This window comes from Pinus tabuliformis, chromosome 8 (genome assembly GCF_031772625.1).
Source record: "Pinus tabuliformis cultivar Carrire ecotype Pingquan chromosome 8, CPIR1, whole genome shotgun sequence".
In the NCBI taxonomy this organism is placed as follows: Eukaryota; Viridiplantae; Streptophyta; class Pinopsida; order Pinales; family Pinaceae; genus Pinus; species Pinus tabuliformis.
This window is the reverse complement of record NC_142294.1, coordinates 1881532472-1881604560: the sequence shown is the minus strand read 5'-3', so window position 1 is coordinate 1881604560 and position 72089 is coordinate 1881532472. Positions and strand designations below refer to the sequence as shown.

Sequence of the window (72089 nt, the reverse complement as noted above, 5' to 3'; positions counted from 1 at the left end):
TACATCGTGGAACAAAAGCCGAAATCTCCAATGCTTACAGTATCTCTACCGGAGGTAACTGATCTATACACGAATTTAGCCCAAAACTCTGTTATCTGTAGATTTAATGGATTTTGGCCAAAATCTGACGCACTGCATCAACGGATCTTCTCCACATGGTCACCCAACTGCGAAATTTATCTATGCCCAAAAGGATTTTTCATAGTCAGGTTCAACAAAAAACAAGAATGAGATAACATCATCAACCAGGGGCCTTGGTTTTGGAGCAATGCTAGCCTCTTCATCACCCACTGGTTCCCAGAATTTGATGCCAATACCATGTTAGTTTCAACAATGTTAGTTTGGGTAAGGCTACATAACCTCCCACTACATTTTTGGCATCATAAAGTTTTAATAGCCATTGGGAACTCCTTGGGGAAGTTCCTAAAATCAAATGGAGACAGGGCTATTCGGGGAATCTTCACATTTGCCAGAATATGCGTAGAAGTGGACCTGAGTCAAGGACTACCAGATCACATCACATTGAATTTTAATAATTCATTGTGGACACAACCACTTGACTATGAGAACACAACATTCAGATGTCGCAGATGCTTGCAAACAGGGCACCTCCAATACGCCTGTCCACTATCTAGGAAGGAGCCTAAAGGGAACAAGAAACAACAGAAAAAACCCAAAGGTTGGCAGCATACTGAACCGCTAGAAGAAGAGGAATTGAAGACAAAACCTACAGGTGAGCAAATGGGACAGGAAGACATACAGGAAGAGAATACCCGGGAGACTAACTTGGGGCAAAACAATATGAAACAACAACAAGAATCTCAGCTGGAAGTAAGTGGCAACAAATGAACTCACGGTTCTGAAGGATCGGAATCTGACAAAGAACAACCACTGAATACAATGGAAAACCAGCTTGCCATTATTGCTCCCATTCCCAACACTGGAAGTTGGTGAAGAGTGGAGAAGAAGAAGGGCATGAAAGCATAGGCTAGCTGGATTTTTTTACTTTTCTTGTTTTTTTGTATTCTTTGACATCACCTTGCGTGGTGTAAGGGCAAAACACAGCATATGTTGAAAAGCATCTACAAGTAATTTTTCAATTTTAATTAAAGATTATGATTTTTCCAGTGGAAAAAAAATATTAATATACAAAGTATGTTTTATATGATTTATATCAATTGGTTAAGATTAAAGCATCATAAATTATCCTAATATATTTTTTAATATAATAGTTTATCATTTACAGCTATTAGTTAATCTCATAATATTTTATAACTGACAAATTTACATGTATCTTAATATATTGATATGGAAGAGATGTGTAAGTGAACATCTTTTAAATGTTTCTCTATTACAAATAAACAACACAATTTAATGTCAGACTTCACCACCAAAAGAAAATATAAACAAGGGCTACATAGTAGGAGTTGTCTTTTTGTGTGGAAGACGTATGTATTTCATTTGATAATTGGGCATGTATAGAAAAATGTTATTTGAAAAATAAACTAATTTTAGAACATATCATACCATATACCACTTTGGTTTTCACAAGGGAGACATACACTCCCACCACATTAGTTGGTATAACCCTTTGGTTTTTGGATATCCCTTTCACAAAAGAGTTTTTTATTTTTATTAATAAGAGGTGTAAAGTAGCTAAATCATAGTTTTTAGTTAAGATTAAAAACATACATATTTTACTCACAAAAAATGTAAGATATATTTATATTATAATTTATAGTTAATGTTGAATCAATTGCATGTACATTGAAATCAATGCATTGATGCATGTATACTAAAATCAATGCATTGATTTCAATTGATGTGATTGGTGCAAGAAAAAATGTCTTGATTTTATCATAAATAATTTAATAATTTGCATATCTATTTGCTTAAAGTATCATTACCCAAACACATTGGAAAGATGATGGATATCCCAACTCAAGTTTGAGTTAAAATGCAACATTATAATTTTTATGAGAAAATAGAATGAATTCAATTATATGAATTCAAAATTAATGTTTAACTTAACCCTTTATGGGTGTGTGTAAAATTGGATAACAAATTCCTAATTAATATTTTATATTGATCTATTATTAAATTATATTTATATGTCAAACATTTATTGATAATCTAATTAAACAATCTTTGATAAATTAACATTAAATTTTCATGTGAAATACATAATTATGGTCAGGGAAACTAGTAGCTAGTCTTTGTGGCTTCATTCAAACATTACTAAATTAAAGTAAAATCATTGAATTCAAGTTAGTGTTAATAGTTATTTGTATCTTCCTAGTTGTCATAGTTATTTTTAATCCATATTGAGCCTCCTACATTGCTACATAATTTATGTTGATATCTTTTGCTCACTATTATATGATGAGTAATATATGGTATCAGAGTCTTGGTTTGAGTTAGATTTTATAGTTTGGGGGTGTTGGAGTGATTGGGTGTTGGAGTAATTGTGACATTCACCGTGAAACATGAGACTAACCACCCATCAAGGTAATAGTAACAATTTGGAAATTTACTAACAACTAACATGAAACTAACTACCCATCAAGATAATAGTAAGCATTTGGAAATTTACTTATATTATATATGAAAAAAAAAAATTAAATTTATTAATAAATATAAAATACTAATAAAATTTAACCATAATTTTAAGTTCATATAAAATAAAATAATATTTATAAATTTTTATTTTAAATTTAACTTAAATCTTTTAAGAAAACTCTAACGTTGTATTTAGCCCAACTTAAATAACTTAGGAAATTTAAAACAAGATTACTCATTACCACATATATCCTGAATAACTTCACAATACTTTCATTGTAACTTACAGTAGGATATAATTTGTACTCATAAATATATAAAAAAGGGAATTTATTCCAACTGACATGAGTGTATCACTACCTGTATTGAGTAGCGGCATGAACCTACTTAACTTAACTAGCGGAAAAGAATCCTGGCATCGACAATATTGTTGATTGTAAATGAGGTGTATTACCTTTATGGGTGCATCAAAAGTAAAAAAAAACCCCTAAAATTGAGTAATTTCAGTTCGTAGGGCGGGTTCTAAGGTCTAGGTATAGTTCCATATCGGCGTAGTTCAAAGCGAAGGCTTGGACTCTAAGCTAATACTGATCATCCTAATAAATGCTCTACAATGATCATCATGTGAGCTTTTATATCAAATTGATAGACCGAAGCTTTTACAATGAACTTAAATGATGTGTATCAAAACAACAAAAATGTATGACATAGACTTCAAAGTAATGAGAAATAAGATGTTGAATTTAATAACTAATCACATTGTTAATTTATTTATATATATATATATAATTTAGATTTCTAATGTTTAATTTTAAAAATTTTAAATTTTTTTAATCAAAAAATTTTAAATTTATTTATTTATTTATTTATTTTTTATTTTTTTTCAGAAAGAAAAAGCTTCATGATTTATATTAAGAGTATATAAAAATCCAGATACAAGCGAAGGCATGAGGCCTTGATGCAAAATATACAGAAATCTGTTACTGTCCAGAATCAGCAATGCATGGATCTTAGAGATAAACAAAAATTATGAGTGCATGGCACTACAGAGACTTCAGAAAGAAGAAACCATCTAAATCTGGATTTCAAAATACAGAATTCAACCAAAAATACCAAAACCGAAGTTAAACCTCAGAAGGCAAGTATCCCAGGATTTTTGACAAAATGAAGTCAAGAGGCAGAGTGGAATTCTGGAAAATGTGGTCGTTCCTCCACTTCCAAAGGAACCAGCAGGTGATGATGAAAAGAGAGCGCCAAACGGGACGCTACGCACTCCACCAGGCGAAGGCATCCTGAACAGAAGGAAAAACTCTGTGAGAAAAACCAAAGATTAAGGACAGCACATACCAGATTGAGGAGGAAGCGCCACATTGGAAGAACATATGAATGTTGGATTCAGCACTGTTGCGGCACATCTGGCATTGGCTCGGCCCCTGCCAGCCTTTCCTTTGCAAAACCTCCCAAGAGAGATTTCTATTTGAGAAAAGAAGCCAGGAGAATAGAATCATCTTAAGAGGGCAGGAGGCTTTCCAGAAAGGGGGAGGAAAGAGAGGCGAGGGAGGCGGCCGGATCGAGGAGAGAGCTGCATATAATTCTTTAACAGAAGTTAGCAGAGCAGGCTTCTCAAGGGACCAGATGAGCTCGTCTGCAGAGCCCGATTGCAATCTTCCTTTGCTGGAGAAACCGATGACAGCCGAATCCCAAGAGGGACGGAGAGAAGGAGGGATGGAAAGATCATCTGCGCTCTTCCAAACAGGTGCTTGAGAAGTCCAGGATTGGATTAACTTGTTCCAAGTAAAGAGGCCTTTTGAATGGAAGAAGAGAACTAAATCTGGAGAGATCAACGATTCCAGATTGTGCTGAGTTGGATCGAGGCCGATAAAAACACTGGAGCCGGATGAGAGCGACCATTTAAGCTTTTCTAAGAAGAAGGATTGAAGCTTCCTGAAGCTTTTCCAAATGATGGAGCCAGCCCTGATTCCCAACGACTTCCTTCTGAACCAGAAGGCCATATTCCTCCCTTTAAGATATTTTTGATTTATAATTCTGCTCCACTGGCTTTTACCGTAGATGCCTCTGATAAGCGATTTGCAAAGAAGAGCTTTCCCAAAAGGAGACATATTCAGGAGACCCCAGCCGCCCTTCTTCTTCGGCTTAGATAATAATTCCATCTTTGCTAAGTGAAACTTGGACTGGAAAGAGCGGCCGCCCCAAAGGAAGTTTGCTGCCAGAGAGGTCATTTTTTTTGTAATGGAAGAAGGAAGAAGGAAAAGGTTCGCCCAATAAACCGCCATTTGAGAGAGAACAACTTGAACCAGGATTAGCCTGCCAGCTAAGGAAAGAAAGCGCATCTCCCATTTAGATATTTTGCTGTAGAAACGATCGATCAGCCACTGCCAATCCTTGATGCGATATCCATTCGCCTTTAGATGGAAGCCCAGATATGTGAGGCCGTCCCCCATCAGAGCAATTTTTGTTCCAAACAGATCAGCAACCCATTGAGCTAGGACAGGGCTCGAACCATTATGAAAAAGCGTGGACTTATCCTTATTTATAGACAAGCCTGTTGCAGATTGGAATTTGAGGAAGATCACGTTGAGACAGACCCAGGAAGATTTGCATAACATCGCAAAGATGAGGATGTCATCTGCGAAGAGATTATGAGAAAGGGATATATCTTTACATATTTTAACCGGCCTGCATCTTCCCTCAGAAACAACCCTGTTAATCTGAGAGCTTAGGGAGTTCATCACCAGTATGAAGAGGAGGGGGGAGAGAGGGCAGCCTTGACGGAGGCCCCTCTTCGCTTTGAAGAAAGAAGAGGGAATGCCGTTGATAATAACTGAAAAATTGGCGTTCTCGACACACGCCAAGATCCAATTTATTCCTTGCGCCTTTAAACCGATTTTTGCTAAGAGAACTCTGAGGAAACCCCAATCGACGGAGTCGAATGCTTTTCTGAGATCTACTTTTAGAGCGGCGGCATCAATGTTTTTGGAATTGATAGCATAAAGGCATTCCTGGGTCAACGCGACAGCATCCAAGATAAGTCTTCCTTTTAAAAAGGCGTGCTGCTCTTCTGAAATGAAAGAACTTAAGACAGACTTCAATCTGTTAGCGATTATCTTGGAAATGATTTTATAAAGGGAATTGCATAATGCAATTGGCCTGAAATCCAATAGCGAAGTCGATTTCTCCTTTTTGGGAATAAGGGCCAGGAATGAGGCAGATAATGCACTGTTAACATGCCCTGACATGCGAGAGGCATCCACCATGCCCAGCAGGTCATTTTTGAATAACTCATAGAAATGCAGGAAGAACTCTATCGGCCAACCGTCAGGCCCTGGACTTCTTTCCTTTTTAAATTTTTTGATTGTCTCAAGCAATTCCTCCTCCGTGATCGGCTTAAGGAAATCTTCATTAGCCTTTTCATCAAACATTTCAGGCATCAAATCCACTGCCCACATGATGTCATTTGCTTCGGTTCTCTGCCTTTTATATTGATTTTGAAAAAATCTTGTAGCCTCCTCTGAGATTTCCTGTTGGGAGAGAAGAAAGCCGCCCTTTCCATCTTCAATTTTCCATATGGAGTTCCTTACTCTCCGGGAATTTGCATAGTTGTGGAAAAATTTTGTATTTCTGTCCCCCTGCCTGAGCCATGTTGCCCTACTTTTGAGCCTCCACCTTTCCTCCTCTTTTTGCAGAAGCTCTTTTTTCCTTTTTTCCAAAGATCCAATGAGCACTTTTTGATCAAAAGTGAGCCCATTGGAGTGAGCCAAATTGGAGAGAAGGATTATTTCTTTTTTGATATCCAGAAGCTCCTGCCTTTCCTTTTCCCGCTTTTTTATTTGCCAGGCTTTTGCGCCTTTCCTGAGCAATTGGATTTTTTCCCGAAAGGTGAGCAGAAAGGCTTCATCAGAATGATTTATATCCCTCCAGCTATTGGAAATGAAATCGTTGAAGGATTTATCCTGTAGAAGGGAATTGAAGAATTTGAAGGGATAACCCTTACTTTGCTTTGACTCTTTCCATTCCAAATAGATTGGTTTATGGTCCGAAATGAAGTCGGAACCAGTTCTGACTATTGGAATTCCCCATTTCTCAATTATACTGGCGCTTAGAATAAAGCGATCGATTCTCTTTGCTATGTATGCTGATCCAAGCCTGCCATTTTCCCATGTTGGAACCAGTTTCTCAGGAATAATATCCACTAGGTCTCTTTTTAACAGCTCCTGCCGCATTTTGTCTGCCAAAGGATCTTTCTTCCTACAATGACCCCAGCATTCCTCTGAATTAAGAGTCATATTTAAATCACCTGCAATTAGTAAAGATTCAATGTCTAAAATATCTGAGTTAAACAAACTGGACCAGAAGGAGAGCCTGTTCCTATATGGCGCATATATATTCAAAATGTTAAGGATCTGGGTCCTTCCTCTGATTGAGGCCGATATAAGGATTCCTGCACAGCATTTGAACGCCCTTGCTCTGACCCTAAGCGGATCCCACAATACAGCTAGGCCTCCAGACAAACCTTCAGCTTCAGTGGCTACCATGTGCCATGACGGAAACATTTTCCGAAAATAAGCCAGGGATACAGAAGATGAATGCATTGTCTCCTGAATGCATATCATAAGAGGATGAGCGGACAAGAAGATCTCTTTCAGCGCCAAGAACTTAGGGCCGACACCTAGGCCCCTGACGTTATAAGATATTATTGATGTCATTTTGAAGATTGACCAGCCGAGAATGCTCTAAGGGGCTGAGAATCAGATGGATCCATGATTGGGACATCCACGAGGGACAGATTGGTGACCCCCAGGTCAGAGGCGATTGTTCTTCCTCTGAAGTGTCGACTATCTCCCTTGTGTTTTTTCCGAACAGTGATATTTTTGGCGGAGTTTGGGCTGATGAGGGGAAAAGAGGGCTTGTGGATAGTTAGAGGCTCAAGAATGGGAGGGTTTCGCTGGAGGAGAAGATCGATATCGCTATCGAATCGATTCGCCGGAGATTCTGAAGGAGAGTTGAAGGGCGTCGGAGAGACTATGACTTCTTTCCCTTTTCGAGTGGTGGAGGGGGATCTGATGGGGGATCTATTGGGAGATGGCGATGAGGAAGTGATTTGAATAGGATGAGAACCAACGACAAAGTCCGCTCTGTTCATGGCTGGCGGAGAAGGCACCGCAGACTCCTCGGGCTGTTCCGGAATGGGAGGGCTTTGAAAATCTTCTTTATTTGATGTTATTGGAAGATGCGCCGCTGATTCTTCGAGAATTTCCGGAGAAGGGGATTCGGGATGAGTCAAAGGGGAGACTTGGGGAGCTCGGGGAGCTCTTGACTTAAGAGGGGAAAGATTTACTTGATTTCTGTCATCCTCAATTGGGGATTCCGAACCCGATGGAGTCTCCTTTTCAGAATGATATCTGAATGTTCTTTGCCTGTGACGGTATCTGCAATTTTTTACCAGATGGCCCGTCCGATGGCATGCAGAGCATCGAAACGGAATTCCCCAAAAGTCAAGCCTTTGACAAATTTTAAAGCCTTCCCATGTGATTTCAATCTGATCAGGATACCCTCCTTTGTAAGGTTTCTCTATTAGAATCCACGCGATTCGTTTGTCCTTTTCCCCTCTGACCCAAGGGTCAACATAGATGAATTTACCAATTGCATTCCCGATCTGAGAGAGGGTCTCAGGAGTCCAGAGTTCCAGAGGAAGATTGGGGAGTTTGACCCATATCATGCTGTGTGATGGCGTATTTTTCAGGGGGTCAAATCCCATGTACCACCTGGACAGAGAGAGAAAACTTCTACCAAAGACCCACGGTCTGCTAAGAATCTATTCCAGATCAGAGGCCTTCTGGAAATGGAAGGAAAACCAATCCTTCATGAGACGGCTAATGATTGGGGTATAACCAATAATCGGGGACCAGGCTGCCGATATCCATTTCCTCATGGCTTCTTCGTTCATTTCCGGAAAGAACCATTTTCCGACCAAAGCCAATTTTTGGAGACTTCCTATTCGCTCAGATAGGAAGGAGCTAGAGACAGAGACCGCTTTTGGCGGGGAAACTGTTTTAACTGGAGCAGCAGATTTGTGTTTAAATTTTCCTAGGATATACCCTTTTTTTGAAAAAGGCGAATCGTTTCTCTGACTGGACTTCTGACTCAATTGAGGAGTGGGGTCAAGATGCTGCGAGGGGAGCATTTCAGCCACCGTGGCGTGCCAACTATTCTGCCGGCCAGCCCATTCCCTTGCTAACTCAGCTTCGATAGCAGCCTTGAAAAGGGCATGCGTGGCCGGAGAATCACTATCTGCTGACATGAGAAGGATCGGGGTGTACCTCTTGTGTACTTATGCAGGAGCCTAGGAAGGAGCGCACATAGAAAATGAGCCTGGATAATAAAGACCCGCGGAGGATAAGGAGGGAGAAGGTACAATTTCAGATCAGATATGGAGATTATGGCAGGAACCAAGGACTGAACAGAAATCTTAAGATCTAAATTGGGATATTATGACAGGGGAGGGAAGTGACTGTGATGTCCCTAGATTGTACCTTGAGAGGAGAAGGATGACGAGACCCAGCCGTCAAGAGACAATTGAGAGGGAGGAGGATGGAAAAAGGCCAGCTCTGATGGGATGAAGTGATTTAATTTGCGGACAGACAATTCAGAAGCTTCATAAATGATTGAAGAACAAACGGAAAAGAAATTTGAAATCTCAATTCCGGTAAGGATGACCGACCGGAAAACTAGAAACCCTGCTATCCAGGATCGAACCCAGGTGCATAGAGCAACTACTGAAAATTATAGATCTAAGCTGCTTGCTGACTATTGCAGTCAAAGCAGCAGCAGAAAATCTGGAATGAGCACCATAATTTTCCTATACGCAAGCGAAAGTCTGTGCAAGGTTTATAGATATAGAAAGAAGCTCTTATCCTGGTGAGAAAGGATCTCAACATTCTTTCCAACAAGCTTCAGAGCCAATTCCGGAAAAGGCTGAAAGCCTGATAAGCCTATTCTCTAAATATTCTAGTCTGCAATTTAAATATTCTAGGCTGCAGTTTAGTTCTAGCTTCAAACTTTCACAGACTTGAATGGCTTCAGAGAAAACAGCAAAAACCTTTTTGTTTAATACTAAGAGTTGAAACAAAATAGAGTCTGAGAATCACTGACCTTGAAGAAGCCACGAGCACGCCAGGACGAAGAGCCAAGAAGACGAACCTTGATGGAAAGCCAGCCAGGACGCCAATAAGACCAGAGCTCTCCAGCCCAAGGCCGGAGAAGAAAACCGCTTAATCTCCCTGAATGAGCGATAAATAGCAGGAATATCGCTTCTCAGCCTCGACAAATGTCCAATGTTTTGCATGCAAAGATGGACAGGGAGACGCGCCTGAGCTAGGTAGGTGGCTAATGAGAAAAAAGGTGGCGCAAACTAGTAGGGTCTGTTCACGCAGAGCGACCAGCTTCCAGCGAGATATGTATGGCAGGATCCAGGTGCCACCTTTCAAGTTCTGATGAGTTGAAGACGAAACCACAGCTGGCCAGCTGCCTAGAGCGTGATAAGAGGAACTTAATCTATGGCTGAAGCAGGATCAGTTAGCGTAGAGAATGTTGGCATCTGGCTGTCTGAGATTGGCTCTCCCTTCCCGGCGCGCCGCAGCTCCAAAATTTTCAATTTTTTTAATCAAACCAAAACTAATATCGATTTGATCAAAAACCCAATACTTAATAATCCTACCGGGAAACATGGGCAATAAATAAAGTATATTAACCCTAACTAGAGTAAAGCTTCATACAACATAGCTTTCTATAAATCATCGAACGTACAACCTTATTAGGCTAAATTTTCTAGCAACATAGCTTCTTACATAAACCATCGAACCTAATCCTTTATTAGGGTAAATTTTGTAGCAACATAGCTTTTTACATACGATAGAAGTAAATCAGCACTTAAATGCTAAGATCATAGATCTTTTTTGGACTCATTTATTCTTTAATTCTTGAATTTAAAAAAAAAAATTATTGAATATCCATAATTTCACAGTATTGTCTTTATATTTTTCTGTCCATTGTGCGAATTTTGATTTTTTGATTTTTAATCTTCTTCAATGAAGAGTGCATACAACTCAAGTTGTGCACAAAGGTAACGGTGAGGATGAGGTAAGCCCGAGCCAAGGTGGACAGTCTACAGAACAAAAGCAAAGGCTCTCATTGGTGGAGTGTTTAACAGTGGAGGTCCCCACGGGAAAGCTCATCCCTAGACCTGCCGGGAAGAACAAAGGTATGATCAAACCTTGAAAGTCTTGGGATGATGTAAGTCTAGGTGGACATGGGAAAGCAACAACATAGGACAAATCAAAAGGTAGTCAAAAATTCATGGAAGTTGACATTGTAAAAATATTGAATCTGGTGGTGGTTATGGTAGAGCTGAGAACTAATAAGAATGAATCCAGGACATGTTTCATAAAGAATCACATCTCTAAATCAAGAGAATAGTCTTATTATGTCATGGGAAGGTTCTTCAATGGAAATCTATTGATGAATCAATAGGTTCTTTAGGCCACAAGCTTCCTAGTGGTTTATTCAGTCCTAAGGCAAGCCATTCTTAGTAGTTTCTTTAGCCCTAGACAAACCACAACTCAATTAAAAGAGGAAGAGATCTCAATATGAAAAATGTGAAGGTTATTTAGTGGCAAGCTACTAATAAACTAATGGGTTCTTCAAACCATAAGCTTCCCAGTGGTTTCTCAAGGCAAGCCACACTCAGGGTTTTTCTTCAATCCTAGGGAAACTAGGGAAACCATAGGAGGATGAGAGTTTAAGATGGGAAGGTTCCTTAGTTGGGAAAACTACAATGGGAGTGAAAATATCACCCTTGCTAGGTATTTATTCATAGTTTGCAAGAACTAATGTTTCTAGCCCAGGGCCACACCTGGTGTTTCCTTAGTCACCCTGAGTACTTGAGTATCTATGTCTCCTGGCCAGTAGCTTCATTGGTCCACAAACTGCCTAGTGGGTTATTTAATCCAAGTAAAACCACTCTTGATGGCTTCATCGACACTTGGAAAGCCACTTCTCTCTGTCCTCCACCAACAAACCCTCTTGGCTTCTTTAGCTAGTTTTGTTTTTCTTTTTCTCTATCTGATTTCTCCCTCTCTGTCGAATTTATTTTTCCTCACCCCTTCCTCTTCGTGAGAATTTCAATTTCTTTCCCTTCCATTCAATCTGCCCCTTTTGAATGTAAGAATATTACTAGAACCCTCTAAGCCTCTCATCACTTCAACATCAGCCTCTCAGCGTCTAAGCACTTCCTCTATATGCACAAATTCTTCTACTTGTGCGCGTGTGAATCAAGCATCACTTCCCTTTCCAACAGGAACATCCTAGCCTCCCTTCTTTTTTTGTGCATATGACTTAGGTCCCCCCTCTTTCTAGAGCTCTCATCCTCTTCTTCTTTTGGTTGTTCTCTTTGCCTCAAGGAATGTCCTCCCTCCTCAACATGTGAGAAAACATTCTTTTCCAAATCTTCCCCTGCCTTCTAGCCATGATGATTCTATCATTCAGAGTGGTCTACATGGTCCAACCATCCTTGACAATGCGACCCATACTTTCTCATTTAATTTTTTCATTTCTTTGCTTGTAACTGTTACCCAAAGAGAACAAAGGAATGTCCTTGTTTTATAGTTGAGTTAATACACAGTCAACTCATTAAAACCACTTAGTTATCTCGTGACTGATAATTAGAACAACCAAATCCTGAAGCAATCTCCCTCCTCAAACAACATAATTTGTGTCCCTCTCTCAATGATTTTAATTTATAATTACAAGGAAATTTTTTTACAAGGGGAACTAACCCTCAGGGGATGACATAATTAGACATTAAGAAAGTAAAGATTAATTGGGATTTTTTTAACATTTTATTTCTATTATCAAAGAGAAGGGAGAGAAGCATTCCTAGATCACACAGTATTCTTGACTTAACAAGTCTAGAAGGTTGGTAGTGTGGCAAATATTTTGACAATTAGAATGAATGTGAGTAAGAGTTGGGAAATCCAAGAGAAATTTCTTCTCATATTCAACCCTCTAGTATCGCAAAGCTGACAAACACTTTCTTCCCATTGTGTTTCTGGAATAAACCAATGACCGGTTTCATTTTGAAGCTCCTGAGAATTAGTTCTTATCTTGGCAATCTTCATTTTCTTCTTAGCATTGATCAAGAAAGAAAGATAATCAAGTTTTTGAGTTTGGGGTTGATCACCTCCTTATAATATATTAGTTTCATTTTAACATAGTTACCGATCAAACAAGAAAATTACCTAGTACCTGTGTTTTTGAGATTGAATCGTCCGATTTTGAAAAGTGGTGAATCAAAATACACTTTTTGTTTTGGAGCATATTTTTGTTGCTTTAAATTTTCTTATGTATCAAGTATGAACATTTTTTTTAAATGTTAGGGATTTTCATGTTGATTTTGAAAAGTGTTGATGCAACATCAACACAATTTATTAGGGCTTATTTTTGACACTTTAATTTTTTTCTATGTATCAAGTGTGAACATTTGTTTTAAAATGTTAGTGATTTTCATCTTGATTTTGAAAAGCATTGATGCAACATCAACCCTTTTTGTTTAGAGGGCTTATTTTTTACACTCTAAATTTTCTAATGTATTAAGTGTGGATATATATATATATATATATATATATATATATATATATATATTGGTGATTTTCATATTGGTAATAAAAAAAAAAGCGAACAAAATTAACTTGTAAAAAAAAATTAAAACAAAAAAACAAAAATTAAATAAAAAATATCAAAAAATAAATTAAAAAATGACAAATAATTTTAAAAAATACACATAATATATATATATATATATATATAAACAAAATAAAACAACAAAACAAAAAACATCATAATCAATTTTTTTTTTAAGTTTATATATATATATATATATATATTATAGTTAAACAAAAATAATTAAATTAAAAAAAAATTAAAATAATTAACCTACAAAAGATTAAAAATAATTAAAATTAAAAAGAAAATTAAAATAACTAAAATAAAATAATAAAATAATTTAAATTTAAATTTAAAAAAAAATAACAAAATTAAATAATTTAAAAAATTAAATAAATTTAAAAATAAAATAAAAATCAGAAATATTAAAAAAAAAAATTAGGCGACCCCATGGTCATCTGGGCAGGGAGGCCGATGGAAGAGAGGAAGTTCCTTTCTGTATATGATAATGGAATTGCCCTTGTTTTTCCAGCTGTTATGGTCATGGAAAACAGGTTAGCACACAAGTTGTGGAGGAGAAATATATTGGAAGAAAAGCCCAACTGGAAAAAGGAACCTGTGGAAAAACTCTTCATTTGTAGCATTGAAAATTTGGCACATCATTGAAAAACAACAAAATTGTGTGGAACGAACCCATCCATGAGCCCAACTGCCAGTAAAAGAGAATGCCACGTAGATATCCCTTCACGGATATACAAGGCATCAAAACGCTCAGATCATAGGTGGAGGGAATCTCTTTAGAGGACCCATTCACAGTGTTGAAAATTTATAGCCATGCATGTGATGAGATTTTCACGGCTAGAATTTTCATAAGGGAATCATTTGGGAACAGGGAAACTTCGAAGGTGCATAAAGTGATACGCATTTGAATCTGTCAATCAATGCTGGTTAGTCTTTTTGTCTGAACTTAGTATGATTCCCCTGATTACGTTCTTTATGTGTTTTTTTGGACCAATTCAACCAACCTACATACCCTTTAGCGAACCAATTCCCAGCCTTATAATTTGTGGGTCCAAGCAAATTATATTAAAAATTCTGAATTCTGAAATACTTCATCTAAATTGTTTGTTTCGTATCTATTTCAATATCGAAATTGTTTGTTTCGTATCTTGGCGGGGTATTTTAACACATTTACCATATCCAAACACAAAATAAAAATTAAAAAAACTTTATAAATACTAATCTATACCGCGTGATATTATAAAACACACTTACCATATGTTAATAGTTTTCAGTTCTATACACAATGACATGAACCAATTTATAATTAAATGAGCATTGGAGTTAACACCGGTTTTGACATTCTCTACACTATCACTGCATATCGTTTTAAATGGGATTAAAGTTGACAGTAATGTACTAAATATATGTTGTTCGTATGGTTAATATCATGACATCCAACACTAAAAGACTCTGGTCGCTTGAGACACTTGGCTTGGCTTGCTCCCTCTGATCTAGGGTTGGCGATTAGACAGTCCTTGGCGCCCAGGGTTTAACATCGTCACTGCTCCTTCCACGTTCTGTCATCAATGGTTTCATTTGCGTTGTGAAGTTTCGCCGATTTTCTGCTATACAACCACAATGATCCTCCGTTGCAACAGAGAAGGTTTTTGCCTATCCGTTCATGTTCTAATGGGGGATTATGTCAAGCCTTATCCGGCAGGTACCCTACAACATCTGCTTCCTCCTTGTTTTGGGTATTTTCATCTCGCTATCAACTTCTTTTTGAGGTTACTCAGATGGATTATTCCGCTCATTTGATCCACTGTGTAGGGGATGCATATTTCCGCTGGCTTACCCATCCAGTTGAAGAAAAATTTGGAGGCTATCAACCTCAAGAAGTTAAATAGAAATGGTTATGGTAGGGTTTGCTTAAGGTTTTCTTCTCCCATTTTTCTAATTCGAATAACTGTTAATCGATTTCCTAGGTTTTAGGCGTAGGCGGCCTTCGACTTTCTAGTACTGACTTGTCTCAGGTATTTCGTAAATCCTCTACAAACTAGTTTAAGTTTGATGTTAAGGGTTTCATTTTAATTCCATTCTTTGTGCATTGACATGTATTAATATTTGCTGGAACCATTCCATCATGGTCATTGATCCAGGTGGATATTGGTGGCCACCCGCCAATTCCACTAGGATCCCCACCATTGTTTCTTTCAGTTTTTCAGTTTCCTTAATTGTAGCACAATTTTCTATGTTTAGCTATTTTTCGGGTCCTAAAGTTCCGGAGCCATTTTGAGGCCCTAAACGATGATTTTTTGGCAATCTACCGCAGCGTTTTTCTGTCTAAATTTGTCTTTTCCGTCATAGTCCTCGGAGAGATGTTTCCAATGGGTTATAATGTGCGTCAAATAGAGCAAACATAGATAATATGACCAAGTCGTGACCCTCGGAAGTTCGTTGTCCAACTCACCCCAACGAGGCCCATAAACTCTTGGTGTTACATCTCCTCGGGTTAGGGTTTTGCTTGTTTAGGGTTTAATCTTATTGTTCAATATTAAAAAGGCCCTTGATCCTCATTGTAACGTAGTTCAGAGGCATGTAGCCACCACATCTCTCCTCAGAGATAAGCTACCATCGCCCGAGCTAGTCTTATTTCCATTATGTTTGTAAGCATATTTCAGTATTTGATATTAATGAAATGAAGTGTTATTTCTACTGCATCCTTGTATTTATGCTTATATCTGTAATTTTATGCCTTTCTGTTTAAATCTAGATCAGTCATGGTGGCTCAAATGCTTCCTTATTTCTCATGGGTACTACCTTCTTGTTTCCAGGTTGGTCTCAATGTCGAACCCTACGGTGGTTTGTTGTTCTCTAATGTTTTTACACAAATGGTAGCTCTTCTTAATCTCTCCACTCGATGATGTCCTAGCTTTTATCGGTCAAAGCATTTGTCTTTAAGCGGAGGCTACAAGCCATCTATAAACTGTATTTAATACTTTGTTTTTAATGAGTTAGGAGTACTAAGTGAATTGAGTTGTTTTCAGTTCCGCCACGGCATATCCTATGTCACTCAGGTCTTGTCGAGGGTTTAACTTTAAGTTATTTCCTTTTTTGTGAAAGGGTCTATAATTTTTGTTTTGAAATTGTACAGAGTGTTTGTATATAGTATTAACTAATTACACTTATCATAACGGTTTTAGGCTCCTTTTAAATTTGCTCAGCCTCCGATACCGAAACTTATCATTTCGCCCTTAATGGACTCTATCGAATCTATATATGGATTTATTGTTTCCGTTGAATAGATTATGAAAATGAATAGACTGTTAACTCATCTTTCTTTCTGGGATTGACTAAATATTATTTTGAACCTTTCATTTGATAATGAGAGTTCTCTCACAATTAATTAGTCTAGAGGAATTAGCTGAGTTCTTGAAATTTGATAGTTTTCCATAAATAAAATTCTTGGTTCTTCAGTTTATAGTTACCTAGAAAAAATCAAACTGGTTGACACTTAAATTTATCATCTTCTTATAAAATGTACAGTATACAGAAGGCTTGCATAATATAAACAATTAATATGTTTCAGTAGTTAGACTATTCTGTGTTGGTCATAACGAGCACACACACACACACACACACACATATTGTTAACAGTTCTCTGTCTCAATATTTAAGAGATCTACTTTCCGTTTATTAGTATTTTAGGAACAGTTCTCTATTTTAGATATAGCTTAATTCTCTACTTAATGCATAAATTGTCCATTATTCAAAGCATTAATAAATACCTAGTTAGATATTTCTTACTAGCTTAAAATACAGAACAAACAATTCCAGTTAAGCTAACAAATCAATCACTATGGTATTATTTCCTTTAATGATAACTAAGTCAAGGGTTTTACTACTTATCTGTTCACTGCCTTATTAATTATGTAATTCTTTTCTTTTCCTGGAAGGTCTCACTACCCAATTGTGAGTCGGACAATTACGTCTAGGCTCTCCCCCAAGCTCTTCCTCCTCTAAACAGTAAAATGCTCTGTTGCAGTCAGGTATCTTGGGCTTCAAGACTCACAGTCAGCCTCAATTGACATACCTCTCAAACTGTACTCAAGGTTTTTTCCCACTGGTTTATTCCACCCAACTCAAGGAAATCTGGGTAGCATTATTCTGCTCCCTTTACCCATCTGATATATATTTCTTTCTCTATTTTTATAGTCCCCTAGGCCTTCCTTCAATTCCTCTTTTGAGGAGATAGATGAGTAACCACTTTCACTACTTCAAGAGTTTAATAACTATTTCTTTCAGTTCTTGTGAAAATACTTTAACTCTTAATTATTCATTAATCAAATAGTAAAATATGTTCTGGCCTACTAGCCATAGTTCTTAAATATTCCATGTCAAGTATTTAGGATAAAGTAATAAGTAAAACATGGTAACCAAATTAAATGTCTATTCAATGTGGGGTGTTACATCTTCCCACCCTTGCGAGGAACACCATCCCTGGTGTTCTTCCTGATTTATGAAAATAACACCGGATAGGCTTCTCGCATAAACGCCTCTTCTTCCCAGGTGGCCTCTTCTGGGCCGAAGTGCTTCCATTGTAGTTAAACCTGGGTGTGGGCTCGTTTCCGCAAGGTGGTTTCTCTCTGATCGAGAATACGAAGAGGTTCTTCCAAAAAATCTCCTTCCGGTTCAACCTGCATATTTAACAACCTGCAGTCAGAAACTTCTCAAAACAACAAATCATATGTATTGGGAAAATGTACAAGTAATAAGTTAAATAGAACGAATAATGTACATTATTCGTTCTATTTAACTTATTACTTGTACATTTTCCCAATTAATTATATGCTGAGGGTTGTACACAAATTCTTTTAATAGGGAGACATGGCAAACATTGTGGACTCGGATATGGCTTGGTAATGAAATTTTGTATGCTACCGGTCCAATCAGTTCCAATACTTGAAAAGGTCCACATTACCAGGGTGCTAACGTAGCACAACCCCTCCATTGAAAAGTCATTTTTAGAGACTTTACCCTCAAGTACACATGATCCCCCACCTGGAATTCTTTATATGTTCTTCCTTTATCTGCATAAGCGTTTTGTCTATCCCGAGAATATTTTAGATTCTGACGGATGTTATTAACTGTCTCTTCCATCTCGGCTAACATATCAGGACCCAATGTTAATTTATTGACAAGACTATTCCAATCTATGGGCACCCTACACCTTCTTCCATACAACACCTCAAAGGGGCTCATGCCCAATGACTCATGGTATCCTTTGTTATAAGAAAACTCCACTAAATGGAGGTAATCTTCCCATTTATGCGATTGTTGCATCACAAACATTCTTAACATATCCTCCAGAATTTGATTCACTCACTCTGTTTGACCATCTGTCTGCGGATGGTAAGTGGTACTAAATTGGATCTGGGTATCCAATCCAGAAAAGAGTGTCTTCCAAAAAGTGGATGTAAATTTTACGTCCCTGTCAGAAATTACTACCTTGGGTATTCCGTGCAATCGAAAGATTTCCCTCATAAATATGTCTGCAATTTCAACAGTTTTGTAAGTGGATTTTACTGAAATGAAATGAGTAGTTTTTCTTAGCTTTTCAACCACCACCATAATTGAGTCATGTTGTTTCTTAGTGCGAGGTAAAACCGTGATGAAGTCTAGAGTAATTGTCTCCCATTTCCACTTAGGAATGGGCAGTGATTGCAGTAGTCCAGTGGGGTGGTGATGCTCTGCCTTCACTAACTGACACTTTAAACATTTAGATAGGTACTCAGTGATATCTTTCCTTAAACCTGGCCAAAAATAACCTTTCCTAATGGCAACCAGTATTTTCTGGTACCCTAGGTGGGCAACATAAGGTTTTCTGTGAAATTCATCCAATATTAATTGTTTTAGAGAATTTTGATATGGATGGAGACCGTAAAGGTCATGCTACTTACCCGCCCGATATAGATGGAGACCGTAGGATCTGGAGGCTCCAGATCAACGGCGGAGAAATGATCCGATGGATGACCAGATTCGACGGGGAAATAGGGTGAGTCATATGAGATTTGAGGTCCGGTATGACCGATGAGTTGGAAAAGGAATCAGTTTCGCGAGCAATCTTGGAGTAATGGAAATAACGACCGTTCAAAGAGAACTGACACTCATTTCATGAGGAAACAGGTGGCCACCTCTCTGTGAAACGTTACACAGTGATGATGACGTGGAGTAGGGGAATTCAAGCAGACAGAGGGCAGGAGATCCAGGAAGCTGGGAAGCGGAAACGAACAGTCATGGAGCAGATTGGCTTTAAGCCATGAACAGACAGAGAGTAAGAAGAGGCAGAAAGAGAGAGAAGCAAATTGCAGAGAACAGAGAAGTCGAGCTGACCTGCAGAGCAAAGGCAGCATCGAGCAGATAGAGACAGAGAGAGTCCGAGAGTCTATGAACTCCAGAGAAGGCTTGAGAGGTTCAAGCAGCTCTTTTGTGTGTACCTGTCAGGTATTAAGTACCAAATTGGACTCATACCACTGAGACCAGTTGAGGTCGAGATTCAGTAAGGGGAGTCTGTGTACTCTAGAGGCTTGGGGAATCCAAGTACAATCCTATTGATCATCATCTATTAAGTGAGACTCAAATTGAGCTCATTATTGTAAAATCTCTGCTTTTAAGACACAATAGAAAGGCCACCACTGAAGGCTGGACCAAGAGACGTAGCCTAGGAGGATTAGGTGAACTCCTTATTAAGCTTGTTGTGTTTTATGTGTTTGCTTATTGTGTTCTCTTACTGTTTTAGTGTCTATGTATTTTGGAATCTTATCAATTATTTGCATAAAATAACATAGGCACACCCCAGCACATGAGCCTGTAATACCTTCATTAATTCTCTAAGGTCATTTACGGGTGATTTCAGATCAAGTGGTATCAGAGTTGTAGGTTGTTAAGGTTAGACAAGCTTGTGCTGGATTTTGTTGCTAAATGCTAACTAGATCAAAGCTTAAATTAGGAGAAGGAGAGTTGGTTGAAACTAACCCAGAAATTGGAAGAGTCTATCCTAAGAAGAAAATGTCAGAAGAAAGTCCCTTGGGACCAGACCCCCAATTTATAGATAGTTTCCTGGCCATGAGGTCCATGGTGGAGGAAATGTATATAGACTTTAGAAAACATAAAGATGAAGATTCATCAGTCTCCAAACAAGACAAAGGAGAAGAAGAATCTCTCCTCCATGACCACTCCAAAGGCAAAGGGAAAGAAGAAAAATTCCTCGCGCCTCCTAATAGCCCTAAACATAAAAAGAAGACATCTTTGATTAAATTAGATGCTAAATTTGACTTAACCATATATGATGGAGAGTTGAATGCAGAGAAGCTGGATAATTGGATCAGGCAGATTGATGTTTATTGCAGAGTGCAGAGTATTGAATCAGACAAGAGTAAGATTCAGTTGGCCAGCCTACACCTCGGAGGCACTGCCTTGGTATGGTGGGAAGGTAGGACAAAAGCTGACATGAAGAAACATGGTAAGATTCTTTCTGTCTGGAGTGAATTTGTTTCTACAATCAAAAAGCAGTTCTATCCGCTAGCTTACATGCATCAAGCCATGATGCGCTGGCAAACTCTTCGCCAATTGAAAGGGAAAAGTGTACAAGGTTACACCCAAGAATTTAGGAAAAGAGCTTTGATTCTAGAAATTTCTTTAGACTCACCTGAGACTCTGTTGAAGTACATAGGTGGTGTAGACAGCTACATGAGGCACACTATCCTCATGTTTGATCCCACTAGTATAGATGAGGTATCTGTTCAAGCTACGCATCTAGAAGCTAGAGGAAATAATGGGAACCCAGAAGTTGGGGGATCATCCAAACCCACTGCAAGCAAGAATAAGGAGAAAAGAAAACAGAAATGGAAAGAGAGGAAGGCCAACATTGTACAGAAAAGAAAGTCTTCATGCACTCACTATAAGAAGGATGGGCATGATGATGAGCACTGTTGGATTCTGCGTTCGGAGCTAAGACCTAAGAAATTCGAGGGAAAGAAGAAGAAGACTGCTGCAGCTATTCAGAAAGATTTGGGGTCAGACTCAGGAGATGAAACAACTATTGCAGCCACCGGTATAAAAGGTAAAAATTCTGAAGCATCTACTAGTAATTCTGCACAATCTACTAATAATGAAGAAAATGAGAGGAAAAGACATGAGCTTTTTCATATTCAAGTTATTTCCAATCATCAAAATGTTGATACTTTGCTTGATAGTGGCTCATTAGTAAATTTAATCTCTGAAGCAATTGTAAAGAAGTTGGGATTACTAACTACACCTCACAAGAAGCCATATCCATTAGGTTGGTTATGTGATAAAGCACAACTACAAGTGACTAGACAATGTAAACTTAAGTTTTCTTTTGGGTCATTATTTGTAGATGAGGTTGACTTACATATAGTTCCTTTGGATATATGTGGAATTGTTTTAGGAAGTCCCTAATTGTATGATAGAAAAGCTATTTTCTATAGAGCTGAGAACAAGTATCTACTCGTTAAAGATGGAATCGAATATATTGTAAGGGCTCATAAGCTCAAGAATAATTATACTCTCATAAACTCAGGGCAGATGAAACGAATTGTAAATTCATGCAATTTTTTTTTACTGATGGTTTTAAAGGAAAAGAAACCTGATAAAACCAATGTATTTGAGGGTTGTGATGCTAAACAGCAAGCTAATTTAGAAAAAGTTGTTTTAGAATATGATATCTTGTTTCAAGAACCTAAAGGTCTGCCACCCAAAAAGGAAATAGTGCATGATACTAATTTGCAGCAAGATGCTCCATTGCCTAACATCGGAATGTACAGGTTGTCCGCTTTAGAGAATGCAGAAATCAAGAAGCAAGTGTAGGAGTTGCTCGAGAAGGGGTTCATCAGACCTAGCACATCACCATGTGGGTCTCCAATTGTCTTGGTGAGAAAGAAAGATGGCTAGTGGAGAATGTGCATTGATTACTGAGCACTGAATAAGATAACAATTAAAAATCGTTATCCTCTTCCTCACATAGATGATCTATTAGATCAATTGAAAGAAGCTGTTTATTTTTCCAAGTTAGACTTGCATAGTGGATATCATTAGGTTAGAGTTGTAGAGCAAGATGCATGGAAGACTGCTTTCAAAACAAAGCAAGGATTGTATGAGTGGTTGGTCATGCCTTTTGGCTTAACTAATGCTCTTGCTACTTTCATGAGAATAATGAATGATGTACTCAGACCTTTTCTCGATGACTTTGTTATTGTATATCTAGATGACATTCTTATATTTAGAAAAACGTGGGAAGAACATTTAAAGCATGTTAAGCAGACACTAAATGTTTTGAAAAGAGAAAAACTTTATGTTAAACTCTCAAAATGTGAATTTGGCAAAACATCTTTGCATTATTTGGGACATATAATAGGGGGTGGTGAATTGAAGATAGATCCCTCTAAGGTTGTAGTCATTGTAAACTGGCCTAAACCCAAATCTGCTACAGAAGTTAGAATCTTCTTAGGAGCAACACAATATTGGAGAAATTTCATTTCTAACTTTTCCTTAATTGCAGCTCCCTTACATGCTTTAACCGGATTGAACAAGGTGTTTCAGTGGGGAGGCAAACAGCAGAAAGCCTTTGACACCTTGAAAGAAAAGATTAGTACAGCACCAGTACTAGCACTACCCGATCTTCAAATACCATTTGAGATCCAAACGGATGCCAGTGACTATGCCATGGGAGCAGTGTTGATATAGCACGGTAAACCCATATGTTATCATTCTGAGACATTTAATTCTGCAGTAGTTAACTATCCCACATATGATAAAGAATTGTATGCATTAGTACAGAGTGTGAAAAAGTGGAAACATTACTTAACGGGCAAAGAGATAGTTATACATACTGATTATCAACCACTTCAATATCTACACTCCCAAACTAAGTTGCAGCAATCAAGACACTATAGATGGATGGGTTTTCTACAATAGTTTCATTTAGTCATCAGATATAAAAAGGGCATACACAATAAAGTTGCAGATATGTTATCTAGACCAATTATAAATGCATCTACTATACTTAAGCATAATTCAGTATTGCATGAGAGCTACATTGAACAATATGCTCAAGATATAGATTTTAAAGATGTATATGCAACTTTAAGTCAAGGTAAACGAGTAGAAGAAATGGATTATCATATTAAGGGCCAAATCCTGTATCATTGTGGGAAGCTATGCATTCCACATTTTAAAAGAGTAAAGATAATTCGAGAAGCACACACTTCTCTAATATCAGGTCACTTTGGGGCAAGTAAAATGGTTGCACCGTTGCAAAGATTTTGTTATTGGCTAAAAACGAACGAGACAGTTTCTAGATATGTAAGAGGATGTACCATGTGTGCTAAAAGGAAGCCCAGCAATAGAAAACTAGGCTTGTACGCTCCACTATGAGTTCCTTCTCATCCTTGGGAAAGTGTTTCCATGGACTTTGTTGCAGGACTGCCTAAATCTAGGAAAGGTCATGACTATTTATATGTTGTTGTGGATAGGTTCAACAAAATGTGTATTTTGATACCTTGTAATAAATAGATTACAGTTGAACAAACTGCAAAGTTGTTCTTTTAGCATGTATGGGTTCATTTTGGATTACCCACTTCCATTGTATCTGATTGAGATTCCCGATTTGTTGGGAAGTTTTGGTCAAGTCTATGGGAACTGATGGACACCAAACTCAAGAAGAGTACAACTTTTCATCCTCAAACAGATGGCCAAACAGAAGTGATCAACATGACAGTGATCCAGTTGCTCAGAGGCTATTGCAGCAAGCATCCCAAACTTTGGGATGAACATTTATGTTATGTACAACATGCTTACAACCGAGCAAAACATTCTTCTACACAAAGATCTCCTTTTGAGACCTGTTTTGGTTTCACACCAAGGTATCCCTTGGATTTTGTCTTTGGTACAAACATAGTAGTTGATGGACACAGTGATGTGGACAAGGCAACCAAGTTCATTGAACAAATCCAAGAGATTCACCAGGCAGTACAGGAACAGCTGAAAAAGATCCAAGCCAAGTACAAGGCAAGGAATGACAAGCATAAGATGGAGCATAGTTTCCAAGCTAGTGATCAAGTCTGGCTGTATATCAGCAAAGACAGAATGCAAGGTGAAGGTAAAAAGCTAAATCCAATAAGGCATGGACCTTTCAAGATACTTGAGAAAATTAGTGAGAATGCTTTTCGCCTTGATCTACTAGCTTACATGCACATCTACTCAGTCATTAATGCAGACATCTTAAGAGTATTTGAACCTTCATTAATTGAAGATCTCGAAGAGCAGAGACAATTGCATTATATTGATGATCTGTTAGCTGAATATCTCAATGAATTGCAGGAAGACACAGTTCTGGATCGGAAGGTGAGGACGATGCACAGGGGAGATGTTGAGTACCTCAGGATTGGACTCAAGGGTTCAAATCCAAGCAATGCAAAATGGATAGAGATCGGACAAGTGAGACAGCTATACCCTCACTTAGTCAAGACTTGAAAGCCAACTTTTGGTGGTCCAAAAGCTTTTTCAGTGGGAAGGTCGTGATCTGAATTGGATCCTTAAACATTCTCTAAGTTTTCATGACTGTTTCAAATTATGTCAAGCTTCAAATTCTTATGGATATTGAGCTTATCAGAAATAACCTCTAAACAATGGCAATTTGTGGTCAGCACAAACCAACGAGGACCCTAGGTCAAAGTGCGCAGACCATTGGCCCATGGTGACTGTGCGCTGGCACAAATTGACAAACGGGAGGTCAAATCCAGAAACAGGGGTGGTTTCTGATACGTGATTAGTGCTAATCGTGTATCGCAGGGCGTCCCCCTCAGTGAAGGAAAGCCCCCAAGCGCTCGATCACGAGGAAAGCATAAAACTGTACAGAAATCACCAATTCCGTCAGAAGGCGGGTCCCGTGCTAAAACTGGCAGGATATCGGAAGGGCTTCAAGCGGTAAGCGGGTTCGACCGAGTCCCGCTCGATGCCATACACTGGGTGACACGCATCCAGTGGATGAGAGAGAAAACCACTCACATCGGACAGGTAAAGGTCATGCTACTTACCCGCCCGATATGGACGAAGACCGTAGGATCTGGAGGCTCCAGATTAACGGCCGAGAAATGATCTAATGGATGAACAGATTCGACGGGGAAATACGCTGAGTCATATGAGATTTGAGGTCCGGTATGACTGATGAGTTGGCAGAGGAATCAGTTTCGCGGGAAATCTTGGAGTAACGGAAATAACGACCGTTCAACGAGAACTGACACTCAGTTCATGACGAAACAGGTGGCCACCTCTCTGTGAAGCATTACACAGTGATGAGGTTGCGGAGTAGGGGAATTCAAGTGGACAGAGGCAGGGGATCTAGGAAGACGGGAAGCAGAAACGAACAGTTAGGGAGTAGATTGGCTTTAAGCCACGAACAAATAGAGAGTAAGAAGAGGTAGAGAGAGAGAGAGAAGCAAATTGCAGAGAACAGAGAAGCCGAGCTAACTTGCAGAGCAAAGACAACATTGAGCATATAGAGACAGAGAGAGTCTGAGAATTTGTGAACTCCAGAGAAGGCTTGAGAGGTCCAAGCAGCTCTTCTGTGTATACCTATCAGGTATTGAGTACCAAATTGGACTCATACCATTGAGACCAGTTGAGGTTGAGATTCAGTAAGGGAAGTCTGTGTACTCTAGAGGCTTAGGGAATCCAAGTACAATCCTACTGATCATCATCTTTTAAGTGAGACTCAAATTGAGCTCATTATTGGAAAAACTCTGCTTTTAAGACACAATAGAAAGGCCACCACTGAAGGCTGGACCAAGAGACATAGCCCAGGAGGATTGGGTGAACTCCTTATTAATCTTGTTGTGTTTTATGTGTTTGCTTACTATGTTCTCTTACTGTTTTAGTCTCTGTGTATTTCGCAATCTTATCGATCCGTTGCATAAAATAACATAGGCACACCCCAACGCATGATTCTGTAATACCATCATTAATTCTATGAGGTCATTTACGGGTGATTTTAGATCAACCATATTCAGATTTTTCCCCCTTACTTTGAGAATCAATAGCCTGCTAAGGAAGGCATACTATGGGTCCTTAAGGGATGCTTCCTTAATTATATCAGGGAGTTTTGATTGTACCTAGCTGAATTGCACTTCATAAATACAATGCAATTTTCTGCTTAATGTGTCAGCTACCGGTTTTCCTTTCCCTTGAGGTGCTTCATATCAAAGTAAAATTCACTCAAAAATGTTGTCCATCTGGCCTATCGGGTGTTTAAGATAGATTGGTTGAAGAAATTTGTAAGACTATTATGGTTTGTTAATAACAGAAATTTCTTTCCCAATAAGTAGTGTCACCACATCTTAAGCGCATGCATTACTGCCGTTAATTCAAGATCGTAGGAAGAATATCACTCCTCATATTATTTCAATTCACAGGATTCATAGGCTATAAATTACCCTTCTTTCATCAATACTCCATCAACACCTTCCTTACTTGCATCTATGAAAACAACAAAAGATTTTTCTAGGTCTACTACTTTTAGTACGGCTGCAGTAGTAAGCAATTGTTTTAATCATCCAAAGCTTTGCTCGCATTTAGTTGTCCATCAGAAAGTTCACCCCTTCTTTTGCAATGAGGTCATAAGAAAGGAGATTTTCGAGAATCCTTCAATGAACCAACGGTAGTAACCAGCTAAGCCCAAGAATGATCTAATATCAACAACATTCTTTGGGGTGGCCCACTCCATGATAGTTTTAATATTTTCTGGATCCACCGCTACACCCTCTGCTAATATGACATCACCTAGATATTGTATCTGGCTTTTGTATAAATCACACTTGCTATACTTAGCGTATAACTGATTGTCCCACAGAGTCTGCAACACTATTCTCGAATGCTTCTCATGCTCCACCTGGTTCTTAGAGTAAATTAATATGTCGTCAATAAAATCAACACAAACTTATCTAAGTATGGCTTGAAAATACCATGCATCAGATTCATAAAAGTAGTTGGGGCATTGGTGAGACTGAAAGGTAATACCACGAACTCGTAATGACCATAATGAGTTCGAAACACAGTTTTACAAATGTCTTCTTCATTTATCCTTATTTGATGGTAGTCAGACCTTAGATCAATTTTTGAAAACACACTAGCTCCTTGCACTTGATCAAATAAATCATCAATACATGGTAAAGGGTATTTATTTTTTATAGTTAGATTATTCAATTGATGGTAATCAATGCATAGCCTCAAAGTTCCGCCCCTTTTTCCATACAAACAGTATGGGGTCTCCCCAAGGGGACACATTGGGATGAATGTAACCTTTATCAAGCAGTTCTTGAAGCTTTGTTTTGAGATCTGTTAACTCAGGTATGCTCATGCGATAAGGAGTTCTTGAAACAGGAGCTTAGCGAGGGACTAGTTCAATTGTGAAATCAATATCACGTTTAGGTGGTAATCCATGAATGGATTCAGGAAACACGTCAACAAAATATTGAATGACTAAAATACTTTCCAAGGAGGTCATTTTACTCTTGGAATTTGTATATCCTACTTAGACAACATAAATCTGACAACCCTTCCTAATGCATTTCCCCAGATGGCTAGCAGTAATAGGACACAACTTAATATTCTTCTTGATTCCTTGTATTTCCTTTCTCTGTCCCAATTTAGTAAAGTAGCTAACAGATTTTTCCTTACAATCAACTAAGGACCAGCGTCCTTCCAACCAATCCATTCCTATTAGTACATCATACAAACCCAAAGGGAGTATATTTAGATCAACATAAATCGGTTGTCCTGAAATGGTTACAAGATAATGCTCTGTTTTCGCACTTACCCTTCTATTTGCCCTTGTGGCCAATTGAATTAACCAATATTTTTGAAACTTACTACTTTGCATTTGGCATCTCTCTACAACCTTAGGACTAACATAGCTTAGGCTAGCACCTAGATCAAACAAAATAGGGATAGGTTGATTAGCGATCATACCTTCACACTCAATCATGGTGGGTTGGTACTTTGTCTAATGATCGTCAAATGCAGCATTAATTCTGGGCATGCTCCTTGCCACCTCCCCAACCGTGAAAGTTTCTTGCATGTTTTAAATTTGTTCTATTCTAGCCCTATGCGGGCAGTTTTTGTAATAATGGGGTTCTCCACATCCCCGACATTGTAGGGGCTACTTCTGCTGTTGATCATTAATAGGTTTATTAATCCCTTTCGACTATCTATTTTCAATGGATGTTGGAACCCTTGACTGATTCCTTACTAGAAATTTACTAAAGGGTCTTGGTTGTACATTCCTTCCATTGGTAGCTTTTTCCTGTCTGTTTGGGTGTAAATTCCTCCCCCTCCGGCTCAATCCTCCTTTTTACCCCTCACTTTTTTGTTTCATTTGCTGATAACAGATACAGGCTTTTCGCACCACATCATCCATCGTTCTTGGGTAACTGAATTCCAGATTTTCCTTCATAAATTTGGGTAGGCTACTAATAGAATGTTGAATCTTGGCCTTTTCTTCCTGCATATACAATACATACCATAAGGAGGTAAATTGTTTCACATATTCATCCATGGTCAAGGCTCCCAACCTTAAATCATGGAAATCCTTTGCTTCTTCATCATAATAATGCTTAGTTAAATATTTATCCTTAAAATGCTTTTGAAATTATTTCCATGTGACCTACTCTTTGTCAATTTTCCTCACAGTTTTGACTTCCTCCCACCAAAGGGTGGCCTTACCCCTTAACTGAAAAACTGTGAGTCGTGCTTTAAGTCTATCATTATAGTCATAAATATGAAAGTATTTATTCATGTCAATTAACCATGCTTTCGCCGCTTCTTCAGACTCTCCATCAAAGAGTGATGGTTTTATCTTCTTAAATTCCCCTTGTAATTCCAATTTCGATCTTTTTATTTTCCGTTGGTCGGAAACATTATCAGAACATCCTTCTTCTTCATCTTCAAGTATTTTTCCCGATTCCGCATTATCTTCCCCTTGGTGGATTGTCGTGGTTTTCTCTGCGTAACTAACAGTAGGTTCTGGTCCCCATTGATTCTGTCAATCGGACAAAATTTTAAGGATTCTTTCTTGCTCTTGCCGCAACCGTTCATTATCTATCCTCAAGCTTGTCATATCAGCACGTAACTGTTGGACAGTTTCGAGTAGGGCAGCATTGTCTTGTCGAGATTCCTATCCCAATTGTATCCATATATCAAGGTTGGCCCCAACATAAGTTGCTTCTGGTTGGTTTGATGGTCTGGGACCCCTCTACATTCTACTCCTTGGTGCTGATCTCTGTGTTCACATTCACATTTACTTAGTTGTTGATTATATATATATATATATATATATATGTCCCAAAACTCTCAGAATGTGAACCTGAGGCTCTAATACCATTTGTAACACATTTACCATATCCAAAAACACACACACAAAAAAAAAACTTTATAAATACTAATCTATATCGCACAATATTATAAAATACACTTACCATATGTTAATAGTTTTTAGTCCTATACGCAATGACATGAACCAATTTATAATTAAATGAGCATTGGAGTTAACACTAGATTTGACTTTCTCTATACTATCATTGCATATCATTTTAAATTGGATTAAAGCCGACAATATTGCACTAAATATATGTTGTTCGTATGGTTAATATCACGACATCCAATGCTAGAAGGCTCTGCTAGCTTGGGACACTTGGCTTGGTTTTCTCCCTCCGATCTGGGGTTGGTGATTCAACGATTCTTGGTGCCCAGAGTTTAACATCATAACCACTCCTTCCCCGTTATGTCGTCAGTGGTTTCATTTGTGTTGTGAATTTTCCCTGGTTTTCTACTCTGTAACCAAAATGATCCTCCGCTGCAACAGAGAAGGTTTTTACCTACCCGTTCATGTTCTGATGGGGGATTATGTCAAGACTTATCTAGCAGGTACCCTGCAACATCTACTTCCTCCTTATTTTGGGTATTTGCTTCTTGGTATCAAATTCTTTTCGAGGGTACTCAGATGGGTTATTCTACTCATTCAATTCACTATGTAGGGGATGCATATTTCCATTGGCTTACCCGTCTAGTTGAAGACAAATTTGGAGGCTATGGGCCTCGAGAATGTAAATAGAAATGGTTATGGTAGGGTTTGCTTAAGGTTTTCTTCTCCCCTTTTTCTGATTCAAACAACTATTAATCGATTTTCTGGGTTTCAGGCACAAGCAGCCTTCGACTTTCCGGTACCGACTTGTCTCAGGTATTTCGTAAATCCTTTGCAAACTAGTTTAAGTTTGTTGTTAAGGGTTTCATTTTAATTCCATTCTCTATGCATTGACAGATATTAATATTTGCTCGAACCATTCCATCGTGGTCGTGGTGGCTCAAATGCTTCCTTATTGCTCATGGGTACTACCTTCTGTTTCCAAGTTGGTCTCAATGTCGAACCCTACAACGGTTTGTTATTCTCCAATGTTTTCCCACAAATGGTAGCTCTACTTAATCTCTTTAGTGTATGATATTCTAGCTTTTCTGGGTGAAAGCGTTTGTCTTTAGGTGAAGGCTATAAGCGAGCTATAAATTGTATTTAATACTTTAATTTTTAAGATTTAGGGGTACTCAATGAACTTAGTTGTTTTTAGTTCCTTCACGGCATAGCGTTTGCCACTCAAGTCTTGCCAAGGGTTTAGCTTTAAGTTATTTCCTTTTTTGTGAAAGGGTCTGTAATTTTTGTTTTGAAAGTGTACCAAGGGTTTGTATACAATATTAACTAATTGCACTTATCTTACCTGGTTTAGGCTCCTTTTAAATTTGCTCGGCTTCCGATACCAAAACTTATCATTTTCCCTTAATGGACTCTATCGAATCTGTATATGGATTTATTGTTTTCATTGAATAGATTCTGAAAATGAATAGACTATGTTAACTCCTCTTTCTTTACGGGATTGACTAAATATTATTTTGAAACTTTCATTTGATAATGAGAGTTCTCTCACAATTACTTAGTCTAGAGGAATTAACTGAGTTCTTGAAATTTGACAGTTTTCCATAAATAAAATTCTTGGTTCTCCATTTAATAGTTACCAGGAACAAATCGAACCAACTGACACTTAAAGTTATCATCTCTTTATAAAATGTACAGTATACAGAAGGCTTGCATAATATAAACAATTACCATGTTTCTGTAGTTAGACTATTTTGTGTTGGTCATATATATATATATATATATATATATATATATATATGTTAACGGTTCTTTGTTTCAATATTTATGATATCATATTTCTGTTTCTCAGTATTTTAAGAACAATTCTTTATTTTAGATATAGCTTAATTCTGTACTTAATGTATAAACTGTACTCTATTTAGATCATTAATAAATCTCTCGTTAGATATTTCTTACTAGCTTAAAATACAAAACAGACAATTCTAGTTTAGCTAGCAAATCAATCACTATGGTATAATTTCCCTTAATGATCACTAAGTCAAGGGTTTGACTACTTATCTGTTCACTGCTTTATTAATTATGTAATTCTTTTCTTTTTTTGGAAGGTCTCACCACTCAGCCATGAGTCTGGCAATTACATCCAGTTTAGCTAGCAAATCAATCACTATGGTATCATTTCCTTTAATGATCACTAAGTCAAGGGTTTGACTACTTAACTGTTCACTACTTTATTAATTATGTAATTCTTTTCTTTTTCTGGAAGGTCTCACCACTCAGCGTGAGTGAGTCTAGCAATTACGTCTAGTTTAGGTAGCAAATCAATCACTATGGTATCATTTCCTTTAATGATCACTAAGTCAAGGGTTTGACTACTTATCTGTTCACTACCTTATTAATTACGTCCAAGCTCTCCAGCGAGCTCTTCCTCCTCCAAACAATAAAATGAGTGTGTTGCAGTTAGGGATCTTAGGCTTCAGGACTAACAGTCCAATCTCAAGTCACATACCTCTCAAACTGTACTCAAGGTTTTTTCCCACTACTTGGGCTTTAAGACTGACAGTTAAGCCTCAAGTCACATACCTCTCAAACTGTACTCAAGGTTTTTTCCCACTACTTGGGCTTCAAGTCTGACAGTCCAGCCTCAAGTCACATACCTCTCAAACTGTACTCAAGGTTTTTTCCCACTGGTTTATTCTACCCAGCTTGCTCAAGGAAATCTTGGTAGCATTGTTTTGCTCCCTTTCCCCATTTGATCTATCTTTCTTTCTCTATTTTTCCAACCCCCTAGGCCTTCCTTCAATTCCTCTTTTGAGGAGACAGATGAGTAACCACTTTAACTGTTTCAAGAATTTAATAACTGTTTCTTTCAATTCTTGTCAAAATACTTTAACTCTTAACTATTCATTAATTAAACAATAAAATATGGTCTAGCCTGTGAGCCATCGTTCTTTAATATTCCATGACAAGTATTTAGGATAAAGTAAAAAGATAAAGTAACAAGTAAAACATGGTAACCAAATTAAATATCTATGCAATATAAGATATTATAGTTGTTTGCAGCAAAATTGTGAAAAAAAGTTTCATCCAAATTACGAGATTTTCTAGTCAAAATGGGGATTTTTAATCTCTTTAGATCAAAGTGGGAGGGAAAAACAAGGTAAACCTCTGAAGGTAAGTGGAGGAAAAGATGGCAGCGTCCACCATGCCAAAAGAAAGGTAAACATCTGGGTATCAAATTTATTAGTAAATTTTACATTAGAAAATTGATTTTAAGTAATTAAATAAAAATAAGAACGATAAATAAAATATTTATATATATCCATAAATATATATAACTTTTTTTTTTTTCCACAGGAAAAAAGCGGTAACCTTTTATTAAAAAATGAAAAGTTACACAAAGCATATGCATTGAAGCATTTCCATAAGATGCCCATTGGGCTCGAGTGCTTTTGCACACAATGCAACGTAGCAAAGCTACCGTGCATTTAGAAAGAATGAAAGAAAAGAAAAGAGAAAGGAGGAAAGGACAGAAAAACTGGTTCCCGGTAGTGAGTATGAGGACTCACACCTCAAGTTTTCCTCCCCTTCTTCTTTTCGACCTTGCGCCACTCTCCTTGAGTGGGCTCGATCGAAGCTAGGACTAACTGTGTTTCTGCTTTCTGTGGAGCTGTGTCCTTGTCTGAGTCTGAGGTATCTGAGGGGTGATGCCGTTTGATCCCTCCCATACTCAGATCCTCACTTGTCTTCTCTGCCTGATTTGAATGGAGCTGTGAAACCTTGTTGGCTGCTATGTTTTCCTTTTGGGTCTCCTTTCCTTGGGGAGGCTCAGAATTCTCTGTGGGGATAACTTCCTCCTCTGCTTCTGATTCGTCGTCCTCTGAGTCAGGAGGGGGAAATTGCCATCCTTTCCTCTGCTTCCCTTTCTGCTTCTTCTTGTTGTTTGCTTTCTTGGCTTCTGGGCATGTACTTTGTAAGTGGCCTGTCAGCCTACAGTTCCTGCATCTGAAAGCAGTGTTTTCGTAATCTAGTCCTTGCAGCCAGTTTTGTTGTTTGTATACCAGCCTTATACTTTCCGACAGTCCTTTACTTAGATCTACTTCCACACAAATGCGTGCGAAGGTGAAGATCCTCTCATCAGTCCTTTCCAGATCTGTTTTGATATATTTCCCTATGCTGTTCCCAATTCCTTCCAGGACTCGTTCACTCCAAAAGTGAAGGGGAAGGTTATATAGGTGGACCCAGACCGGCATTTTGGAGACAGTCATTTTGTTTGGATCAAAATCTGGAAACCATGGGGTCATAAAAAGACCCGATGTTCCCCAAAACCAAGGCCCAGCACTGATGATTGTATCTCTGACTTCCGTGGATGCGAATCTAACAATGAAAAACCCCTTGGAGCATAAATGTATATCACATTCCATGGTCCAATTGGTGAAGATCCAGTGAAATAGATCCATTGGCTTTGGCCAAAAACTGTTAAATCGGCAGATTAAGGCCTGTGTTTCATATGACTTAACAAAATCTTCAAGTCCTGTAGAATCAAAGTTGAGGGCTGGGGTTTGCCCTAGCTGATCTACTATGTATGGCCTAGGTGTATATCCACCTTGATCTGGAGGGGACCCTGGATCTCTGTTACCCTGTAAAATGTTTTTGTAAGAGGAGCCTCCCTTGGATTGATGCTGAGATTCTGTCTTTTTCCCCTTCTCTCCTCCTGAGGAGCTTGGATGTCCCTGGGGCAGAGCCCCTCCTCTCAACCTAAGGTTTAAAGCAATGGTTGTTTCTGGGCTAATATCATAGCTTTTCAGGGTTCTGCTATCCTGAAGGGACCACCTACCACTGACCAAATGTTGGATCTGAACAGGGTATCCCATCAAAGCCCATATTTGCTGTTTCAACTGCATAATGGTGCTTTCTGCATGTACCCACACTAGACTGGTTTTCCCCACAGGGGTTTTAATAAAAATCTGAAAACAAGTTGATGTTACCTGTTGCCTGGGTTCTGGCTGTGATCCTGATCCGCCTAACCCAGAGTCGCGCATATGGCCCTTCTGCTGTCGATCTGCCTTAAAGATCAGATCCGTGTGCTGTCTACGCCTTGGTCTCTCCGGATCTGGCTTATAGGGATCATTTTTCAGAGATCCGTCTGCTCTGTCAAGAGTATCTGTATTCAGTTGGAGAAAACGGGCCTCCGAGCTCATGGCCGCTTTGGTTAGGGCCACTACATCTGGCATCCGTTCATTGTCATATGCCCTCGCCTGTTCAGATGAGTATTGGGACGCCGCAGTCCATATGGCCCATAATCTCTCTCGCGCTGTCCAGATCGGCCGCACTACCTCTCTTTTGTCCTTTACTACTTGCAGATCTGATCGACTGCCCTGATGCTGGAGAAGAAGGTGCCCACCTATTGATGTTCTGTGGGGGTTTCCTGCATGGCCCCCATCTCTGGTATGCAAGGCGGCTGCGTCATTAAATCCGTTGACACGGTCGGACTGGTCAATACGCCTCACAAAGGAATCGCCTGTATTGAAGGGAGCCGTGGGATGCAGCCTCGCCATCAAGCCTGTTGAGGACAAGGGGATCTGCAGCATCGATTGCCCTTTCGCCATTTTCCCTCCGCCAAATTGAACACAACTGAGTTAAAATACAAGATTCCTATTAATCCAATAAAATTGTTGTTATATATATATAACTTAATAAAATTGAAGTAAATAAAATCTCTATTTTTCGGTGGGAAAAAAATCGTATTTCAAATTAACGTATTGGGCAATATCCTAGCTACCAGCCCATAGAGCCTGATGTCCGGAGGATCGTTATCAAGCCACCGCTTCGTCATTATGAGCAGATATGGAATGAACTCTGCAAGTGATCTTCATTACTACTCCAGTATCAAAATTGTTCACAATATCTGTATTTTTCACGTAAATAATAATAATTATTTTATATAGCCGCTGGAAGATGTTTTTGTTTTGTGTGTTTTTTTAAACACAAAAGACTTATTCAGACACGTCCAGTATATGTGTAAAAATTTCCTCGGGCTATCTACTCTTTGAGTGAAAATTTCATGAAAGTGTGTATTTTTTGAATTAATCAATATAAAGCTATAATTTCATGAAATTGTATATTTCTTGAACCTAACCTAATCAATATAATCTATAACATGTTTTTAAATTCATGAAATTGTGTATTCCTTAACCTAATCAATATCAGCTACATCATGTTTTTAGAAATTTAAATTTACATAGATAAAGTGACAACCCACAATCTCAACTACTTATCAGCCCGCTAAAAGATGTTAGTGTGCAAACTGGAACGGAGAGGAGGACCATGATAGGAAGGAAATGTTTTTATGCTTTAAAATGCCTAGAACGATAAATGTTTTTGTTAGGGTAGAAAACTAATGGCCGATGGGAGCCTGTCTGATGTAAGTTTGGTTCCGAGTGATTTGTCTCTTGAGCTTATTTCGATGGTTGATTTCTTGAATTTTTTTACCATATCTATGTCCGTTAAATATTCGAGAAATCCGCAATTGAGATAAAGATGATGCATTGATTTGTCTAGCATGTTTTGTTTTATACATTTTTATTCTAATTTTTATTGTATAGCTTGTTTTAAATAGTAATTTTTTTAATTGTTTTTTTTTAAATTGTAGAGTAATTAATAAGAATTTTAAGAAAGTTATATAGAGAGAGTGTGTTAATTTAAAATTTAAAATAAAAATAAAAATAATAATTAAGTAGAATTAAGTTAAAATTTTATATTATAATTAAATTTCAAATTTACATTAAAATATTTATCATAATTAAATTTTTAAAATAATAAAAATTAATTTTCTCTAAGTGCAAATTTCTGTGATTTATGATCATAAACTAAGTCTTTCTTGTTAAATCATATAGAAATTTCAAAGTCTAGTTCATCATCAGACAAAGATGGATAGGTTCATCCAAGGAATAAATAAATATTGTAATGATACAACCATATTTATGATCATAAACCAAGTCTCTTCCTATTAAATCACATAGAAATTTCAAAATCTTGTTCATCATAAAGACATAGATAGATAAGTTGAATAAATAAATATTGTAGTGATATAACAATTAGATTACAACAAAATAAAAAAATAATATTCTTTTCACATAGAACCGGAGAGAATAAATAATAAAAAAAAATCATTTGAATTGAAAAAAAAACAAAAAGAAAATCCATAAAACTAAGAATTAACTAGAATAACAAAAAATAATTAAAATAAAGTCTTAAAATAAGAAATTTACCATAGAGAACCCAAAAGAAAATGATGTTTTTAAAAACAAATAATTATAAATTAATAATAATATGATTATTTCTATTTTAAAAATAAAGAATTAAATAAACAAAAGGTAGGGGAAAATTCTCACAAATTTTATTTTTTATAATAAATAATAAATATTTTTAAAAATTATTAAAAAATTATTAATAATATGATAATTTTTATTTTAAATAAATAAATAAAGAAAAACTTAAGGAAAACAGAGTGGAAATTGTAAAGAAATACTATTTTTTAAATAAATAAATAATTTTGAAAAATAAGAAATTGTTGAATTGATTAATTAATTAATAACAATAAATAAATATATATAAAAAAAATAATTAATTAATAATATTAACCATTAAATAATAAAAGGAACCAAATAGGCCAAATAATTAAATAATAATTTATTTAAAGAGTAAATAAAAGTCATAAAAATAAAAAGATAAAATGAAAAATCAACTTTCAAAAAACGAAAATAAATAAAAGACATAAAAATATATAATCAAATAAATTTTATGAAAAAAAAAAACCATAACCAATAATAATAATAATAATAATAAATAAAATAGAATTGAATTGAATTAAAATACCATACACTTTCAAGGTAAAAGAGAGGGAAATCAAATTTAGTAACAATGAAGAAGAAAATGTTCTAAAAGAAAGAGAATAGCCAAGGAAAGAAGGGAGAAAATTAAAAGAAGACACTTAGGGATGGGATGCAACAACTTTTAAGCTTCAATTAGTCTCTTCGACTTTTTTTCAATTTCAATGGCCTCCCTAAACTTAGGGTGATGGAAATGATCTATCTTAGCAACGACTTATCTATACATATATTGTTTATCTATGCATATATTGTGCTTTTTCTTCTCAGACATGAGAATTTTGTCTTCTTAGCATACATATTGCCCCATATATTGTGCTTTTTCTTCTCGGACTTGAGAATTTTGTCTTCTTACCATACATATTCCACCAAAGCCCAAAAGATAGTCTTACAATATTTTATGTAGACCACATACTCTTGAATCCTTTGATTAATGGAATAGCGGTCCTACATTATTATTTTTATTGCTCCCATTTTTATTTTTATTAAATTTCTTTCCTACCTTTTCATGGCATTTGATTATATTTTTATAATTTTAAATATTTATTCTCATTCTTTTCATTAGTTGATTTCATTTTCCCATTTGTTTTTTGTGATTCTTATTTACTCTTTAAATAAATTCTTTTTAGTTTTGGTTTTCACTGGTGTTTAGCCTATTTTGTTTTATTATATATATATATATATATATTTTTGCTATTATTAATTAATTAATTTACTCAATAGTTATTTATTTTCAAAATTATTTATTTATTTAAAAAAACCCATTAGGAATTTTTTTTATTCATTTATTTAAAATAAAAATAAGCGTATCATTATTAATTTATTAATATTTTCAAAAATATTTATTATTTATTAAAAAAATAGGATTTCTTTAGAATTTTCCCTTACATTCTGTTTTCAATTTTTTTTTTTGTAATTTAATTTATTAATTTATTTAAAGTAAAAATAATCATATCATTATTAATTTATTACTAATTTTCAAAAATATTTATTATTTATTAAAAAAATAGAATTTCTTTAGAATTTTCCTTTACATTTTGTTTTTTTATTAATTCTTTATTTTTAAGATAAAAATAATCATATAATTATTGATTTATAATCTTGTGTTTTTAAAATTATCACTTTTGGTTCTTCTTTATGGTAAATTTTTATTTGTTTTTGTAAGCTTGATATGACTACATCTTTATCATGTCTAACTTCTCACCCCAGAGGGGATAGCACAAGATTTGAACCCAAGACTTCCAGACAATTACCAATTGAGTTGCCCAAGCGTAAATTTCTATTTTTAAGACATTATTTTAGTTATTTTTTGGTTTTATAAATTTCTTTTTTTATTTCCTTTTTAATTCAAATGTTTTTTCTTACTTATTTTCCAATGTTTTATGTGAATATAATATTATTTATTTTTTATTTGTTTTTCATTCTATCTCTACAATATTTATTTCTCTTTATAATGAACCATACTATATATCTTTGTCTTGATAATGAACCATAATAAGTGGTTGGAAACCCTTCCACCTTGGAATTTCTATCTAATTTATCCCAAAAAAAAAATTGGTAAAATATAAATTTATAAAAAATAAATAGAAAAAATAAATCGATAAGTAATTTTATTAAAAAAATATTCTAAGAGTTTTTCTTGAGTTGAATTTTTCAAAAGAAAACTTGTATGCATTTGTTATTATGTTTATATTTCATTATTGTCTTGGTTTATTGTTCTTTCTCTCATTGTCTTGTTGTTGGGATTGGCTAGTGAGGTAGGCATTATGGGAGTGATTTGGATACTTCTAAATATGAGAGTGGTACATGTTCTAAACAATTCATCAATCCTCGGCAAAGGGTACCTGTTCTTGATAGTCACTTTGTTCAATTGCTTGTAATCAATGTATAATCTGAGAGTACCATCTTTCTTCTTCACAAACTAGATCGGTGCGCCCCATGGTGATACACTTGGCCTAATATATCCCTTTTCCAACATTTCCTTTAGTTGTAGCTTCAGTTCAATCAACTCAAGTGTGCTCATCCTATAAGATGCTTTTGATATTGGAGTTGCCCGTGACACTAACTCAATAGAAACGTTTACCTCCTTGTGAGGTGGAAACTCTATAATGTCCTCAAGAAATACATCCCTGAACTTCTGTAAAACCGGGTACTTGTTCAACACATCTGCATTTTCAACCTCCTTACCCTTATCACTAGAAATGTGCACTACAAATAGCTTGCACCCTTTCCTACAGCTACGCTTTGCTTGCATAGTTGTCACCATCCTAACTTATATGGCCTTCTTCTTACCTTGTAAGACTCTTGGTTCTCCATTGTCATCAACACACTCAATAGCTTTGTCATAACAGTCTACCTGTTAGATAAGGCCAAAAGAATTGTGAGAGAATTTTTATTTTTATTTTTGGAAAAGTGGAAACAGAAAAGTATTTCATTTTGGAATGTGAGGCTTTCAAAGACAACATGGAAAGTTATGCAGATATGCTCGCAGCTAGCTTTGGGGATAAACTATTTAGTGAGGGGTTTGTTGAGAAGCTGGGAGCGCTTATTGTAAAACTTCACAGAAAAGAGACCAAATACATCAAACATATGAAGAAATAATCTGTCCCATAGGCTATCTTTAGCCTCATAAATATTAGAATAATTTCCTCTTAAGTAAAATTTTCCACCTCCCCAAGGCATCATAATCTGTTGGTTATCCCCTTTCTTCAACTCTAGAATTTTTATTAATAAAAATAAACATTACAACATATAATAGAGTTTTATAGCATAGCATCAATACTGACACCCCAACATTATATGTTCTTATTTACATTACAAAATTTGGGGTAATGAAGTGGGTGTCATAGTGTTGCTAATTTTCTTCCTTAAACATTCCCTACCCAGGTTAATGGAGAGAACATGTATAATTCCAAAGAGTATCAACCAAGTTATTTTCTTCCTTAACCAAACAAAATAATTTTTAGTTCATTCACTTGGATCCCTAACATTCAAGTCAAACATGTTTTAAGAGACTTGAATAGGCATTAGATAAGTTAGAAAATCAATCCTTATCACTCCCTCTTGGAACATTGAGGGTCCATGGATAGGAAATAATGTAATTAATTTATCCACTTCAAACATCAAATTACTCCCTAAAAGTTATTGCAAACTCACATTAATATACACCTTTGCTAAGATGTACTAAAATTAAACATAACTTTAGATCTTTGCATGAATATCTATATTTATGCCATAATCATATAAACAAACTTTTATTATAAAAAAGTTAAACATTACAAATTGTCACTCTCTCCTTGTAATAACCAAAGGTTTACCATATTTAGCATTCCTCTATTAAATATAATAATCTTTGTTATATAAGTAAATATTTGGTCATGTATTAATGTATTTTTACTCTAGCTATGTTCTTACACATATATAGGTTTTATTCACATTTATGAGAAGTGAGGCCTACCCCTCATATTAGCTTAATGGTTCACACTCTACTAGACCTAGATGTTACCCCTATAACTATGCAAAATAATGGATATCTTACTCTTGTAACTATGAAAACAGAGGAGACATCAGGTGACAAACTTGCACCCTTAGACTATAGTAAATTTTTAGACCAATTGGCTCTGGTTACGCCAATATGGAACAACTCTAGATTTATAGCACGAAATTTTATATATATACACACACACACACACAACATTCATATGGTGACATTTTGAGCTTGTCAACAATGGTGAAATTTCTATTCAATTTTGTGGATTTAGAGATCAACATCAAATAACATATATCTTCACCAAACCATTGTGGAGAGTTCAACACTTAGCATTATTAGTGTTGATGAATTTAATAATTGAAATTAAAGGAGAGTGTTAAAGTATAACCTCCCCTATTAACTAAAATAGTGAGATAGGTAGGTTTCATTATGAGTTAATCAATTTTAAGACCATACTTTTGAAAGTTATTAGTCTAAATATTTTTTTGAAAGTTTTTATTAGTTTTGGATATCTCTATAAGCCATCCACAAATCATCATTTCTCTAATTCTAAAAATTTCTTAATTTATTATAAAATCTATTTAATAAAATTTCTCACTTTATTATAGAGTCTATTTAATAAAAGTTCTCACTTTATTATAAAATCTATTTAATGGTGAGAAAAGTGAGTAGTCCTCCATCAATTTCCAATTGATTCATTGTTGGTCTATGATTGTGAGTGCTACTAGAGACCTAGACCAATAGAAAAGGATAATAATGACAACATGAAAACAACATGAATTTTGCATTTAAATTTTCGTTCTATGATTGTGAGTGCTACTAGAGACCTAGACCAATAGAAAAAGATAGTAATGACAACATGAAAACAACATGAATTTTGCATTTAAATTTTCGTGCAATTTGTTGAAATTTCACTCTCAACTCTAAATTAAGTGGGTTGAGATATCCCTGGTTGCAGCTTTCTTTGAAAATGTTGCAGATTTTGCTGAAAAAAGTAATCAAGATTTCTACTTTCCATGTATATAACCATAAAAAGAGACCCATGGCATTGTCGTATGCATTGGTAGCTGAGATGTCTCCTCTCTTTTGTTTTAACTATATTTTCAAAATGTACCCAACTATAAGACCTCAGTTTTCTTCATTAATCCTTCATACGTATAATTATAATCATAATAATTGATGTACTATCTTTTCGTGCTTTACCCGATTTGAAGATTTCATTGACTTCGCTTGCGGATTTTTTTTTTGTTTAATACCAGATGGGTTCTGTGGTTCCATCACTAATCCTTCGTCCGGATAACTAAAATTATAATAATTGATGCACTATCACGTAGTGCTTTACCCAATTCGAAGACTTCATTGACTTTGCTCGTGTATATGCTTTGTTTAATAAGAGATGGTTTAGTGGTTTTATTACTAATTTTTTAGTCCTATAATTATATAATTTACGTATTATATAAAAATTAATTTTTATCAACTCTGTTGTGAAATAAGATGTTGGAAAAGGTTCGGCCTGGAGTATGCCGTAAAACTGCTTCTGCTTGGCTAAGAGCTCGTCTTCCTCGGACGTAAGGAAACAGGTTAACGGCCCAAGACCCAGAGGCATCTGGCAGGAGTGAGAGCCTGCTCCCGATTACGGACCACCAGTAGGGTTATGCCAGGTGGCGTGGTTTTCATATTTAACAGTGATGAGTCAAACCCAGCATTCGCGGATAGCAGCCAGAGATGGCTGTCCTCACTGTTGGTTTGACACCTGAGTTGATAGGTTTTACCACCTTCGGAAAAAAAAAAGATGTTCGAAAAGGTCAAAAAAAATTGTGAGAGGAAAAAGTATACATTTTTTGTTTTTTTGAAAAGTGGAAATAGAAAAGCATTTCATCTTAGAATGCGAGGCTTTCAAAGACAACAGGGAAAGTTATGTAGATATGCTAGCAGCTAGCTCTTGAGATAAGTTATTTAAGAGAATTTGTCTAAAAGCTCAGAGCATTTATTATAAAACTTCACATAAAAGACAAAATACATTAAACAGATAAAGAAATAATCTGTCCCATAAACTAGATGAAGAAATAATGTGTGACATAAACCATCTTTAGCCTTATAGCTAAAATAATTACTTTACCCGATTTGAAAACTTCGTTGACTTCGCTTCTGTATATTGAGTGGGTTCTGGGGTTCCAACACTTCAATGACTTCGCTTCTGGATATTTTTGTTTAATACGAGTGGGTTCCGTGGTTCCAACACTTCATTGACTTTGCTTCTGGATATTTTTGTTTAATACGAGTGGGTTCCATCACTGTTGAATGAGATAGTTTCTGTGGTTTCTTTCAGTGGGCGTTTGTTGAATGCAATGGGATCTATGATTTCTTGCTTCTCTCCGTGACTGTTGAATATGAAGGGCTCTATAGTTCGCTGCCTCACCTGATTAAAGTAAAACCACTCTCTATCATTATTAATGATGATGGAAAGACGGCTACCAGACATACTGGGAGTCATTTATAGCCATATAATCCCTCTTACACTTATCCTATATAGAGCAAATCCATTTTAAATACCGTTCGCATTTCTCTCATAATCTTCTAGTTGCCTCATCAATATTTGTCTCTCTTGCACGCGAAGCGTTCCTGTCATCTTTGATCGGAGCCCATATCATCAATGGAGCAATTGCCAGAGACAGTGCCAGTGGCGTCACCATACCAAGTTTTCATAAATCACAGGGGACCCGACGTCAAGAGGACTCTTGCGAGCCTCATCTATCATCGCCTCAGAAGCTATGGGTTGAGCGTGTTTCTGGATAAGGACGAATTTCGTGCGGGGGATAATATTTCTCCTGCTATCCTCGGCGCCATTCAGAGCGCTCTGGTTCATGTGACCATATTTTCTGAGCGTTATGCTGAATCGAAATGGTGCCTGGATGAATTGTGTTGGATTTTGAGATCACGCCATGACCGCAACACCAAGATTATTCCGGTGTATGCCGACGTTGAGCCTTCGGACCTTCGTCACATTGAGAAAGGGCGTTATGCAGAAGTTTTCAAAAAACACAAACACAAAGCCAGAGTTACGGCCGAAGTCATCAAGAATTGGAAGACAGCCCTCAATCAAGCCTCGAAGATTTGTGGCCTGCTGTTCAAAACGAATGGGAGGTGAGTCCATACTTCTGCAAAACCTTTAATGTATATATTTATTGGCAACCTGAATTTTTCGTCATATTCGATGTCCATCAGAATTATAAAATATTAGAGAAAATGAGTATTTTATGGTTAATCATTCTTTTGGAATACTGTGTAGAATATAGAAAACCCTTGAACATTTTCCTGGACTTTACACTTTTCATCAGAAATACATAAAGCTTGACCTTCGACAAGTATATTTATTTAACCTTGAATTTATCATATACAGTTCTAAGATTTCCAAGTGCTAACCCTAATGAGTGAATATATCTCTTTGCTTTTTCAGTGACTATGGGGAAATTTTGGAGGAAATCGTGGCTGGTGTAATGAAAGAGGTTTTTAAACGGCAAGCATTAGACGTAGCTAAATACCCAGTTGGCCTTGACCAAGTCGCTGAAGATTTCCAAAATGAAATTCTGAAACACAGCCATTCAAACGCTACAACGATTGTAGGGATTACAGGAATGGGCGGTGTTGGAAAATCAACTCTTGCTAGACACCTTTACAACCTGAAACACTCGGACTTTAGTAGATCAAGTATCTTATGTGAAGTCAGAAAAAGGCGTTTGCAATCTTTGCAGAAGAAGCTCCTTCGTGATATGATGGGAAATTATAATTTGCAGCATATTGACACTATCTGGGAAGGGAGACGTACTTTACGAGATTGCCTGCCACGTCTCCCCCCAGTTTTTATCGTTCTGGATGATGTTGATAATATGGATCAGATAGAGAGCCTACTAGATGTGGATGCCGTGGCATCCGGGAGTCTGATATTGATCACATCTCGTGATAAGGATTTACTCAGACGCTCTTCTGCAAAAACTTTAGTCTATGATGTAAAGCCATTACATAGAAAGCATGCTCGAGAGCTCTTCTGCCGGCATGCTTTTTCTCAATCCAAGCCATCTGAAGAACTAGGAGATTTAGTTGAGCGGTTGTTAAAAATTTGTGGGGGTTTGCCTTTGTCCTTGAAAGTTTTGGGAGGACTCTTTGTTGGTCGGTATGACAAACAGTACTGGACGCGGCAGTTGGAAAAGTTGTGTACAACACTGCCATACGAAATAATAAACTCGTTAAGAGTGAGTTTCGAAGCCCTGGACCCCGAAGAGAAGGAGGTATTCTTGGACATCGGTTGTTTCTTGGTTGGCGAGGAAAAGGATTTAGCTATTAGAGTCTTGGAAGGATTACATGGCAACAACAGAATTGGAGACCATCTCGAAAGTCTTCGTCAAAAATGTCTCTTGGAGATTCATTATGACACGCAGTCGGATGATGAAATTGACTGTAGAAGAAAGGAAAACCCCGTAAGTATTATGTTGAGCTAGGAAACCAGTGTTTATTCATCTTGGCAATCTCTCCCTCCCTCGTGGTAACTATTTATTTTGTTTATTCAGATGATAGGCTACGGGTATGGGAGTTATAAACTTACAATGCACGATCAACTTAGGGAATTGGCGAGACATATTGCCCGCGAAGAGTATCGCGTGTTCCCTACTTGTAACCCATTACGGCTTAGCTCGTTGAATGACATAGAGGAAATGTTGCAGTCGCAGGTATGCGTATTTGGCCTTTTCTATTATTTTATTTTAGTATGGTTGAAAAGATATTCAGTTTAATTTGCAGCGAGATTCACGTGATTGCCAGGCCGGATCAAAGGCCAAGGCCTTGTCAAGCTTACAGATACGGGGAATCCGGTCTACGGAAGATAAGAAACAGTTCGCGAATGATGAGAATTCAGCTTGTTTCATGAATGACATTAGTGTTGAAGGTGTGCGTCTTCTAGCAGTTGAAGGTGCGTTTCGGGATTTGCCATTCGACTCGTGGAACATGGTGGGAGAGTTGGTATGGCTTCGCTTGCGCAGTCATACCAACATGAAGCCTAGGCGCAGTTTCATGTCTCTGGATCGTTTCAACATACCCCTTAATGTCTCCTTCGACTTCCTCCGCTCGATGTCTTTGCGAGGATTGAAAGTTTTGGAAATTCAGGGTCCCGGTAACAGCGTTGAACGATTATTCGCCAACTTTGGTCATGACGTAAGTACATCTCAGCGATTATTTTGTCGTTCATTTTGTTCCATCTTGAATTAAACTAAGAGATTTTATGTTCTTTTCAGCTTCCGACGCAATTAACTGAGTTGATTATTGCCTACACGCAACCCAAAACTTTTACGGGTCGCTCGGCACATATCTCAGCTAAGTCCGGGCAAGCAGAATCTTCACGGCAGAGAAGATCTTTAATTTCCCCGTCTAGGCAAACAGGATCTTCTTTGTTTCGCTATCTAGAAAATTTGGTTACAGGGATGAGAACTTTGACAAGGCTAGTGTTGAAAAATCTAGGATTCCTGCAATCACTTCCAATTGATTTTTCCCAACTTCCAAATCTAAGGCATTTAGATCTCTCTGGTTGCTCTCAACTGACTGAATTGCCCAATACCTTTCCCAAGTTATTGCAACTTCAATATCTATCATTACAACACTGCTTCAACCTGTCAATCTCACTGGATACTTTAGGAGAAATTTCCACACTTGAGTACGTTGACTTCAAAGACTGTGCTAAATTGGTATACTTGCCGGAGAGAATCCCGTATCAAATGCATTTAAGGTATCTTAATTTAAGAGGTACTGATTTATTACAGTTACCTGAGAACTTGGCAATGCTCGACAAGTTAGAACAACTAACGATAGGGAGCCCAGAGTTAACAGAGTTGCCACTTTCTTTGTCTAAATTAAAGGGCTTAACAGAGTTGTTCCTGATTAAATGCTCTGGTCTAAAGCAAATCTTACCAATAGGAATTGCGGCGTCCAATATCAAAGTTTTGGCTATAGAAAGTTGTCCTCTATCTGACTTTACTTTTCAGGATCAAGGGAACGCGGAGGTTGAAAACTTACATTTAGGAGTTGAAATGAGGATTTTAAGGGATTTCACTTTGAAGAACACAGCCATATCAGAAATAACCATTCCCGAAGGTGTTTATCCCAGGCTTGAAAGTATGGATCTTTCTGAGAATATTAAACTGATCCGGGTTAATGCCTTGCCATCGGGACTAGTAAGCCTAAACATGCAAAAGTGCTGGGGATTGAAGACATTAACAAGTCTTTCAAATCTAGGAAACCTTAAATTCCTCAACATAAATGGGTGTTTTAAACTGGAAAACCTGAATGTAGAAGGACTAATATCATTGGAACAGATCAAAGCGGAGAAATGTTGGAAGCTGCAGAGGGTAGAAGGATTGAGTCAGCGGGAACGGATGGATTGTCTAAACGTTTCAACGGATAACAGAGTTATCTGGAATGACATTTACGAATTTTTGGTGAGTATATGGTCTTCATTATATCAAAGATTCATTCTAACAAAAACCGTCAATATTTCTTGAGAGAAAAAGAGAGATTGTCTGAGATTTTCAAAATAGCATTATGTAATATATGTTATCCGTACAACGTTTCGAATAAAAACTCATTTATCATCAAAATAGACTCTCATCACTCAATCTTAATATTTATTTACTGATGAATATCACAATTTAAATTTAATGCTTGTGTTGTTGAATGCTCAAGTCGTTTTTGGAAAATATGTGCAGATTTCGCCTTCTCATCAAAAGCCGTCAACGGCCATCTTTAGTGGAAGAATGGATGATGACAAGGTGGGTGTTTAATTTTTCTCAGGAAGACAGAAGAAATATTATAATTAATAATCGCCACATTATGATACTTGTGCAGATGTTTGAGAGGGGAGAAATGCTACGGATTGCGCAGAAGTTCAATCTTAAAATTCACGATCTCATATCTCATTTGGAGATAGAGAATATCCAATCACATAGTGCAATATTCATGTTCTTCATCACCTACCATGTCTGCAGGGCGTTTGAGTTTCGTGTAACATTCCGTCCGAGTAATTATGGTGAGTCGGAGGTGGAGTACTCGTCCTTCCATGGAAACAAAGGTGGAAGAAGCGCACATGTGTTTATGTGGACGGAAAAGTCGCATTTGTTTAAAGAGTGCATGCATAGCAATATACATGTATATTGCTCCCACGAGGAAGAGGAGCAGAGTTGTGGTACCGATGGTGAGGAGCAGAGTGATTGTGATGAAGATGGAGGCAAAGAGATTGGGAGTGTGGTGGAATGTGGATGGCTGACCATGGTCGATAAGGGGACGGACGTTTCAGAGGTGTGCAAAGACTTTATTATGGCATATAAATAGAAGTTTATATTTACAGTCTTAAGCGTTTCCCTTGTGGCGCCTATGTGCACTTTATGTCATGATGTGATCTGTGAGTCGTTCTTGTTGGAACATCCTTCGTCGTCCATTTCTTCGCAGCGGCCTCCCGGCATGGGATTCCAATTTGCGCCCACACCAGGCATGCATTCCGGCAGCTCAGGAAAGAGTTGCGGAAGATTCAATCCAGCGGCGGTCAGATATGCGGAGATCACCGAGACTGATCTTTGGGAAACGTTAGCCCCACTGGGATATTCGTTGCCAATAAAGAAGAACTCTAGTCTGAAGAAGTGGACAGCCAAGCCCGACATTCTTGCGTATGTTTGTGCATCTAATGTCATCTGTTTCAATCTCGGGGCCGATAGCGGTGCCTGGCAAATCGCAGACGAACTGAACCTTAGCTGGATGTTGGGGGCAGGGAAAATTTATAAAATGGCTTGCATCGGTATTGTCTAACCGATAAAATGGCTTTTTGTTGGGTAATGGGTTTTTTTACCAGTATAGTTGGAAAACTTATCTTAATTTAGTTGTAAAATCATGGGTTATCTTTAATTTTTATACAGTGCCTATCTCTAATTTTTATTGGGACTCTTATTCAAAATAAACCACCCGGCCGGAATGAATAACTCACTGGTGCTCTGTAATGGGCAGGTTTTCACTCTGGCTAGATGCTTCCGGGTCTTGGTTTTCACTCCTGCTAGATGCTTCCGGGTCTTGGTTTTCACTCCTGCTAGATGATTCTGGGACGGTTAACCTATTTCCTTACCTCCTAAAAAACACCTTCTTAACCAAGCAGAAACAATTTTAGAATATACTCAATCCCAATAAAATTATTATTATTATTTTCAAATAAATTTTTAATAGATAATAGATTTAAAATATTAAAAATTTAAAATATCTGAAATTTGTAAATTATTAGATAATTCTTATAAATTTTATCAAGAACCTATGACACAAATTCAATAACCAAGGGACAACTGCGTACTGCACGGACGGACGTATGCATTTCGTCGTGATTTGAATACAACTAATTATGTAAATATATTTTAATTTGAAAATTGAATGACGGTTTGTTTTCATTAATCTATCAAGACCCTTAAAAGTTCGATGATTTACATATTTTGAAATCTCGTATCACGGCCAAAAAGTTCCGTGGATTTAAGAGTGCGTAGATATATCAGTATGAAATGGCCCAAATCTTGTTGAAGGCGTTCCTACAAACATATTTGTTGTAGTATTCTTGTCCCATCACTAAACTTTACCTTTTCATTCTTCCCTAAAAAGGGTCACAAAAGAGTGTCCAACTGCTTTAGAGGCCGACCCATCACTAAACATTACAATATAATATGCAAATTTTTTCGGCTATTTAGGAATATTCACCAGAAATTTTACAAATATATAAAGTCACTGTAGCAAATGAGAAAAACTATCAAGAGTAATCGGATAACCCCATGTGTGCTGCAAAAATTATTAATTGGACCGGAAAGATGGATGTTGATATGGGTGTTCATGTCTTTTTATGGATTCAGTAATCTTTTAATACCCTAAATCTTATGGAAGGCTTTCTTTGGACATAATATCTATTGTAGTATTCTTTTCACATTATTAGACCTTACCAAATCAGATGACATATGATTATGTGGAAATAAAATCAATGAATCCACATTACTGGGATGGTTTTCGTTGAGTTTGCAATCTCAATAAAATCAATGAATTCACATTATTGGAATGGTCTAACTCATATATCTTAACTATACATTTTTTAAAAGTCAAGAATGTTAGTTTGAGTAGTTTAGTGAACAATTTATTTCTCCAACTAACCAATTATGAAATAGTTTATGTGATAACCTATTTTTGAAATTACAAATTCTCAAAAAATTCTTGTTTTAGAACTTCGAGAGAAATTCATAATGAATGTAATGACTACACTAACATACATACAAACATACAAACATGCATACATATAATCAAGTGTATTGACTAGTATACAACATAAGTGTCATGACCTCTGCATGAGTTACACATGAAGAATTTATTTTGAGATGAAATTGAAAGCCTCTTTGATAATAAATTCAATTACATGGCATGTTTATATCCTATATTTTTGTTCTTTGTTATATTATCACATGGTGTTACACAAAAGAATTTTAGTGTTGAAGAAATAAGATGTAATTGATTGTCAGCCTTTTGTTTTCGAAATACCTAGTACTGATTTCATACGTCACCATCCCAAAGAGTCATATTCCAAACACTATGTTATCCTTCATAACTTACTTCCATGTTTGCACTTACGCAACTTGGCTATTTGCATGCCTGAATATCACTTGTTGGAACTCCAACATCACTTGAATTAACAATCTTGCACATTTTAGTTGCAAATGAATTGATGTGATTGTTGGCCTTAAGATACCATATTTGTTGCCTAGGTTGTGCATATTTTCCCATGTCATCCCTACTACCCTACAATGTGGCTAGGCTACATCATGGACATATTACCATATCATTGCCTAGAAACAACCATGTGAAGCACCAAAAAGGTGAGGCCATTGAAGAAATCAACCAAATCTTCAAAATGATGAAGGCATTGGTCATTGAACTCCATCAATGATTTGTGAGATGCACCATAACAATAAAGTCAAACAAATCCACATTGACCTCTACCCATATAGATATTTTTCTAAAACTAAGGCTTTGATAGCACGACATAATATTCCCAACTCCAAGCCAGGTCATGTCATTATACATTTTTCTTTGATACAAACCCTTTTCTAGCACCATTATTCTTTCATATTAACTAATAAAAATATTTAAATCCATTTAAGTTTAATTCTTGTTGAATGCCAATGTTCAAGATCAATATTAATAAATATTCCTCTTTTATATAGGAACAATAGCATCGAACAACCCCTCCAATGGCCCCTTTTTAGGAGGAGTTGTGTTAGGTTCCAACAAGCATATTAGATGACATTTCGAGGGGTCTTCTGGGCATACTACATGTACACAATCAGTTTCTAGTAAACATATTCAACGATAGGCTATAAATTTAATGTTTAACATGTGAACACTCTTCTTTGACACATGTTTAATGTGAAAAAGTATCGTTGTTGATAGGTGCATGGGTCTCGCTTGAGCTTGGTGATAGTGATTTGATTACTTTTCCTTCAAGAAACAACCAACTATCTGATAGAGTTGGTTCAAGTAAAATCTGAATATAAATCTTGAAGTGAGATGTTTAATGCATGAAAATTTATCACACGTGTCTCATACTTGTGATTGACAATTTTGTGTAAATTTTACAACCCTTTCATATAGATCTGTTGAAAGGGATTTAGGAATGAGTATACATGATTCTGATGGGTCTACTTCGCATGGTAGAGGTACATGCTCGATTTCTAGTTAACATGTTCAAGTCTAGACAATATATAAATTTAACGTTTAACATGTGAATACTTTCTTCTTTCACACACATTTAATGTGAAAACATATCATCATCCATAGGTGATTTCTATTAGTGTGAGTATGGCCATGTTGATTCTCAGTGAGTCATCTAGGAGCATTCAGGTGAGGAGCATACTTAAATCTTGTTCAATATATGTTTAATGTTAAAAGTTACCCTGTCTCTCGTACTTATGCGTGACTAGAAATTTGATGTTTTCTATAGGGAATAATAGCTTTGAGTTTGTTTCCTCAAAAGGGGAAAATCATCCTATTATTGACACCTCAATGAATGAAAGAGTTCTTCTGTAGCGACTATAACCACCCTCCAAAATTTTGCATATGCTTCGATTTTAGAGTCTTCGTTACTGTCCACAACAACTCATCTTGCATTGATCTAGGTATTCATGATTTGATTGAGACTTGTCTTTTCATTTTCACTTGTGTTTGTTAAGTTAGTTGATTCTTCTAAGTCACAATCTCATTTCCCAACTTGGTCTCACAACAGTTTTGGGCTTGCCTCTAGAAACTGTGCAATCCTTGAGGGCAACCAACCTTGATGATGGAAATTGCGCAGTCATGACTTCCAGTGAGCCTTGAGCTCATAAACTGTGCAGCCATGGGAGGCAGCCCAACACTGAGCATAGAAATTGTACAACCCTCACTAAGCTCAGAAACTGCGTAGTGCACTAAGTCGAAAAGTTGCCCAGTTCCCAGAACTGCACAATCTTTCCCAGTAGTGTGCATGGCAAGTTTCCTCGAAAAAATAAAAAAAAAACATCCCTAAAAATTAGGGATTTATTTTTAGTATCTCAAAGGAGGAACTTGCTCTATTTTTAAAAACTTCTACCAAGTGACACTTTTTCCTTGATTTTAGGCATGCACATCATAAACCCTAATTTGTCCAAATCTATTTAATCGACATTTTTAGAGATCATTTGCACATTCGATATTGGAGCTCTAGAGTTCCCGAGGAAATCAAGGAATCTTTGATGTGATCACCCATGCTTTTCTGAGTGATTTTGCTTTTGTCATCTTTTGCCGCTTTTTTATGTCGCTTTTTATTTTTTGGCTTGTGCGAGTGTTGCTTCACTCATTTATCTAAGTTCATGGTTGCTGGCATTTTAACATTTTTTAACTTGTAGAAGTGTTGTTTTAAGTTATAGATTTCCCTTCCCAAGTGTCACATTAGTTCACCAATGGTAGTTGTTGCAGTGACTCTCCTCAAATACTTCATTTTCCTTCTATTTTATTAATTACTGCACTTGATTCACATGCATTTATCTACACTTAGTTAGATATGCACTCAACCTCACACTAAGTCTTAGATCTTCTTGTTTTCACACTTCCCTTGGGAAAATTTGGGTTTCTCTTGGTCGGTTTTCACTTTGCCCAGCTGGCACTACACAATCATGAGGCTCAAGCCATAAGCTTGGCCTCTGGAATTATGTAGTGTGTAGTCCAAACTGGCTCCAACTGTGCACTGTGCAGTTTCAACATCCATCTTGTCATCTTGTCCATTGAGATTGCGCAATGCGCGGTCTCTCCCAAGCCTCTACCTCGGTTGAACTACACATTGTGCAGTTTCAACCATCAAGCTTCCATCCTGGATGATGGGACTGTGTAGAGTGTAGTTCCCAGAGGCATCCGTTCCTTCTTTCTAGAGAAAATCGTGTAATCCTCCCCATCTAGTGCCTTGTTTGCTGCTTGAACTTACCTTGTAAGTTGTTTTGCTTTACACTGACATTTGCTTGCCATGAATGTCCTTGCTGTCCAACAGGTACAACATTTCTTGAGAACCTCTCCAGTAACCATTATTACTATGGAATCTAAGAGAGATGCATCAAAGAAAACTGCTGAGAGATGTACTGGGGAAGCAGTTGAGAAAAATTCAATTGATTTTCCAATGTATGCAGATACTTAGCTGTTTATAGAGAGGGGATCATCACTGACATGAAAACAGATTAAAGATGCTTTTTCAAAGGACTTTGAGGCAGACTTAGAGGAATGAATGGTTTATCTTAGCATCCGAAAGTTAGGGGTATACAAGGTTGCATGCAGGTATCCTGCCTTCTCGTGTGCAAATATTATTAGCTAGATTGTCTCACACATCCATGAGAAGACCATGACATTGAGCAGTGTGAGCAGGCAGAAGAATTTCAAAAGATGTATCACTTTCCCGAGCCAATAAAGCGCATGGACTCACCCTTCTATGTCACACACAACTATGTGAACACAAGAGACATTATCAAATGCTGGGTGAAAGATCCATCAAAGTTTTTACAGACACCCACCCATGTGTACAGTAAAAAATTTCCCTCAGGAAGGCTTACCAGTGCTTGGTTATCTTTACTTGCAGAATATTTCACTGAAACCTTTCTTAAAGGGTGGGCAATTTTATTGGACCAATGATGAATGCTGGGAGGCCGTTCAACTGGATGGATCTATTGGCCCAACAATTAAAGGCCCATGTAGCACAGGCTCAGCATATGCCCAAGGGTGAGTGAGAAAGATTCGATATGTCTGCATACTTACTGGATGCAATATGTGCACATCAACTGTGCCCTAGCACGAACTAGATAGGGGCACCGCGAGAACCTTCCATACACATTTATTGCAAGTTTCTTTCTGAATGCAGTTATCGGGGACCAATGGTGCGGCTAACTGGCCACTTCATCATCCCACTGTACAAGCTTATTGTTGTTATATATATATAACTTAATAAAATTTACGTAAATAAAATCTCTATTTTTAGGGGGAAATAGATCGTATTTCAAATTAACGTATTGGGCAATATCCTAGCTACCAGCCCATAGAGCCTGATGTCCGGAGGATCGTTATCAAGCCACCGCTTCGTCATTATGAGCAGATATGGAATGAACTCTGCAAGTGATCTTCGTTACTACTCCAGTATCAAAATTGTTCACAATATCTGTATTTTTCACGTAAATAATAATAATTATTTTATATAGCCGCTGGAAGATGTTTTTGTTTTGTGTGTTTTTTTAAACACAAAAGACTTATTCAGACACGTCCAGTATATGTGTGAAAATTTCCTCGGGCTATCTACTCTTTGAGTTAAAATTTCATGAAAGTGTGTATTTTTTGAATTAATCAATATAAGCGATAATATTAGTTTTAAATTTCAATATCAGCGATAATATTAGTTTTAATATCAGCGATAATATTAGTAATCAATATAAGCGATAATATTAGTTTTAAATTTCAATATCAGCTACATCACGTTTTTAGAAATTTAAATTTACATAGATAAAGTGACAAGCCACAATCTCAACTACTTATCAACGATAAATGCCCTAGAACGATAAATGCTTTTGGTAGGGTAGAAAACTAATAGCCGATGGGGGCCTGTCTGATGTAAGTTTGGTTCCGAGTGATTTGTCTCTTGAGCTTATTGGGAAATCCGCAATTGAGATAAAGATGCCTTTCTTCCAGTATGTTTTGTTTTACACATTTTTATTCTAATTTTTATTGTATAGTTTGTTAGCTTGTTTTAAATAGTAATTTTTTTTAATGTGTTTTTACTAAATTGTAGAGTAATTAATAAGAATTTTAAGAAGGTTGTATATATATAGTTAAGTTCATTTAAAATTTAAAATAAAAATAAAAATTATAATTATAATTAGTAGAATTAAGTTAAAATTTTATATTATAATTAAATTTCAAATTTACATTAAAATATTTATCATAATTAAATTTTAAAAATAATAAAAATTAATTTTCTCTAAGTGCAAATTTCTGTGATTTATGATGATAAACCAAATCTCTTGTTAAATCATATAGAAATTTCAAAGTCTAGTTCATTATTAGACAAAGATGGATAGGTTCATCTAAGGAATAAATAAATACTGGAATGATATAACTATATTTATGATCATAAACCAAGTCTCTTCCTATTAAATCACATAGAAATTTCAAAATCTTGTTCATCATAAAGACATAGATAGATAAGTTGAATAAATAAATATTGTAGTGATATAACAATTAGATTACAACAAAATAAAAAAAATAATGTTCTATTCACATAGAACGTGAGAGAATAAATAAAAAAATCATCTGAATTGAAAAAAAACAAAAAGAAAATCCATTAAACTAAGAATTAACTAGAATAACAAAAAATAATTAAAATAAAGTCTTAAAAATATAAATTTACCGTAGAGAACCCAAAAGAAAATGATGATTTTAAGAACAAATAATTATAAATTAATAATAATATGATTATTTCTATTTTAAAAATAAAGAATTAAATAAACAAAAGGTAAAGGATAATTCTAAGAAATTTTATTTTTTATAATAAATAATAAATATTTTTAAAAATTATTAATAATATGATCATTTTTATTTTAAATAAATAAATAAAGAAAAACTTAAAGAAAACAAAGGAGTGGAAATTGTATAGAAATTCTATTTTTTAAATAAATAAATAATTTTGAAAAATAAGAAATTGTTGAATTGATTAATTAATTAATAACAATAAATAAATATACATCAAAAAATAATTAATTAATAATATTAACCATTAAATAATAAAAGGAACCAAATAGGACAAATAATTAAATAATAATTTATTTAAAGAGTAAATAAAAGTCATAAAAATAAAAAATGAAAAATCAACTTTCAAAAAACGAAAATAAATAAAAGACATAAAAATATATAATCAAATAAATTTTATTAAGAAAAACAACCATAACCAATAATAATAATAATAAATAAAATAGAATAGAATAGAATTAAAATACCATACACTTTCAAGGTAAAAGAGAGGGAAATCAAATTTAGTAACAATGAAAAAGAAAATGTTCTAAAAGAAAGGGAATCGCCAAGGAAAGAAGGGATAAAATTAAAAGAAGACACTTAGGGATGGGATGCAACAACTTCTAAGCTTCCATTAGTTTCTTCGACTTTTTTTCAATTTCAATGGCCTCGCTAAACTTACGATGATGGAAATGATCTATCTTAGCAATGACTTATCTATACATATATTGTTTATCTATACATAAATTGTGCTTTTTCTTCTCGGACTTGAGAATTTTGTCTTCTTACCATACATATTCCGCCCTATATTGTGCTTTTTCTTCTCGGACTTGAGAATTTTGTCTTCTTAGCATACATATTCCACCAAAGCCCAAAATGTAGTCTTACAATGTTTTATGTAGACCACATACTCTTGAATCCTTTGATTAATGAAATAGCGATCCTACTTTATTATTTTTATTGCTCCCATTTTTATTTTTATTAAATTTATTTCCTACCTTTTCATGGCATTGGATTATATTTTTATAATTTTTAAATATTTATTCTCATTCTTTTCGTTAGTTGATTTTCATTTTCCCATTTGTTTTTTGTGATTCTTATTTACTCTTTAAATAAATTCTTTTTAGTTTTGGTTTTGACTAGTCTTTAGTGTATTTTGTTTTTTTATTATTTATTTATTAATAATAATATTATTATTATTATATATATATAATTAATTAATTAATTTATTCTATAGTTATTTATTTTCAAAACTATTTATTTATTTTAAAAAACCCGTGGGGAAATTTTTTTATTCATTTATTTAAAATAAAAATAAACATAACATTATTAATTTATTAATATTTTCAAAAATATTTATTATCTATTTAAAAAAAAAGGATTTCTTTAGAATTTTCCCTTACATTCTGTTTTTAAATTTTTATTTTTTTAATTTAATTTATTAATTTATTTAAAGTAAAAATAATCATATCATTATTAATTTATTACTAATTTTCAAAAATATTTATTATTTATTAAAAAAATAGAATTTCTTTAGAATTTTCGTTTACATTTTGTTTTTTATTAATTCTTTATTTTTAAGATAAAAATAATCATATAATTATTGATTTATAATTTTGTGTTTTTAAAATTATCACTTTTGGTTCTTCTTTATGGTAAATTTCTATTTGTTTTTTGTAAGCTTGATATGACTACATCTTTATCATGTCTAACTTCTCACCCCAGAGGGGATAGCACAAGATTTGAACCCAAGACTTCCAGACAATTACCAATTGAGCTACCCAAGCTTAAATTTCTATTTTTAAGACATTATTTTAGTTATTTTTTGTTATTTTTTGGTTTTATAAATTTCTTTTTTATTTCCTTTTTAATTCAAATGTTTTTTCTTACTTATTTTCCAATGTTTTATGTGAATATAATATTATTTATTATTTATTTGTTTTTCATTCTATCTCTACAATATTTATTTCTCTTTATAATGAACCACACTGTATATCTCTGTCTTGATAATGAACCACAATAAGTGGTTGGAAACCCTTCCACCTTGGAATTTCTAGCTAATTTATCCCCAAAAAAAATTGGTAAAAAATAAATTTATAAAAATTAAATAGAAAAAATAAATCGATAAGTAATTTTATTAAAAAATATTATAAGAGTTTTTCTTGAGTTGAAGTTTTCAAAAGAAAACTTGTATGCATTGTGTTATTGTGTTTATATTTCATTATTGTCTTGGTTTATTGTTCTTTCTCTCATTGTCTTGTTGTTGGTATTGGCTAGTGAGGTAGGCGTTATGGGAGTGATTTGGATACTTCTAAATATGAGAGTGGTACATGTTCTAAACAAGTCATCAATCCTTGGCAAAGGGTACCTGTTCTTGATAGTCACTTTGTTCAACTGCCTGTAATCAATGTATAATCTGAGAGTACCATCTTTCTTCTTCACAAACTAGATCGGTGTGCCCCATGGTGATACACTTGGCCTAATATATCCTTTTTCCAACATTTCCTTTAGTTGTAGCCTCAGTTCAACCAACTCAAGTGTGCTCATCCTGTAAGATGCTTTTGATATTGGAGTTTCCCTTGGCACTAACTCAATAGAAACGTTTACCTCCTTGTGAGGTGGAAACTTTGTAATGTCCCCAAGAAATAAATCCCTGAACTTCTGTAAAACCGGGTACTTGTTCAACACATCTGCATTTTCAACCTCCTTACCCTTATCACTAGAAATGTGCACTAAAAATAGCTTGCACCCTTTCCTACGGCTACGCTTTGCTTGCATAGTTGTCACCATCCTAACTTATGTGGCCTTCTTCTTACCTTGAAAGACTCTTGGTTCTCCATTGTCATCAACACACTCAATAGCTTTGTCATAACAATCTACCTTGGATCTATGTAGATACAACCAATCCATGCCCAATAACATATTGTATGAACCCAACGATAATACATTCAAATGTGTTTCAGTAGGCATACCATTTAAATCAAATGCGCAATCTCTTACCCAATTATGCACTTGCTTCTTTGTACCTATAGCCAACTGCACTAACCAAGACTTTGCATGAAACTCCTTATTCAAACCACACTTATCGACCAAGTCAGGACTAACATAGCTATCATTAGATCCATGGTAAATGAAAATAGAAATAACTTGATCAAAAATATTACCATCCATCTTGATGATAAATGTTTGATGCTTTGCTTGTTTGTTATCCAGGGATGCATAGATACGTGGAATAATATGACCAACATCTCCAATAGTATGCACCTCCTGTGCATTGTATATCTGAGGTCTACCACCCTAATTCTGTGGACAATCTCTCTTGCGATGATCTTTGCCACAAGTCCAACACTTTATAAGCTTCCAGCCTCCATCCTTATTATTTTCTTCAGATTGATGTCCCAGTCCTCTATCTGATGCATTTAACCTCTTAGGTGGTGCAATATTCTCCTTGTTATCTATACCCTATGGCCTTGCTCATTTTTTATCCCATTTTCCTTTGTTCTTTACATTACCTCTCCAACTTAGCTTAGTTTCAATGTTCTGCTTCGATTGTTCATAGTAATGCTTCAGCTGGAATGGCCTCCTCTAAAGATCTAGGCTCTTGGAACTTAATCTTGTCTTTAAATGCAACCGGTAACCCACTAATGAACCTATAAATCTTGGCCTTCCCCTATGAGAGGTAAGGCCCATATCTTAATAACTCTAAGAACTTACTAGTGTACTCATCATCTATCTTGGAACCAAATTATTTTCCCTGTCATCAAAGTACCTTTCTAACAAGTACTTCTTCTTAAATAGTCGCTCAAACTCACTCCAAGACAAATCTTCCTCATGAATACACTTGAGATTCTTTACATCTTCCCACCAAACGTTTTCTTTGCCTTGGAGACTAAAGGTAGCTACTCTAGTTTTCATGTTCTTTGAGTAAGCATGCAACCTGAAGAAATTCCTCATGCCAAGCAACCATGCCTCTGCACCCTGTGGTTTCTTCATTTCCCCATCAAAAGTAGGTGTCATCGCTTTCTTAAATTCATCTGGAAAATATCCCCTATCAATCCTCTTGTAAGGATGATATCGATGATGATCGTAGTGCCTATCTGAATCAGAGCTAGAATCATACTTGTGTCTGTCCCTTCTCCTCTATGGAGTGTGGTGGGCTCTAGTATTGCAGCAATAATGTTGCAACTCCTGGGATTCCCTTCTTTACTCTTATCAACCCGGTAGTTCGTAACAAACTTGGAAGCGACGGTGCTGTATGCACAAGTACTAGCTCTTGCCGCGGCTGTCACTTGGTCAGCTGGCACAAGTCCACTAGGAGCTTAAGCCAACTTCTATGAGCTCTTAGAAGAAGCTTTTTAACTGATGGATGAAAGCTAACTCAAAGAAGGCTAATCTACTTGCAGAAAGAAACTGGAAAGCTGAAAGGAAACGTAAACCCTAGCAAACCCTAATTTTACCAGCTAGCCCTACTGATGCAAGAAAGAGGATGCAAGCTACTGAAAGAGATGCCATTGACTTCTAGGAAGGTAAAATGCATGTGTCTAAGCTACTTCTACAGTAACATCTGAAAAAAAAACATCTTTTTGTATTTTTGAATAAGTTGTCAGAATTATCATGCATGTGCTTTGACTATTTTGACTGTGCAGAGGTGGATTGGCGAGAGGAAATGCTTGCAGATGGTTGGGAAGGTTCAAAGAGGGCCTAAGGGGTCCCTAGCACCCTTCTAGAGAGTTTCACAAAGTTTGGCTATCAAGAAACCGCGTTCGTGAGCTTCTACAGGAAGTCTGCAGGGGTTCTACAAGATGTTCTGAAATTTCTACAGGATGTTCCGAGAAAAGGATTTTGGAAGGTTGATGGAGGAAAAATGATGGGAAAGTGGAAATGGAGGTTGGATAAGGATGTTAAAGGGTCTAGGACCTGGTGAATGATGCTAAGGAGCGATTGGATTTGTTCGAGGATGGAGGAAGTGATGATGCACAAGAATGTACAGATTAGGGCAAGGTGGAAAAAGTATGGCAAATGAAGGGTAGGAATCATGGATTAAGGGTTGGAGTAGATTATCTGATGGAGGAAAGGTAGATAGAGAGGTAATACAGGTGCTCTGCAAGTTATTTCTCAAACTGAACAAACAAAGACTCGGAAAATCAAGGACCTAGCTACTTTAACCTAATCTAATCTAAATAGCAGCAAAGAAAATGAACAGAAGTTTATTTGTAACGAAATCATGTGAAATAGCTATGAAAACTAAGCAATCATGAACCTGAGCATGTAACCACAACTGGTATCAACTTCTACCAATGAGAATCTAACACTAATAATTGCATGATGAAGCAAAGACAGTGTTTTTGGTGGCAGCAAGGTCACCTTGGTCCCAGCTCATGGTCCCACCGAGGGAGAGGTGAGATCAGAGGTGCTTGCTAGCCTTTTTCTGAAGATATTCTCTATTATTAACCTATCAAATCAATCTGAACATGAAAAGCTATTTTAATCATCAAAAACGACCTAAGTAACAAAGCAATATGTTAATCTAAATAACAGATTTTATTCTAAGAATGTAGCAAAAACACATAAAGGTAAACAAAGGAGGTACTGGGCACTTGGGTTGGGCCCAACCCCAAGAGCTACAGCCTCCTAAAAGAGATTAGAGCTGGTACAAAGCTGGATTCATCTTTATTGAGCAAGAAATAATAGTTACATCAAAAACTGTCCACAAGGGGAAGCTTGAAAGTGTGCCGAAATGCAGAGCTAATCTACTACCTAAAAAATGACTAAAATAATGACTAAAATTGAACTACAAACTAGCTAACTTCTACCTACAAAATGACTAACTGAAATGAGGCCCTAAGCCTTCTTATTTATATAAATTGAGGACCCCAACAACCCTCCTAAATTTTAGGAACTCGGCTGCCAAAACTTGTAGTTAACAGCAACTTTACTAGCCCTTGCTCGGCTGCCCTTGTGATAATCGATTTGGTGGCCCTTGAACTCCGAGCTGATGGTGGAGAATTCGAGGTAAGGGCCCATAAATGAAGGGGACACCTTCCTAAAAATCCTCTCCATGAATTTGGCTGCCAAGTGCTCATTTAAACCTTTGATTTTGTCTCCAAATTGACCAAAAAGACTGCATAAAGCACACATTAGACTTGTTGGCATAATGACTAACCCAATTCACTCTATTAGCATAAATATAATAAAAAACATGAAATAAACTAATGAGAATGGTGGATTAAGTCGAATTAGGAGGCTGAATGAGCCCATATAATTATCCATTTTTGGGGCTCATCATCACCCCCTACTGAAAGTGTTGCTCATCCTCTGAGCAACTAATCTATCTCTTCATCTTTGATGGCCCTGGTGGCCTCCCTGTCATGCCAAGCTTCTGAAGTGATGTCCTCTTCTCGGTCATGAAACCATGCTTTTCTCTCTACTTCTTCCCACTGCCTGTGCTCCTTTTCCTGTAGCAGTTTTGTTAAAGCTTCAACCTCAGCCGGCAGCTTGTCCTCTCCTTGTTGTTCATCAGATGTTTCCTTGTCTTTCCTTCTTCCTGTGATTGTTTGGCCACATTTTCCTCCAATTTCTCGGTCTCTTTTAACTTAGCCCGAGTTTCCTGTAGAGAATTCTCAGCTTCCTGTAGAACTGTCTCAGCTTCCTGTAGAGCTGTCTTTGAGTCCATCATTTGAATTCTCTCTCTCCAAGTGAAGGGTTTTGGCTTCCTTGTTCATAGGTGATGGTTATCTTTGAAGGAGACTCCTCCTTTTGTTTAGTTGTTGTGTGCTTAATGACAATTTACTCCTTTGACTGTGGCTGGGGTCTGCCTACTTCTACCTGTGTGCTCCTCCTTGCCTTAAAGTACATGGAAGTTTTCCTTTTTATCTTCCCTTTTTGTTTTGGAGGTGTGCTTAAGGTGGAAAGCACAGCTGCTACCTCCCTGGCCAGAATCTCAGGAGATTTCTCCTTCTGCTGCTTTGTGTCCATGCTTCCTGTAGAAACTGTTTTCGGACTTCCTATAGAAATTGTTTGCAGACTTCCTATAGAAACTGTTTCAGCCTGTTTGGCTGGATGTGTCTTTCTTTTTAATTCCTGTTTGGTTGCCTTGGTTGTGCCCTCCTTTGTTTGGACTTTTTCAGTCCTCTCTGCTCTACTCTGCAGTCATTTCTCCCTAGGTGTTTGTGCCATTGGTCCTCCCACAGTTTTAGGCTCAGCAACTTGGCCTTTTCCTTGTTTCCCCTTTCTGTTCCTTCTGTGGTGGTTTGTCCTATGTTTCCTTACCACTGGCTTTCTCTCCTGCCTCATTGTGTTCCCCTTCTTCACTGCTGATGGTGAGAGTGCTTTGTTTTATGCTCTGATTAGAAAAGGGAATGTCGTGTATGGATTTCTCCCCTAGACAAGGGATTTCAACTATCAATTAGCACTGATTCCCTGGTTCTAAGGCTATTGCTGCCCAGAACTCGGTTGCCCATTTATGGAGGGAGAAATTTGGTTTCCACAGACATGGTACAGCACTTCAATTTTTTTACTCCCAGCATACATACAAACGTGCATATTCAATTTGTTTTTTTTTTTTTTTTAACAGGCTAGCCCTCACAGTGCTTTATCTTTTCTACAGGAAAATTTTTTTTTAACAGGAACTGTGGAGGAGAATATTGACGCAGAACCGACTGAGAAATTCCATGCAACACAGGAAAACTGCTATTTTCGACTCACAGGCAGACTTGTCTCTAACCCTCCAATTCAAAACAGCTCAGTTCATCATCTTTGTGGAATATATCATGCATGGAAGAGTGTCTCGAGCCTACCTCTCTCAGAACCCCAAATTCGATGAAGAAAAGTCCAGGCTTCCCTACTTCTGAAAGCTGTGCCGTACTTCCTGTAGAACGCCGATAAGCAGGAGGGTTTAAAAAAATGGCCGAGAAAGCTTGGTTTGCTGCTATGGAGGTGGTATGGAGCTTGTTGTAGCTGCAAGGACGATGATAAACTAGAAACAATAGTGGTGAGAGTTCGATTGGCTGTTTATGAAGATTTCCGTTGATGGAGGGTAAGCTGGCCAACTACACGTTGGCCCCATGCAGACTGTTGGTCCCCACTACAGTGTTTAACTATTTGTTCTTTTCCTGTAACCATGTCCATCAATCACGCTGAGGTTTAAACGGTCACCACTACCTGTTTCTAGATTTCCTCCTGAGATGGCTGAGCACACGTGTCGTATTCACCCACCGAGCGCTGTTTGAACTGGATGAGGGTGGCCAGTTAGCTGGCCACCGATTTTTTAATCACAACCATCTCATTGCTCACGTAGTTTTCAAATTACATTCATGCAATCAGAGGAACGAATTTAGTCACGTACCTGGAAGTTGAATGTGGCTGCTGTGAGGTGCTTTTTGCTGCTGCATGCATTTGTTTCTGTGGTTGCATGATGGCTTGGTTGCTGATTCATGGTTGTTTTCCTTGTGCAGGTGTCCTCTAGCCAGATCTAAGCTGCAGGAGTTTGTTTCCACTTTCAGACTTGCACCCTCAAGCTGTTGATGTTGAATTTTTACAAGGCAGCGACTTATTTTCTCCATTGCTCCTGAACGATAGCCCGGATCAATCTGAAAATTTCTGAGCATGTTCCTATCATCATTATGCACCTCCCATAGCAAAATTTCGATCAATAAATGCACATATTTTGAGAAAAATGGAAAATGGCTAAAGATTACAGAGATCAATTTCTCAGAAACCGTGCAACGAAATCGGCTGAAACTGCTTGGGTAGGTTACTATAACCCATATGCATCTTCCCATGAAACAAGTTTTGAAACAGATGCACGGATATGGAGAAAATGCAAAAATGGCTGAAGGTGATAGGCGCTAATTTCTTGGAAACCGTGAACCAGAATTGGCGGAAATTGCTCGGGCATGTTGCCATCATCCCTATTCAACTCCCCATGAAACAATTTTGCAAATGGATACACGATTTTCAAGCTAGGGAAAGAAACAAATTTCAGCACTATGTATTTTTGCTTCCAAGCATTCTGCAGTTTTGTGCATGCTAAGAAAAATGAGGTTGGGCTATAATGCAGACTTGGAATTCGTTGATGTAGAGTCTACATGGAGCTTGGTCAGGTAGAGTGTGCGAGGCTTTGTTGCTTAACTTGTCACTTAAGAATTCTTGCTGTCAATCTGAGGCAAATAGTGTTTCTTGTATGACTGTGCAGGAACACATAACCAGGTGGGTGACGGAGGTGTAAAGAGACAGAACAGGGTGCCATATGGTGATGGGTTGAATAGAGGGGTGGCTGCATGCCTAACAAATAGATTCCAAGCTTCAGATTCCCTTCCAAAATCGAATTTGGCTCGCCCGAAGGTTCTACAGGATGTTTCCTGTAGAAAATTACAGAACATCCTGTAGAAAGCCTAGAACTTCCCATAGAAAGCCCAGAACTTCCTGTAGAAGGTGGAATCTCGACCTGAATGTGATCAAATCTTAGGAAAGGCAAGTGGCCATGGAAGGAATGTCTGTAGGGATGTCCTGTAGCCTAGTACGGACCCCTATCTTCGTTTTGTGTGACCCTCCTTACCTGCAATGTATTCCCTGCAACCTGCAATTATTCCACAGAGATTAGGCCTGTTTTTTTCTTCTTTTTTTTTCTCTTTTTTTTTGAAAACAACTAGGGCGCCTCATGGAGGTTTTCACCCTAATTGCCTGCCCTGGGCGCCTCCAAGGGAGGTTTTCACCGAGGGATCTTATTCTCTTTTTATTTTCTCTTCTTTCCAACCCATTGACCGCCTCATGGAGGTTTTCAATCAATGAGCCAATCTAAGGCGCCTCCGGGGAGGTCTTCACCTTAGATTTTTATTTTCTTCTTATTTTCTTTTTTCTACCCTACCCTACTTGAAAAACAAAATAATTTTCAAGTATAAGAATACTTCCAATGGAGCCATGTGCACATCGAGATGATAGACAAAATGATGTGGAGGCTTGAAATGCATGCTTTGACAGCTATTCGGATTTCAGAGACCAAATGATTTAACTTTGAAGGGATCAAACATAGCTGAGGAAGAGAGTACTGCTGCAACTTAGTGACTGTCTGGAACCATATCTCAATATAGCTCTGATATCTTTGGTCCTTTTGCTGATCTGGATCATTCTTCATGTCACCTTCTATCATGACCTTCTCATCTTCCTCTTTTTGCTTATTTTTCTCTTGAGTACATGGAGGATTTGATGGTAACCATGAGGGAACTCTCTCAATCTCTAATTCTGATGTCTTCTCTTCATCTAGTGCAGCCCATGGTTCTTTGATCTCCTCTTTTGAATCTTCTTTTGCTAGATGTGGTTCTTCAATGCCTTCAAGATAATCTCTCTTTTGCAATACTCTTCCTGAGCTATGGTGAAGATCATTGAGCTCAAGAGGAGTCATTTGGACATGTTGTGCCTCAGCTTTGCAATTGGGTTGAGCTATTCCAATGTGCAGGTTTGGAAATGGGGGTACGGGTAGTTGAGTAGGGATGTATATTTGAGATGGATGTGGATGGGGTTGTGGTTGGGCAGGTGGTGGAGGCAAAGGAACGGGAGGAGAGTTGTACTGGGGCCTCCACCCTTGATGAGGTGTATTCCACTGAAGCTGTGGCTGAGCATAAGAGTTAAATGAATGAGCAGATGGTTGGGCATAATATGGAGATGGATCTGACCGAGGAGGGGGTGTGGACCAGGAAGGATGAGTAGGGGGGCCCCAAGAAGGCATGGAAGTGGCTGGATAGGGGTCGTAATAGGTCTGGGATGTCCCTTGCATTCTCTGCTGGTGAGGTATGGGTCCATGTGGCCTCCTTTGGTTCAGATAATAGAGTGGCTCAGTGGCTCCTTTTGCTCTCTGATATGCAGCTTTGATTCTGGGTAAGGAAGGGCACTGATCTATAGTATGGTCTTTTTCATAGACAAAACACACTTCTATGGAGTGCAATGGAAATTCATTCCTAGGATGCTTTCTAGTGCACCTGGGACAAAAGATGGCCAAAGCCCTCTTGGATTCCTCTTGCTTCCTTTGGATCTGCAAGGTATCCAGTTGCATGGCAAGAAACTGCCTCATATCACTCTTGAAATCTTCCTTCTGATTTGCAAATTCGTTTTTGTACAAGGTACTACTCCCAACATTTCTATTTGCAGCCATTTGCTCCAGAGGAATGTTTTCTTCTTCTTCTCCCCTAGAGGTTCTTCAAATATGTCTTGTTGTCCACCTAAGGGTTCTTTAATCATAGCCATCAAAGAAGAGAGAAGGTTGGCCATGTGAAGCAATGGGGGTGTTGTGCAATAATTTTTTTGAATTATCTCTACTCCTACAAGGCATGAAAGGAAATCTTTTTGGTTGATTTTTGCTTTTTTTTCTGCTTGTACCTACAAAACTAAAATAGATTGAAATGCAACTAACTATCTTGCTAAAATGAAAATGCGGAATTGAAATGAAAGCAGGAAAGGACTAATCTATTTTTCTCAAATGAGATTACAGGAATGAAATGCTAATCTACGCTTGCAGAATTGAAATTGCGGAATTGAAATGCTAATCTATGAAAGCGGGAAATGCTAATCTACTTTTTCATAAACGAAATTGCATAATGGAAATGAAATAAACTACTTAGCAGAAGATTGTAGTGGAAAATAGAAGAAAAGCAGCGATCACCAATACTCTGACGCTTCCCCGGCAACGGCGCCAAAAAGATGGTGGGCTCCAGTATTGCAGCAATAATGCTGCAACTCCTGGGACTCCCTTCTTTACTCTTATCAACCTGGTAGTTCGTAACAAACTTGGAAGCGACGGTGCTGTATGCACAAGTACTAGCTCTGGCTGCGGCTGTCACTTGGTCAGCTAGCACAAGTCCACTAGGAGCTTAAGCCAACTTCTATGAGCTCTTAGAAGAATTTTTTTAACTGATGGACAAAAGCTAACTCAAAGAAGGCTAATCTACTTGCAGAAAGAAACTGGAAAGCTGAAAGGAAACGTAAACCCTAGCAAACCCTAATTTTACCAGCTAGCCCTATTGATGCAAGAAAGAGGATGCAAGCTACTGAAAGAGATGCCATTGACTTCTAGTAAGGTAAAATGCATGTGCCTAAGCTACTTCTACAGTAACATCTGAAAAAAAAAAAAAAAAAAAAAACATCTTTTTGTATTTTTGAATAAGTTGTCAAAATTATCATGCATGTGCTTTGACTGTTTTGACTGTGCAGAGGTGGATTGGCGAGAGGAAATGCTTGCAGACAGTTGGGAAGGTTCAAAAAGGGCCTAAGGAATCCCTAGCACCCTTCTAGAGAGTTTCACAAAGTTTGGCTATCAAGAAACCGCGTTCGTGAGCTTCTACAGGAAGTCTGCAGGGGTTCTACAGGATGTTCTGAAATTTCTACAGGATGTTCCGAAAAGAGGATTTTGGAAGGTTGATGGAGGAAAAATGATGGGAAAGTGGAAATGGAGGTTGGATAAGGATGTTAAGGGGTCTAGGACCTGGTGAATGAGGCTAAGGAGCGATTGGATTTGTTCGAGGATGGAGGAAGCGATGATGCACAAGAATGTACAAATTAGGGCAAGGTGGAAAAAGTATGGCAAACGAAGGGTAGGAATCATGGATTAAGGGTTGGAGCAGATTATCTGATGGAGAAAAGGTAGATAGAGAGGTAATACATGTGCTCTACAAGTTATTTCTCAAACTGAACATACAAAGACTCGGAAAATCAAGGACCTAGCTACTTTAACCTAATCTAATCTAAATAGCAGCAAAGAAAATGAACACAAGTTTATTTGTAACGAAATCATGTGAAATAGCTATGAGAACTAAGCAATCATGAACCTGAGCATGTAACCACAACTGGTATCAACTTCTACCAATGAGAATCTAATACTAATAATTGCATGATGAAGCAAAGACAGTGTTTTTGGTGGCAGCAAGGTCACCTTGGTCCCAGCTCATGGTCCCACCGAGGGAGAGGTGAGATCAGAGGTGCTTGCTAGCCTTTTTCTAAAGATCTTCTCTATTATTAACCTATCAAATCAATCTGAACATGAAAATTTATTTTAATCATCAAAAACGACCTAAGTAACAAAGCAATATGTTAATCTAAATAACAGATTTTATTCTAAGAATGCAGCAAAAACACATAAAGGTAAACAAAGGAGGTACTGGGCACTTGGGTTGGACCCAACCCCAAGAGCTACAACCTCCTAAAAGAGATTAGAGCTGGTACAAAGCTGGATTCATCTTTATTGAGCAAGAAATAATAGTTACATCAAAAACTGTCCACAAGGGAAAGCTTGAAAGTGTGCCGAAATGCAGAGCTAATCTACTACCTAAAAAATGACTAAAAGAATGACTAAAATCGAACTACAAACTAGCTAACTTCTAACTACAAAGTGACTAACTGAAATGAGGCCCAAAGCCTTCTTATTTATACAAATTGAGGACCCCAACAGCCCTCCTAAATTTTAGGATCTCAGCTGCCAAAACTTGTAGTTAACAGCAACTTTACTAGCCCTTGCTCAGCTGCCCTTGTGATAATCGATTTGGTGGCCCTTGAACTCCGAGCTGATGGTGGAGAATTCGAGGTAAGGGCCCATAAATGAAGGGGACACCTTCCTAAAAATCCTCTCCACGAATTTGGCTGCCAAGTGCTCATTTAAACCTTTGATTTTGTCTCCAAATTGACCAAAAAGACTGCATAAAGCACACATTAGACTTGTTGGCATAATGACTAACCCAATTCACTCTATTAGCATAAATATAATAAAAAGCATGCAATAAACTAATGAGAATGGTGGATTAAGTCGAATTAGGAGGCTGAATGAGTCCATATAATTATCCATTTTTGGGGCTCATCAGAGTGTCCAACAATTTTCCATATCAGATTGTGTCCTCTCAGCTCTAAAGTATGACTGCATTTACCTCTGCTAACATTTCCTGTGACTGTATGATTCTATCATTATCTTTCTTATAACTCCTTATCTCTACCTTGAAGATTCCCAGTGTCAGTGACAAATCGGAAGAGTTCCCAACACCATACTACTCTTCAGATTGTATTTGTAGTCAACCATCTTGCTATCTATTCGATGTTTCTTCTTGCAAGGTATATCATGTCAGCTAAACCAAATCACAATTAACCAACGTACCTTAGTATGGGTCAGGGAGGATAACTTGTCTACAAGATTAACATATCAGCATGATTCATGCATAACATAATCATAACAATACATAAAAATATTACATAAGCATATAACCATGCAACTATCATTCTAGCTAGGGGCCAGTCATCAATGCATGACCTCAACAACAACACACACCATGACCTCATGCATGACAACCACCATCATTACTTCACTATACACTTGACCACATGCAAACATGAACATGCACAAGCAATGCATAACCATCCACATATATGCATAAACACATATAACCAAGCATTAATGAATAATATTTGAAATCAAACCTACAAGAATGATACATGTAACCAAGCATATAATAATGTAACCAAACATGCAAGAATGTAACCAAACATACTACAATGATACATGTAGGCAAATTAAATTGACATGTAACCATTCATACACTCACAACGATGCATTCTACAACAACACCTCAAATTTCACATAATGACATCACTACAACCATGAATAACATCATGCAAATGCAACAAGCACATGGAATGAAAGTGTGAGAGACACACATGTAACTAACATGCATGCATGACCAACACATAGCCCATCCAGTCTGAAGGGTGAACCATGCTCTGATACCACTCTGTAACACCCTCCTGCCACATCTACCCAAGAAACTGGCTAGCCGGGGTAAACATACGATGATAGGCCACTAGTATATTATTCGAACTCCCAAGTCACATTAAGGAAGTGGAACAGACAAAAGTGCACCATACAAACATCCAATATCATCAACAGAACCCTTAGAGGAGAAATCATCCACTCAGAAAGCATGCCCCTAGGTTCCGCTATTGTTTTAGGTCTCTTCGGCCATAGTCACTCTCATGTTATGGGCAAGGGAGCGACCAACAACATAAAGTCACTCTCACATGCCTACCTACTAGTGAATGTGGACTAGAATTGTCAGTCTTGTGTTAGCGACCCCAGGACTTAAGCCACTTTTTTAGGCTTAGAGCCCAAGTCACTACCCATAAGTGATTCATCTCTTCAAATTAGTAAGATAACATGGAAATGATAGTTCTAAAGAACATACTCATTCAAGACCTTAGATGGACCCCTACTAGCCATGATAGACATTTCGTCAAACATATTGCAAATGTGTAATCTACAGGTGTAATTCACATTTCTGAGCATAGGGGTCTCATACTTAGCTGATAATGGCTAAGAACCATTGATGCCTCAATGCATCAATTTCCATTCCATCCAGTAGGTCATAGATACATTGATCATTCAATTATAAGTAAAAACATGATGAGAGTCACACATAGCTGTTCTCATAAACCACATACATAACCACCATAATAGCAAAAAAAAATACTCATGAAAGTATAGTCATATAGACTAGATATAATCCATCAAAATGCTCATAGAAATACAAGGAGAAATGACCATTCATTAATTATGAAAAATCCAAACCCGGGATGGGACTTCCGTGTTCTACCCGACCGTAGAATGGCTGAGCCAAATCTCTCTTCATCCATTCACCCCCATGCCATATTCCAAGCATGAATGTGGGATCTCATAGAACACATGAATCGAAACTCATCCAAGGCTTCCAGAGGCCATCCACCTCAAGCCATCAAATAATGATTCCACCTCACGGTCGAACATCACAAAACCGTCATCAGATTGGTCTCCATTCAA

At 36.9% G+C, this 72089-nt stretch overlaps 1 protein-coding gene across 1 annotated transcript; it reads left to right on the top strand.

Moving 5' to 3' along the window:
* The first annotated feature begins 43826 nt into the window (after positions 1–43826).
* LOC149243910 (uncharacterized) lies at positions 43827–49093 on the top strand. The gene is made up of 7 exons (XM_089371342.1): positions 43827–44317; positions 44631–45648; positions 45739–45897; positions 45989–46378; positions 46459–47655; positions 47923–47985; positions 48062–49093. Exons 1-7 carry the CDS (start codon positions 43827–43829, stop codon positions 48542–48544), a joined length of 3801 nt encoding a protein of 1266 aa, XP_089227468.1. The 3' UTR covers positions 48545–49093.
* Positions 49094–72089: the final 22996 nt, after the last annotated feature.

Excerpts from the sequence above, each read along its gene's own strand:
- LOC149243910 (XM_089371342.1), top strand. The coding sequence starts at position 43,827 with ATGGAGCAATTGCCAGAGACAGTGCCAGTGGCGTCACCATACCAAGTT. Across the intron at positions 44,318-44,630 it reads CTGTTCAAAACGAATGGGAG|TGACTATGGGGAAATTTTGG; the intron begins GTGAGTCCATAC and ends TTGCTTTTTCAG. Across the intron at positions 46,379-46,458 it reads TCGCCAACTTTGGTCATGAC|CTTCCGACGCAATTAACTGA; the intron begins GTAAGTACATCT and ends TGTTCTTTTCAG.